At 42.3% G+C, this 72,089-nt stretch overlaps 1 protein-coding gene across 1 annotated transcript; it reads right to left on the reverse strand.

The window, feature by feature from the left end:
* Positions 1–34,119: 34,119 nt before the first annotated feature.
* On the reverse strand, positions 34,120–59,466 carry LOC110520195 (rho-related GTP-binding protein RhoE). The gene is made up of 5 exons (XM_021597344.3): positions 59,127–59,466; positions 58,771–58,858; positions 37,848–37,957; positions 36,891–37,025; positions 34,120–36,724 (listed from the first exon to the last, which is right to left on the reverse strand). The coding sequence occupies exons 1-5, from the start codon at positions 59,274–59,276 to the stop codon at positions 36,476–36,478; spliced, it is 732 nt and encodes a 243-aa protein (XP_021453019.1). The 5' UTR covers positions 59,277–59,466; the 3' UTR covers positions 34,120–36,475.
* Between the last annotated feature and the right edge of the window lie 12,623 nt (positions 59,467–72,089).

The following is a 72,089-nucleotide window of genomic DNA, read 5'->3' on the forward strand; positions in this document are numbered from 1 at the left end:
CTTATTTATGTGTATTTCTTAACATACTGCATACTTCCCGCCCCCGCAGAAATGGAATTACCATAATAAAAAAATGCCCATAAAAATCAGTCAGTTTAAGCTAGAGATCTGTTTTTCTGCATTGGATGCAATATGGGGGAAAATGCATCAAATAATTGTTTTAAAATTCAACATAGAAATGCTACCAAAAATAATTTACTGAAACTTGTTACAAATGACATTCACCCATGATTCACCAAATTACATTTTGAAAGAGGTACCAAAGTACTTTCAGTTTCCTCCATCTCCTATTACCAAAGCTAATTGTATGGATTTTGTTTCTATTAATCATGTCAAATTAACAGCTGTACAGAAAGACTCAAGTGAAGGCGTAATTACAGAGGAGGAACTTATTGATGCAATTAAAGCCTTTAAGTCCAGGAAAATGTCAGGGCTGGATGGCATACCAGTTGAGATACATGTATAGCAAACTTTTTAAGAAATACTCAGAGGACCATTATTAACATGTTTCATCCACTCCTATGTAAATGATAGATTATTGGACACTCAACAACAATGTCTGATTTCATTATTACTGAAACAGGATACAAGTTGGAAATATAAAGATCAAGTTCATTGAAAAAATTGTGATCCAAAATTCTAGCAAAACATATAGCGCATAGAATTGAAAAGGTATTGTCGGATATTATTCATTCTAATCAGACAGGTTTTTTACATAGACGATATATTGGAGATAATATAAGACAAGTACTGGAAATAATAGAACACAATGAAAAATCTGGGAAACCAGGCCTGCCAATTTATAATAAAGTTAGCTGACTTTGAAAAGGCTTTCGATCAAATCAAATCAATTGTTATTTGTCACATGCGCCGAATACAACAGGTGTAGACCTCACAGTGAAATGCTTACTTACAAGCCCAACAATGCCGTTTTAAGAAAATACCTAAAAAAGTAAGAGTTAAGAATACAAAATAATTATAAAGTACAACTGGAGTTTGTATATAAATGCCTGGAACACTACCATTTTGGAGAATATCTTATAAAATGGGTTAAAGTCATGTATAGTAACCCTAGGTGTAAAATAGTAAATAATGGCTACTTCCTAGAAAGTTTTAAACTGTCAAAAGGAGTAAAACAAGGTTGTCCTCTATCGGCATATACATTTATTATGGCCATCGAAATGTTTGCAATTAAAATCAGATCCAACAATAATATCAAGGAGTTAGAAATCTAGGGATTAAAAAAAAAGGTGTCATTGTACGCTGATGATTCATGTTTTCTTTTAAATCCACAATTTGGATCCCTCCACAGCCTCTTAAGTCATATCCCAGTTTATCTATTTGCTTATGGTCTTGCCTACACCTAGTGAACAGTTATTTCAATTATATGAGAAAAAAAATCCACTTTATTTGGGCCAATTTAAATAATGAATATGAATTCGGAGGGGCAGAAATTACTGCAAATTAAAGCATTAGACCTCTCACTGATTCTAGCAAATTAATACGAATGTCTCACCCCATGTTCAAGAATGTGCTTTTTCCCTTTATTCAGATTACAACCCCGCCGGATTCAAAGCTGTCATCACGGCAAAGGGTGGCTACTTTAAAGAATCTCAAATACAAAATATATTTTGATTTGTTTAACACTTTTGTGGGTAATATATGATTCAATACAGTTGAAGGTGGAAGTTTACATACACTTAGGTTGGAGTCATTAAAACTCATTTTTCAATCACTCCCCAAATTTGTTGTTAACAAACTATAGTTTTGGCAAGTCGGTTAGGACATCTACTTTGTGCATGACACAAGACATTCTTCAACAATTGTTTACAGACAGAGTATTTCCTTTAAAACGCTTGGAAAATTCCAGAAAATTATGTTATGGACATAGAAGCTTCTGATAGGCTAATTGACATCATTTGAGTCAATTGGAGGTGTACCTGTGGATGTATTTAAGGCCTACCTTCAAACTCACTGCCTCTTTGCTTGACATCATTGGAAAATCAAAAAAAAAATCAAAATTGTAGACCTCCACAAGTCTGGTTCATCCTTGGGAGAAATTTCCAAACACCTGAAGGTACCACGTTCATCTGTACAAACAATAGCACGCACGTATAAACACCATGGGACCACGCAGCCGTCATACCGCTCAGGAAGGAGACGCGTTCTGTCTCCTAGAGATGAACGTACTTTGGTGCGAAAAGTGCAAATCAATCCCAGAACAACAGCAAAGGACCTTGTGAAGATGCTGGAGGAAACAGGTACAAAAGTACAGTGCCTTGCGAAAGTATTCGGCCCCCTTGAACTTTGCGACCTTTTGCCACATTTCAGGCTTCAAACATAAAGATATAAAACTGTATTTTTTTGTGAAGAATCAACAACAAGTGGGACACAATCATGAAGTGGAACGACAGTTATTGGATATTTCAAACTTTTTTAACAAATCAAAAACTGAAAAATTGGGCGTGCAAAATTATTCAGCCCCCTTAAGTTAATACTTTGTAGCGCCACCTTTTGCTGTGATTACAGCTGTAAGTCGCTTGGGGTATGTCTCTATCAGTTTTGCACATCGAGAGACTGACATTTTTTCCCATTCCTCAGTGAGGTTGGATGGAGAGCATTTGTGAACAGCAGTTTTCAGTTCTTTCCACAGATTCTCGATTGGATTCAGGTCTGGACTTTGACTTGGCCATTCTAACACCTGGATATGTTTAATTTTGAACCATTCCATTGTAGATTTTGCTTTATGTTTTGGATCATTGTCTTGTTGGAAGACAAATCTCCGTCCCAGTCTCAGGTCTTTTGCAGGTCTTTTGCAGACCATTCTTCCAGAATGGTCCTGTATTTGGCTCCATCCATCTTCCCTGTCCCTGCTGAAGAAAAGCAGGCCCAAACCATGATGATGCCACCACCATGTTTGACAGTGGGGATGGTGTGTTCAGGGTGATGAGCTGTGTTGCTTTTACGCCAAACATAACGTTTTGCATTGTTGCCAAAAAGTTCAATTTTGGTTTCATCTGACCAGAGCACCTTCTTCCACATGTTTGGTGTGTCTCCCAGGTGGCTTGAGGCAAACTTTAAACAACACTTTTTATGGATATCTTTAAGAAATGGCTTTCTTCTTGCCACTCTTCCATAAAGGCCAGATTTGTGCAATATACGTCTGATTGTTGTCCTATGGACAGTCTCCCACCTCAGCTGTAGATCTCTGCAGTTCATCCAGAGTGATCATGGGCCTCTTGGCTGCATCTCTGATCAGTCTTCTCCTTGTATGAGCTGAAAGTTTAGAGGGACGGCCAGGTCTTGGTAGATTTGCAGTGGTCTGATACTCCTTCCATTTCAATATTATCGCTTGCACAGTGCTCCTTGGGATGTTAAAAGCTTGGGAAATATTTTTGTATCCAAATCCGGCTTTAAACTTCTTCACAACAGTATCTCGGACCTGCCTGGTGTGTTCCTTGTTCTTCATGATGCTCTCTGCGCTTTTGACGGACCTCTGAGACTATCACAGTGCAGGTGCATTTATACGGAGACTTGATTACACACAGGTGGATTGTATTTATCATCATTAGTCATTTAGGTCATTATTGGATCATTCAGAGATCCTCACTGAACTTCTGGAGAGAGTTTGCTGCACTGAAAGTAAAGGGGCTGAATAATTTTGCACGCCCAATTTTTCAGTTTTTAAATTTGTTAAAAAAGTTTGAAATATCCAATAAATGTCGTTCCACTTCATGATTGTGTCTCACTTGTTGTTGATTCTTTACACAAAAATACAGTATTATATCTTTATGTTTGAAGCCTGAAATGTGGCAAAAGGTCGCAAAGTTCAAGGGGGCCGAATACTTTCGCAAGGCACTGTATCTATATCCAAAGTAAGACGAGCCCTATATCGACATTATCTGAAAGGCCACTCAGCAAGGAAGAAGCTACTGCTCCAAAACCGCCATAAAAAGCCAGACTACGGTTAGTAACTGCACATGGGGACAAAGATCGTACTTGTTTGAGAAATGTCCTCTGGTCTGATGAAACAAAAATAGAACTGTTTGGTCATAATGACCATTGTTATGTTTGGAGGAAAAATCAAATCAAATCAAATCAAGGGGGATGCTTGCAAGCCGAAGAACACCATCCTAACCACGAAGCACAGGGGTGGCAGCATCATGTTGTGGGGGTGCTTTGCTGCAAGAGGGACTGGTGCACTTCACAAAATACAGTGGGGAGAACAAGTATTTGATACACTGCCGAATATGCAGGTTTTCCTACTTACAAAGCATGTAGAGGTCTGTAATTTTTATCATGGGTACACTTCAACTGTGAGAGACGGAATCCAGAAAATCACATTGTGTGATTTTTAAGTAATTAATTTGCATTTTATTGCATGACATACAGTAAGTATTTGATCACCTACCAACCAGTAAGAATTCCGTCTCTCACAGACTTGTTAGTTTTTCTTTAAGAAGCCCTCCTGTTCTCCACTCATTACCTGTATTAACTGCACCTGTTTGAACTCGTTACCTGTATAAAAGACACCTGTCCACACACTCAATCAAACAGACTCCAACCTCTGCACAATGGCCAAGACCAGAGAGCTGTGTAAGGACATCAGGGATAAAATTGTAGACCTGCACAAGGCTGGGATGGGCTACAGGACAATAAGCAAGCAGCTTGGTGAGATGGCAACAACTGTTGGCGCAATTATTAGAAAATGGAAGAAGTTCAAGATGACGGTCAATCACCCTCGGTCTGGGGCTCCATGCAAGATCTCACCTCGTGGGGCATCAATGATCATGAGGAAGGTGAGAGATCAGCCCAGAACTACACGGCAGGACATGGTCAATGACCTGAAGAGAGCTGGGATCACAGTCTCAAAGAAAACCATTAGTAACACACTACGCCGTCATGGATTAAAATCCTGAAGCGCACGCAAGGTCCCCTGCATGTACATCCCACTGCTCAAGCCAGCGCATGTCCAGGCCCGTCTGAAGTTTGCCAATGACCATCTGGATGATCCAGAGGAGGAATGGGACAAGGTCATGTGGTCTGATGAGACAAAAATAGAGCTTTTTTGGTCTAAACTCCACTCGCCGTGTTTGGAGGAAGAAGAAGGATGAGTACAACCCCAAGAACACCATCCCAACCGTGAAGCATGGAGGTGGAAACATCATTCTTTGGGGATGCTTTTCTGCAACGGGGACAGGACGACTGCACCGTATTGAGGGGAGGATGGATGGGGCCATATATCGCGAGATCTTGGCCAACAACCTCCATCCCTCAGTAAGAGCATTGAAGATGGGTTGTGGCTGGTTCTTCCAGCATGACAACGACCCGAAACACACAGCCAGGGCAACTAAGAAGCATCTCAAGGTCCTGGAGTGGCCTAGCCAGTCTCCAGACCTGAACCCAATAGAAAATCTTTGGAGGGAGCTGAAAGTCCATATTGCCCAGTGACAGCCCTGAATACTGAAGAATCTGGAGAAGGTCTGTATGGAGGAGTGGGCCAAAATCCCTGCTGCAGTTTGTGCAAACCTGGTCAAGAACTACAGGAAACGTATGATCTCTGTAATTGCAAACAAAGGTTTCTGTACCAAATATTAAGTTCAGCTTTTCTGATGTATCAAATGCTTATGTCAGGCAATAAAATGCAAATGAATTACTTAAAAATCATACAATGTGATTTCCTGGATTTTTGTTTTCGATTCCGTCTCTCACAGTTGAAGTGTACCTATGATAAAAATTACAGATTACAAAATCGTCAGTGTGTCAAATACTTCTCCCCACTGTAGAAGGCATCATGAGGATGGAAAATTATGTGGATATTTTGAAGCAACATCTCAAGACATCAGTTAAAGCTTGGTCGCAAACGAGTCTTCCAAATGAACAATGACCCCAAGCATACTTCCAAAGTTGTGGCAAAATGGCTTACGGACAACAAAGTCAAGGTACTGGAGTGGCCATCACAAAGCCCTGACTTCGATCCTATAGAAAATATGTGGGCAGAACTGAAAAAGCGTGTGCGAGCAATGAGGCCTACAATCAGTTACTGCAGCTCTGTCAGGAGGAATGGGCCAAAATTGATTTGTGGAAGGCTACCTGAAACATTTGACCCAAGTTAAACAATGTAATGGCAAAGCTACCAAATACTAATTGTGTGAATGTAAACTTCTGACACACTGGGAATGTGATGAAAGAAATAAAAGTTGAAAGAAATAATTCCCTCCACTATTATTCTGACATTTCACATTCTTAAAATAAAATGGTAATCCTAACTGACCTACGACAGGGAATTTTTACTCAGATTCAATTTCAGGAATTGTGAAAAACTGAGTTTAAATGTATTTGGCTAAGGTGTATGTAAACTTCCGACTTCAACTGTATGTGTTATTTCATAGTTTTGATGTCTTCACTGTTATTCTACAATGTAGAAAATAATCAAAATAAAGAAAAACCCTTGAATGAGTAGGTGTGTCCAAACTTTTGACTGGTACTGTATATATAACAAATGTTTCCTGATCTTTCTTATATCTCTCAGATATAGGACAGACACATCAGAACAAACTTCCTTTAGAGTTTTTGGGGGGCCTATCTGTTGTCCCCCCTAAATCTGTAAGCCACCCTGCACAATCAATGAACCAACAGAATCGCCTAGGCCTATATTTTCTCTCCCAGACTCATGGATAGAAAGTTTGGAATGTAGCATAAGTTAACCAGTCCATCCGGTATGCATAATAATAGTAACACACAATCAAAGAGGATTTTTTTTGTATAGGCCAGACCAATTATGTACCAAAGACATCTTAAATCTATGTAATTTAAAAATATATATTTTTCTGTTGTGCGTAATATGCGGTAGGCTATTAGGCTATGTATTGTATAACGGCACAATCATTATTTTACAATAGAGCACTGATTACCAGGCCATTAGTGACCTGACGGTCTTTAGCAAGTTGGGTGCAGCCAACACGTCCTGAGTGGATAAAAGGAGATTACCATGACTCAACGGTCATGTGGAATTTGACTGTGGTAATGACTGCCGATGTGGTGGTAATATTGTCACCTCAACAGCCCTAGTCCCAGATTTGTTTGTGTTGTCTTGCCAACTCCTACAGACATTGTCATCCCAAACAGTTGGCAAAACAGCATAAACAGATCTGAGTCTAGGCTATGATGGACTGTCTTCTTAGACAATGTAGATTGTATGTGATGGCATCACTGCGGTTGGTCAATGTAGATCTTGGCTAATGCATGACCTTTTCCTGGGTTATGGGATAAAATAGTAAAGGCCTCTCAATAGAGCAGAGTTAATGGTGATTGATTGCTTTGTAAGTTGTCCATATCTCTTTAGGGAAAGTCCCAGTCAAGTCTCAACCGATCTATATGAAGACACTGACCACAACAATCACATGTAATTCCTTCTACCTCAGGATCAATTCAGGTGTATATAGCCAGGGATTGAGCGATGGGGTCAGTCTGTTACATGTTCTAACAGCTAAAACAAGTTCATATTTCAAATCAATAGGCATTCTAAAGATGTAGAAGATCTGATCAGCACTGCATTATTCCAACACAGAAATCACACATTTAGATAAATCTGTTTTATCTCAACATGCCACAAACGATTTCCTCATCTTTTATGTATACTCTTTGCTTAATTGTAATTTAATACCAAACAAAAGGTATCTCCCTCCTGGTCCCTAAATATTAGGGCACATGGATAACCATGGAACCAACCAGTATAGTAGTGTGGTAGGATCCTATACAACTGCAACATAAACAGACTGGCTCTATTAATCACACCAGACAAATTGACAATTTACACGGTACTAGTCCAGCTGTAATTGCTTATTAAAACACAGATACTGCAGCTGGTTGGGAAGTGCAATTATACTTCTGGATGCACGGAGATGCATGGGGATCACCCCTGCAATTCTGCATAATGGGTTTGCCACTGCACCACCGTCACATGCAGCGCTCACACCCCTCCCACACCCCTCCACCCCAGCCGTGCTTCCCTGGGGGCTAATCCTTATAATAGTATCTACTCAACCCCCTCAACACCACACCACTCATCCCAGCTATCTGCCTCTTATTGCTTGTGGGGATCTGGGTGCTGGCTGGCTATTTTTCCTGCAAATACATTTAAATAAATACAGTCTGCGGAGAAAGACTCACAGTAGGGGTGTATTTTTATAGAAACATGTAAAGATGGATGAGAGAGAGATAAAGCTCTGCTAGTGACTGTCATCGGGGCCATTACCGAAAGATGAGAGGCATTTTTCACTCTTACTCCAGCTGGCTGAGAGGGATAGATTTTCCCTGTTACCTTATGGTCTCATGATAAGACTTTGCCTGGTGGATAAGGGTGGGTGGGAGTCTGTAGAATGAGCACAGTGCCCACATACACAGTAATGTCTTTGTGGTGTGGTTTATAGGGAGGATTGGATACAGACACATTAACAGACACAGTGTGACGTGTCGAAGCCTGTGGGTTTCCCATGGTTTTGACTTTCCTGGATTCATTTCCATTTCTTTGGAGGACCGCAAGGAACCGGACCTCCTCCTAGAAGGAGAAGAAAAACATTATCCTCTGAGCAGGAAGTATTAGGGCTCAGAGATGCTCTTTTTGCGGGCTGCTGGTTTGTGGCTAGTGTGAGTACCACACATTCCCCTAAACTTAGGATGCAATTCAGCTGACCATATTTAATACTAAGGCACATGACAAAAACACATAAGATGATCATCACTGTTAGGGGCTAGTCTGCACAGTACCTAAGGCTAAGTGCCAGGGGGCTAGCTAGGGTGCCAGAGGTATTGGTGCTGCCCCCAAGGGGAGAGCCACCAGAGAGAGAGAGGGGTAAGCAGTGGACCAGGTGAGTCTAGAGATAGACAGAGCCTTTAGGTATGAGCACAGTGCAGCCTGAGGACCCAACATATGGAGAGAGGAGATGAGAGAGGAGAGCTGAGGGACAGAGCCAAGCTGCACACATAGAGCCTGGGTGAAATGTGGACACTGGAGAGAGGTGGAGACTGAGACAACAGTAAGACTGGACTTCCCTAGTGCATACTTAGAGGCCTGATGAAGGCCTTTGGGTTGAAACGTTGCACTCAATAAAACTGTGGGAGCATTCAACAGTATGCTGGTGTCCATATTTCATTCATCCTTAGAGACATATTATACTTCTCTGGTTTATATCTCAATCTTTATTTACCACCAGAGTATCCTAGTGAGAGAGACAAACTACATACATAAAGGACACACGCCCAGGGCTGTGGAATAGGACTCAGAGCCAAGGGAGATGATCTCACACAGTTACACCATAGACTATGAGACCACTGAGGGGAACAGAGGAGAGGGGTAGAAGTGGTCAAATGGCGAGGCGGTGATACAATCCAACAGGAAGTGATCTTTGGCTCGGGTGACAAGGGACGGCACACCCCTCAAGACCTCCAGAGATGTGACCTTTAACCCCAGTGGGCCAGGACAGGAAGTATAGGTTGGCACAGGAAGTAGGAAGTAAAGACCAGTGAGCAGCCATTGGTCACTGGTACAATGGAGGTCAGCTTGGGGTGGCTGGGCGGCTGGCTGGTCCAGGAGCCAAATGTCATTCATTGTCATGGTTCAACAGCAAAGAGGAGGATGTGGGTTTGGCCCCTGTCTGTGTGTGGATGTCCAAGGGAGGGGACTGTGAGTGCTTTACTGATCCCAAAACATTTAGGCAAGTCAGACAAAACAGGTCTGTTCAACATTACCTCAGCTGAGATACAAGGGGAGGACTGGGACAAGAATTTAGCCCTGGCATTTTATCTACACCAGCCCACATCAATGCACGCACCACCAAGATGAATTACATACATCTTTATGTTCACTAACTAATATCATAGGCTAATTGATTTGGGGTTAAACACCTGAGGAAATGGAAACTCAAAATACATGAACTAGATCACTAACTCTAAAGATAATACCCACTGCTAGTAGCCATGTATTCATCCAACAGTGAATTGAATGTCCTAAAAAAAACTTTTCAGTTGTAGGCTACTACCCATGAGACCTTTAGGCTTATGTCCTTGTGCGCCCGCCCGCCGCTCCATATCTCAAAGCCATATCAAATATATTGGTTCTAAAATAGTTGCTATCAAGCAAGAAGGACAAGGGGGCGAAGCTTCCAAAGCTAAGTTTTACACGCAATTGCATTTTGAAATGTTATACGATCAGAACGCATTCTTCTCTCGAGCGCATGGGGGGAGAGGAGAGTGGCTCACTCATCAAAGCAGCAGGTCCCAGCGATGGCACAGGGGCAGGGCTAGCTGGGTTTCTCAACTCCCTTTCAGTTTTTTTAAGATCCATGATCTTGACTGTCTAACTGATGACAGAGTCAGAGCAGGTCTCCTTGCTGATGCAGCATCTGACTTTGAATGTGAGTTTGTGTGACCTCAGCCTATCAGAAAACCAGGGTCGCCCACCTTGATAGGGGGGTCGGCCATTGCCCATTGATCTGCCAAAGGCTCATTATAGATTAGTATAACTATATAACAAAAAAACAATGCTTAACATGCCCAAGGGCCGCCCGCCATATCACCTTTTTCATATATTTTATTTTTTATATAAAAACATATTTTTGTCGGTGTCAATTTCTACCAGCTTACCCAACAAAAACATTGTTCAGCCCATCTGGAATTTGCCAGAATTGCCAGATGGCCAATCAGCCCCTGTGAGATACTGTACCCACTCTCAGAAGTTAATTTCTTTATTATAAATGTAAGACGTTGACTTTTAAGATGTAATCATGGTTAATGATGTTAAATTCTTTGTGTCGTCTTTAGATGTAAATAAGACCCTTATTTTCAGAGGCAAATTCCACTATACTTCAGGGTTATTTATTGTCAAATAACTGTCAGAGTAATTATGTTAAAATATGACAAAAGGCATATCCATAAACTGAACATCCCTGTGCACAATGACATTCCTAAAGGAAATGTGGCAACCAATTAGGTGTCGATTCACCATCCAGTCCCATTAATTTCTCACACATCCATCACACATAGTGTAATTACTGAGCAAAACACACACTGCCCCTGTGTCTCAAGGTGAAAACCGACTACGTCAGACACTATGAATGAGCAATGAGACAGATAAAGAAGTGAACATTCCACATCATTAAGAATGTAAGGTCCTATTAGACAATGTATGGGAAATCTCTCTCTCTCTCTCTCTTTTTAATTACTTTCAGTATCGTTCTGAAGGTCAACAACTAAATCTGATTCTGGCACCCTTTTGATAATGGGTTCATCAGGCCAGGAATTAAACCCTGAACAAGACTATTGATTCAGTAATCCCAGAGAATCCCTGTAGCAGCAGAGACAATAGTGGTCAATATTAGACTGGGACTATGGTCTTAACTGATGCATGATAATGTGACGATACTATCGCAGTTATATTATATTCAGTGCCTTCAGAAAGTATTCATACACCTTGACATATTCCAAATGGTGTTGTGTTACAGACTGAATTCCAAATTGATCAAATAAAATAAAATCTGACTGTCAACACACAATAACACATAATGACAAATTGAAAACATGTTTTTATAAATGTTTGCACAAGTATTCACACCCCTGAGTTAATACATGTTAGAATGAATCACCTTTGGCAGAGATGACAGCTGTGAGTCTTTCTGGATAAGTCTCTAAGAGCTGTGTACACCTGGAATGTACGATATTTGCAAATTATTCAATGTTGTATTGGTTAGAAACTCCAGTGTATATTTGACTTTGTGTTCTAGGTTGTTGTCCTGCTGAAAGGTGGATTTGTCTCTTTTTGTTATTATACAAAATTAATAACACAAGGAATAAATAGAAAAATAATAACACAGGGATTAAATACACAATGAGTAATGAAATCCCTGTTCGGTTTCCTTCCTCTCCGGGAACTGAGTTAGAATGGACGCCTGTATCTCTGTAGTGACTGGGTGTGTTGATACACCATCCAAAGTGTAATTAATAACTTCACCATGCTCAAAGGGTGTTTCAATGTCTGCTTTTTTACTTTTATTTTTACCCATCTACCAAAACCTCCCGGGTCTTTGTGGATGAATCTGTGTTTGAAATTCACTGCTCGACTGAGGGACCTTACAAATAATTGTGGGGGGTACAGAGATGAGGTAATCATTCAAAAATCATGTTAAACACAATTATTCCAAACAGAGTGAGTCCGTGCAACTTATTACGTGACTTCTTAAGCACATTTTTACTCCTGAACTAATTTAGGTTCACCATAGCAAAGTTGTTGAATACTTATTGACTCAATACATTTCAGCTTTTCATTTGTAATTCATTTGTAAAAATTAAAAAATAAAAAAACAAAAAAACATACTTTCACTTTGACAGGGGGTATGGTGTGTAGGCCAGTGACACAAAATCTCAATTGAATACATTTTTGAAACCAGGCTATAACAGAACAAAATGCAGAAAAAGTAAAGGGATGTGAATACTTTATGAAGGAACTGAATCTAGGAGATATGTTATCATGTCCAGAGTCGTTCTTATCTGTTTGCACAGCCCTCATTCACATACAGTTGAAGTCGGAAGTTTACATACACCTCAGACAAATACATTTAAACTCAGTTTTTCACAATTCCTGACATTTAATCCTAGTAAAAATTCCCTGCCTTGGGTCAGGTAGGATCATCACTTATTTAAAGAATGGGAAATGTCAGAATGATAGTAGAGAATGAATGATTTCAGCTTTTATTTCTTTCATCACATTCCCAGTGGGTCAGAAGTTTACATACACTCAATTAGTATTTGGTAGCATTGCCATTGAAATTGTTTAACTTGGGTCAAACGTTTCAGGTAGCCTTCCACAAGCTTCCCACAATAAGTTGGGTGATTTTTGGCCCGTTCCTCCTGACAGAGCTGGTGTAACTGAGTCATGTTTGTAGGCCTCCTTGCTCGCACACGCTTTTTCAGTTCTGCCCACACATTTTCTATAGGATTGAGGTCGGGACTTCGTGATGGCATCTCCAATACCATGACTTTGCTGTTCTTAAGCAATTTTTCCACAATTTTGGAAGTATGCTTGGGGTCATTGTCCACTTGGAAGACCCATTTGTGACCAAGCTGTAACTTCCTGATTGATGTCTTGAGATGTTGCTTCAATATATCCACATAATTTTCCTACCTCATGATGCCATCTATTTTGTGAAGTGCACCAGTCCCTCCTGCAGCAAAGCTCCCCCACAACATGATGCTGCCACCTCCGTACTTCACGGTTGGGAGGGTGTTCTTCGGCTTGCAAGCCTCCCCCTTTTTCTCCAAACATAACGATGGTCATTATGGCCAAACAGTTCTATTTTTGTTTCATCAGATCAGAGGAGATTTCTCCAAAAAGTACGATCTTTGTCCTCATCTGCAGAACGTGTCTCCTTCCTGAGCGGTATGACAGCTGCGTGGTCAATTAATTAATACTTGTGCACTATTGTTTGTATAGATGAACGTGGTACCTTCAGGCGTTTGGAAAAAAATAAATTCTGAGGTCTTGGCTGATTTCTTTTGATTTTCCCATGATATCAAGCAAAGAGGCAGTGAGTTTGAAGGTAGGCCTTGAAATACATCCACAGGTACACCTCCAATTGACTCAAATTATGTCAGTTAGCCTATCAGAAGCTTCTAAAGCCATGACATCATTTTCTGGAATTTTCCAAGCTGTTTAAAGGCACAGTCAATTTAGTGTATGTAAACTTCTGACCGACTGGAATTGTGACACAGTGAGTTAAAAGTGAAATAATCTGTCTGTAAACAATTTTTGGAAAAATTACTTGTGTCATGCATAAAGTAGATGTCCTAACCGACTTGCCAAAACTATAGTTTGATAACAAGAAGTTTGTGGAGTGGTTGAAAAATTAGTTTTAATGACTCCAACCTAAGTGTATGTAAACTTCCAACTGTAATTGTATTTCATCACATGTAATATATTAACATGAGGTGGGATTTAATTACACATGTTGATTTCTGCCACATGTTAAGGCTAACATGATCTAATTATCTTATGTGTCCTAAATTACGTTTACATACATTTCTTATAAGACATCATGTACTGTACTCAGACTTAATTTAAACACCGCTGATGGGCTAAATCTGCCCCTTGGGTAAAACCGTATCTTCAATTACATTTTTTAATCTTTCACATGTTAATTCTATTCCCCTGGTAACACCAAACATATTGATGTACTGTATCAAGTGTGTTTTGCTATGCATATCAAATCTATCAAAAAAATCATCCAGAGTTTTGGTAATGTGATATTGCCTAATGTCTCATACAGTATGAAATGTGTTCCCATAAGGAGTGATGGGAGGGTTGCTCCTCTTCACGCAGTAGCCATAGGCTATAGTTAGCATAGAAGGGGGACTCTCAATGGCAGAGACATACAAAAGAGCATCTCCTCTTTGTTCCCAGTCACAATTATGTACAATTATGAGAGTAGAGCATGGAGAGAACCCTCCCAGGCACTCAGTAGGCCTACAGTAGTTTGGGTGCTCACACAGTAACTGTAGCTCCACACCCTGACATATATTCTACAGTACAGCTCTTCTCTAAAATACACACTGGGGCCACAACAATGATGAGGGGCAATTTGGAGTCCTTGATGAGGTATACTGTAAATATTGTTGGTAAAAGCACAGAAAACAGGGAGCCAAAACAGGACAACAAGACCAAAGAGCTTTTCTTCCTAAATGAGTCATTCATTCATTTACTATCCTTCAACCAACAAATCCATTCGATCTGAGGTAAAAAGGGGGACGCACTCACAATTCACATTCATGCTCTTGCAAATGTAAAGAGCGCCTGTTGTACCTGTTGTCATGGCAACGATATCCATATGTGTGGTGTATGTGTGAGTGTGTGTTAGAGCGGGCACCAGGAACCACCAATACCCTCCCGCTCTCCTGGGGCCCCCCTAGCTATGTCGAGGAGATGAATAATGGACGTGTACATGCCAGAGACAAGGCTCAGTGACAAATGAGAGAAGAACACCAGGGAAGAAATGAAGGATCTGACTCCCTCTAGATGGCCATACTGGGAGATCCAACGCATTGATAATAATCCAGACTTCCCTTTCCCTTCTCTCTCCATTCTAGACTACCCATTATAGAGTCTGTTAGAGGAGGTTAAAAGGTGGATGGGAGGGCCACAAGACAGTGTTTTATTATTCAAGATGACCTGACCTTTGTATCCCCATTAATACAAACCAAGGACATCCTTCCCTTCATTCGTTAGAGTTGGATGAACTCCTATAAGGACCTACGGACAGCTGGTCACAAGTGGACATGCTATCTCTCACAGAGAAGCTGATCGGTCCACAGTAAGGACTGATACTCCTCAGTGACACCCTGTCAGGTTAATTGTCCGTGGGGACGCTCTGAGATGGGAGAGAGCACTGACCCCCAGCGTGATGTCTGGCTTTAATGACAACACCCCCTGCTGTGAGGGAGGGCCAGCATCAAGGTCAGGGGGTTAATCTGGACAAGTCAGTCACAGGTTGGATACCCCTCACTCTCTCCATCTGACTCACTCTATACCCCCCACCCCCTCCCTGTATGTCCTCAGTGGAACCTCTCTCCCCTGATAATGACCATTACTCTAAAACACTGTGACCCCTCTGACCAGCCTTTCAATTAACTCCCCACTCCCAGATTACAAACAGTCTGGTGGTTCATCATTGCAAATGACATGGGTCAAATGTGATGCTAATTCAAGTGGAAGGAGGTGGGGAGGTCAGGGAGGATAGTCAATGAATGGTTGGGTGGGGTGAATCCAAGAAACAAGGATGAACCTGTGGGGGCTTCTTTGTGATAACAATGAAGAGTACACTGGAGGGTTGTACTGTAGGTCTGATGCCGACATGAAATAGTGCACAGACCCAGTCTAAATTAACAGTAGGCTATGTACATTTTTACATTTACATTTTAGTCATTTAGCAGACAATCTTATCCAGAGTGACTTATAGTGAGTGCATTCATCTTAAGATAACTAGGTGTGTGTAACGATTGTCGTCGGGAGCAGGAGAAGAGGACCAAAGTGCAGTGTGGTACGTGTCCATGTTAATATGTATTTAAACTGAACACAAAACAATATAACAAGAGAAAACGAAACAAACCGTTCTGTCTGGTGCAGACACAGAGAAAGAAAACAACTACCCACAAATCATAGTGGGAAAACAGGCTGCCTAAGTATGGTTCTCAATCGGAGACAACGATAAACAGCTGCCTCTGATTGAGAACCATACCAGGCCAAACACAGAAATACAAAAACATAGAACAACACATAGAATGCCCACCCCAACTCACGCCCTGACGAACTAAAATAGAGACAAAAAAAGGAACTAAGGTCAGGACGTGACAGTGTGACAAGCACATATCACAGGCATAGAAAGTACAATCTTCCTCAATAACCTAGCTGTCAGTAGAGTCAGATCTTTTTTTGGGGGGGGGGGGGGGGGGGGGGGTCAAGGTTAGGAGGATTGGGGTGAGGACGAGGAGGATTATTTAAGATACTGTTTGAAGGTAGGGTTTCAGATATTTTCAGAAGATGGGCAGGGACTCTCCTGTCCTAGTTTCAGGGGGAAGCTGGTTTCACTATTGGGGTGCCAGGACAGATGAGAGCTTGGACTGGGCTGAGTGGGAGCTGCCCACCCATAGGGGTGGGAGAGCCAAGAGACCTGAGGTGGCAGAACAGAGTGCTCGGGTAGGGGTGTAGAGTTTGAGCATAGCCTGAAGGTAAAGAAGTGCAGTTCCTCTTGCTGTTCTATAGGTAAGTACCATGGTCTTGTAGTGGATGTGAGCTTCAACTGGAAGCCAGTGGAGTTTACGGAGGAGCGGGGTGACATGAGAGAACTTGGGAAGGTTAAAAACCATGTGGGCTGCTGCATTCTGGATAAGTTGCAGGAGTTTGAAGGCACAAGCAGGGAGCCCAGCCAACAGCAAGTTGCAGTAGTCCAGACAGGAGAGAACAAGTGCCTGGATTAGGTCCTGCGCCGCTTCCTGTGTGAGGTAGGGTCGAACTCTACCGATGTTGTAGAGCATGAACCTACAGGAGCAGGTCACTGCTTTGATGTTTGCAGAGGACAACAGGGTGTTGTCCAGGGTCACACCAAGATTCTTTGCACTCTGGGAGTGCGACACTGTGGAGTTGTCAACCGTGATGGAGAGGTCTTTGAGCGGGCAGGCCTCCCCCGGGAGAAAGAGCAGTTCCGTCTTGTCGAGCTTGAGCTTGAGGTGGTGGGCCGACATCCACGTTGAGAGGATATGACGAGGCCAAGTGACTTGGTGTATAGAGAGAAGAGGGCCTAGGGACACCAGTAGTGAGAGTACGTGGTTCAGACATAGATCCTCTCCACATCACCTGGTCGTAGATCCTCTCCACATCACATCGCCTGAAACGCCCAGCCCTGAGAGGGTGGAGAGGAGGATCTGATGGTTCATGGTGTCAAAGACAGCGGATAGATCTAGGAGGATGAGAACAGAGGAGAGAGAGTCAACTTTGGCAGTGCGGAGAGCCTCTGTGACACAGAAGAGCAGTCTCGGTTGAGTGACCCGTCCTGGCTGGTTAGGGTCAAGAAGATAATTCTGAGAGAGATAACAAAAAAGTTCATCAGAAACGGCACGCTCAAGTGTTTCGGAAAAAAAAGAAAGAAGTGATATAGGTCTATAGTTTTTGACATCAGATGAATCGAGTGTTGGTTTCTTGAGAGGGGAGCAACTTGAGCCATTTGAAAGCCACGGCCAGTGGTCCTGGAAGAGAGGAATGGGAGAAGGCCTCCAGAGGTGGTCTGGAGAAGGGAGGAGAGGATGGGGTCGAGCAGGCAGGTTCCCGGGTGGCCAGACCTCACTAGTCGCAGGATGTCATCTGGAGAGAGAGGGGAGAAAGAGGTCAAGGCATAGGGTAGTTCTGTGTGAGTGGGACCAGTGAACTCAATAGGCTAAGTGAATGATTAGCGGATGTTTGCCAACCTTTTTTTCAAAGTGGTTGACAAAGTCGTCCACAGAGAGGGAGGAGGGAGGGGGAGGTGGAAAAGAGTTTCCTAGGGTTTCCTAGGCAGGAGCTTGAAATTTAAAGAGGTAGAAAATGGCTTTAGCAGCAGATACAGAGGAATAGGAGGTAGAGAGGAGGGAGTGAAAGGATGATAGGTCCTCCAGAAATGTAGTTTTCCTCCATTTTTACTCAGCTGCCCACAGCCCTGTTCTGTAAACTCGCAATGAGTCACTCAGTCATGGATCTGGAGGTGGAGCCGGGCCGGCCTGGAGGAAAGGGGATAGTGCGCGTCATCGAGAAAGGGAGGAGAAAATGAGATAGGAGGGAGAAGGATTTAGCAGAAGGGAGAGATGATAGGATCGAAGAGGAGAGAGTAGTGGGAGGGAGAGAGAAAAGATTGCGACGGCGCATCACCATCTGGGTAGGGGCTGAGTGGTTAGGGTTGGAGGAAAGGGAGACAGAAAAGGAAACAAAGTAGTGATCAGAGCCCTGGAGGGGGATTGCAGTGAGATTAGTAGGCGAGCAGCCTCTAGTAAAGATGAGGTCAAGCATGTTGCCTGCCATGTGATTTGGAGGGGATTGGGAAAGGGTGAGGTCAAAGAGGCAAGGAGGGGAAAGAGAGAGTTGGAAATAAATTAATCTAAGGCAGGGATTGAGAGGTTGAAGTCGCCAAGTATGAAGAGCGGTGAGCCATCGTCAGGAAATGAGCTTATCAAGGTGTCAAGCTCATTGAAGAATTCTCCAAGGACACCTGGTGGGCGATAGATGGCAATAATGTTAAGCTTGAGTGGACAAGTGACAGTGGCAGCATGGAATTGAAATGAGTAGATGGACAGAGGGAGAAAAGAGAAAATCTCCACTTAGGAAAAATGAGCAGACCTGTGCCACCACGCGACGACCAGATGCTCTCGGACTATGAGAGAAAATATAGTCAGATGAAGAAAGAGCAGCTGGAGTAGCAGTGTTCTCTGGGGTGAGCCATGTCTCCGTCAGGGCCAAAAAGTAAAGGGACTGAAGGGTAGCATAGGCGGAGATGAACTCAGCTTTCTTGACCGCAGATTGGCTATTTCAAATGCTGCCAGAGACTCGGAATTCGACATGGGTTGTGCGCACAGGGCACACTAAATTAGAAGGGTTGCAGCCAAGGGGTGGGGAGAGTCTGTAAAGCCTACAGGGAGAAGTGAAAACAGGTATAGAAAACACACACATAGTTGACAAAAAAAGAGAAAATGAGTTCATCTGTAAATAACTAGGTAAAAAACTCAAGTGAGAGAGTGGTGTGAAGCCCCATGTCTAAACAAGACAGTCAAGACTAGAGTGAGGGTGTGTAAGAAGTGATTCATGTTGCTCTCACACTCTCATCCACAGCTGATGTCACCACCACTGAGTCAGTCACCCCCAGCAGGGCTCATCAGCCTTGTGAAACAACACTGACACACAGGACAGAAGGAAACAACTACATGGATCTGTTTGACATGAACTACTTACCACAGCCTTGTAGCTGTCCGTTATCTTCCTGATACTTTGGAGTTTAATAACCCTGCCCTCTGGGCCCAGGCTGGATAGATAATGTTTACTTAGTAAATCTCTAATATACACTGAGCATACAAAACATTCGGAACACCTGCTCTTTCCATGACATAGACCGACCAGGTGAATCCAGGTGAAAGCTATGATCCATTATTGATGTCACTTGTTAAATCCACCTCAAATCCGTGTAGATGAAGGGGAGCATTTTTAGGCCTTGAGACAATTGAGACATGCAACAATTTCACATATTTCATTGAGCTGCAGCTCATTTAAGGAAATCAGTCAATTGAAATAAACACATTAAGCCCTAACCTGTGGATTTCACATGACTGGGAAGACGTGTATCTATTGGTCAAAAAATTAGGGGTGTGGATCAGAAAACCATACAGAATCTGGTGTGACCCCTATTTGCCTGATACCGCTCGACACATTTCCTTCGCATAGAGTTGACTAGGCTTTTGACTGTGGCCTGTGGAATGTTGGCCCACTCCTCTTCAATGGCTGTGCGAAGTTGCAGGATATTGGTGGGAACTGGAACACGCTGTTGTACACGTCAAATCAAAACATCCCAAACATGCTCAATGGGTGACATTTCAGGTGAGTAAACAGGCCATGGAAGAACTGGAACGTTTTCAGCTTCTAAGAATTGTGTACAGATCCCTGCGACATGAGGCTGTGCATTATCATGCTGAAACATGAGGTGATGGCGGCGGATGAATGGCACAACAATGGGCCTCAGGTTCTCGTCACGGTATCACTGTGCATTCAAATTGCCATAGATAAAATGCAATTGTGTTTATTGTCCATAGTTTGTGCCAGCCCATACCATATCCCCACCGCCACCATGGGCCACTCTGTTCACACCGTTGACATCAGCAAACCGATCACCTACATGCCGCCATACACGTGGTCTGCGATTGTGAGGCTGGTTGGCTGTACTACCAAATTCTCTAAATGACGTTGGAGGCGGTAGAGAAATTAACATTAAATTAACTGGAAACAGCTCTGGTTGACATTCCTGCAGTCAGCATGCAAATTGCACTCTCCCTCAAAACTTGAGACATCTGTGGCATTGTGTTGTGTGACAAACCCTCACATTTTAGATTGGCCTTTTATTGTCCCCAGCACAAGGTGCACCTGTTTAATGATCATGCTGTTTAATCAGCTTCATTATATGCTACAGCTGTCAGGTGGATGGATTATCTTGGCAAAGGAGAAATGTTTACTAACAGAGAGCACAACATTTAGCCACCGGACTATTACATTGAGCCCCGCCCTATTTGTTTTGCACACTGCTGCTACTCGCTGTTTATTATCTATGCATAGTCACTTCACCCCTACCTACATGTAGAAATGACCTCTAACCTGTACCCCCAAACACTGACTTGGTACCACTCCGTATATAGCTTCTTTATTGTTATATTATTGTTACTTTTTATAATTTTTTACTTTAGTTTATTTGGTAAATATTTTCTTAACTCTTCTTGAATTGCACTGTTGGTTAAGAGCTTGTAAGTAAGCATTTCACGGTAAGGTCTAAACTTCGGTGCATGTGACAAATAAAGTTTGATTTGATCTGATTTCAGAGAAATAAGCATTTTGTTCGTATGGAAAATTTCAGGGATCTTGTATTTCAGCTCATGAAACACGGGACCAATAGTTTACAAGTTGCGTTTATATATTTGTTCAGTGTAGCTCTCTCTGTCCTTTACTTTAACCCTACCCCGTTAGGCCCTGGGGTGATATCGATACTGGCTGATGCACAGCTGCACTGTCCATGTTGATAATATCTCACTTCCAGGCCTGGTGAGACTCTTTGAATTTGTCCCAAATGGCACCCTATTCCCTTCATTGTGCACTACTTTTGACCAGGGCCCATGGTACTCTGGTCAAAAGTAGTGCCCTATATATTGAATATGGTGCCATTTGGGACATAGCTTCTCTGTCTGCCCAATGCAGGGCATTAGAGGAAATTATTTGAATGAGCTCCAGATCCAGAGATCTTCATTCAAACTAAATAGGTAATAGGGTGCCATTTGGAACGTAGTCATGATTTGGGATGGGCATTCCTCGAGTGCTCATTCTGCTTGCAACATTAATAAAAGGCAGATTCTCCTTCAAAACGGGTTTGATCTCCTAGCTCATTTCCTGTATGGGAGAGGGTTAGCTCTAGAATAAGGGTATGTAAATGACTATATTTGCTCCAGGGTTTGGCTGCTACGTTTCTCTAGCTTCTATATCGGTTCGGGAGCTTCTGTTAGCTTTTAGTGTTGCAGTTCATTTCCACAGAGTAAACGAGGAGGATTATCTCCCTACAGAGAGATAATTAAGAAATAAATATACCACGGCTAAGGACTATTCTTGGGAAACGCAGAGTGCCTGGATACAGACCTGAGCTATGGTATATTGGCCATATACCACAAACCCCTGAGGTGTTATTACAAAATGGTTACCAATGTAATTAGAACAGTAAACAAGTAATTTTCCATAATACTTGTGGTATATTGTCTGATATACCACAGCTTTCAGCCAATCAGCATCCAGGAACCAAATGACTCGATATTATAATGGAATATAAACACTAACAGCCCCTTTGGTTAATGACATCAGGGAAATATTAGAGAAAAAGGGGATATCTAGTTAGTTGTACAACTGAATGCATCTTCCACATTTAACACAACCCCTCTGAATCAGAGAGGTGCAGGGGGGCTGCCTTAAATCAACATCCACGGCACCCGGGGAACAGCGGGTTAACTGTCTTCCTCAGGGCCAGTCTTCTGGACCAACACTCTAACCAGTAGGCTACCTGCCTCCCCTGCTTACATGAAACAGGCTGGCAAACAGGATGGAGGCAACTTCAGTCAGGAATTTGCTTCAAAGTTCTTGCTTACTTTGTATGTATGTATGCATAAGTATGTGTGTGTGCGTGGCATGCGTGCCAACGTGCATGTGTGTGTAAGTGGGCACATTTGAAGTAAATTGTCATCTACCCAGAAATTCACTCACTTTCTATTTCTATTTGTGTATTTTCCAACTCTATGACTCTCCTTCCTGCAGCTGCATCCAGAAGACATCATCAGTTCCTCTGTACTGATCTCCCTCTGTATTTTAACTGTGGCAAACTGCCCCTCCTTGGTGGCTTATGGTCTTCCTTAAAGAGTGTGTCGTGTATATATGTTCCCCCCTCTCTCTCTCTCTCTCTCTCTCTGTGTGTGTGTGTGTAATTATCCAATTATTTTGCCACTAAACTATCTACATATACTGTATACTTCAATTTTTTTTTACTGGTCCCAGGGATATTCAGACGAGTCTTGTGAGGTTTCTGGGCATCCTAGGACAAACCGTTCGGATTCTACATCAGATTTTGTGAGAAGACCGATTTTTGGGATGTCACATGGTCTGACAAACACCGCTCGACATCGGCGGTTGTGGTGGATTGAGATGCAAAATAACAGATAACTAGTTTATACTGACAGATTTTGATGGGAATTTTTTTGACAATTCGACTTCCGCGGGGGAACGACCATTGTAGGCTTAGGGTTATGTTAAAGGAATTTCATTCCTATATGTTCATCAACCAATTCAATTAAAACACTCTGCCCATTTCTAAGAATTTGTAAGATAGTTATTTGCATAAAATGGACAGAGACCAGTCTCAAAATCAATCAATAGCGTTTATTCTCGAGAGTACTAATCATAATACAATGTACATCGGTTTATATACATCACATTTCGTCATAGTGTTTTGAATGCTGCTCCTCCTTCTCTCCGATACAATGGCAATATAGTTCACAAGCCTTCCCACATTGTCTGCCACCTGTTAAACAATATACTACAAGCCCAAGGTCTCTCCCCTCCCTGGGTAGAGACAGAATGTCCTGTAAGGAACACAGCTTCCAGCTAGTCTGACGATAGCTCCATTAGTTTCTAACAAGGAACAGACAGTCCTTGTTCTAATTCTTGACTAAAATTACACACATTATATTCAGTATTAGGATTCTAATAAGATTCATACATCCATACAGTAACCTAGTAGTATTCTGTTTAGTTATAGTTTTAAGTTAAATGTATACATCATTTAGTAGTCATTATTCATCAAAATCCCATAACAGGTTAATAACAGAAAGTACAGTTATTTTAACAGTAATGTTCCGTCTTAGCGCATAACATTGAAGAAGAGTTGTCTGACGTTGAAAGGTACACTATACAGTATATACACAACATTTGTGGATTTGACTATTTCAGCCACACCCATTGCAGACAAGTGTAAAAAATAAAGCACACAGCCATGCAATCTCCATTGACAAACATTGGCAGTAAAATGGCCTTACTGAAGAGCTCAGTGACTTTCAACGTGGCACGAGCAAAGGATGCCACCTTTCCACAACTCAGTCCTTAACATTTTTGCCCTGCTCGTCGAACATCCCATTACAAAATCAGTGGCATTAATATGGAGTTGGTTCCCCTTTGCTGCTATAACAGCCACCACTCTTCTGGGAAGGCTTTCCACTAACAGTAGATGTTGGAACATTACTGCGGGGACTTGCTTCGATTCAGCCACAAGATCATTAATGAGATCGGGAACTGATGTTTGGACAATTAGGCCTGGCTCACAGTCGGGCTTCCAATTCATCCCAAAGGTGTTTGATGGAGTTGAGGTCAGGGCTCTGTGCAGGCCAGTCAAGTTCTTCCACACCGATCTCAACAAACCATTTCTAGCATTATATTTTGGAGACTGCTCGGCGATGCTAACAGGTTCTTCCTAATAAGAACCATCTACCAAATACCGATATCGGCTCGGACGTGGGAAAACTGTCGCCAAGCAGCCACAGGCAAATAACTTGCAAGGTAAGTATATTACACAAGACTAGACTTGAGGTCTAGAAAACTGAGCTAGGAAGCGAAGAGGTCCGGAAGGGTACAGTGAAGTGGAAATGTGTGGAATATTGCTGCATCCATGCCAAATACCTCTCAGATGAGATTAGCTCTCTGCTCTTTAGTGCTTTAATCATACAAGATATAATGGATGTTGTTATATATGTCTCACTGCTGTTGTTGCTAGGAAAAACGACTTACAGTATGGAGGAGTTGCTGTGAAATGATGTACCTTAGTGTTGATTGACAGATGTATAAGTGTTATGGAAGCCTTTCTTATGTAGCCTGCCCATGAGTTTTATGATTTAATGTCCTAAATCACTGGACAGCTACTGAACCAGCATAATTAACATGCTAGTAGTATTGGGGGAAAACACATTGGTTTCACACAACAGATAAAGGAGGGATATTGTGAAGACATGTTTCTTTCCCCATAGTGTTTATCTTGCACTGTCCCATGTAATTAAATGAGCATATTTATTCATGTTCAGAATCAGAGCTTGTGTTTGTAGGCCTACTGTATGTGTGAGCAATAGCACTTCTTTACATGAATCCTTAGAAGTCATTACGTTGCTTACTTTGCCTAAAAAACACTGTTTAGTTTGTAGCATTTCTAACGTAACTCACCACAGCTTAAAGAGTCTCACATTGGGCATTATTTACCAGTGTAGTGCGCACATTGAGCATAGTGCGCACGCAAAGTCCGTTACTCTTAAAATAAATATATCCTTTCTTATATTCACGCTAGCATACACGTTTAATAACTTTGTGAAGTGAACTAAACGATCAAAGCTGATATACAGACACATTGAAAAGGCACATTGAATAGGCTCTCTGAATCCTGAAAGAAAAAAATGCATGAAATTACATCATCCCATCAAGTAGAATCTAGAACAAGGGAAGAATATACTTTTGAATTCACTGTCTCTTTATAAAATAAGCACTTTCGATGGGTGTTAATATTCTTTACTTGAGCTGATGTGTAGCTGTCTTCACAATCTGGACAATTGTTTCTGGGGATTAGAATGTTCACTAAAGCCTATTCTTCTATTCCCCTCCTCCACTCCTCTCTCTATAGTCAAAAGGGGGCCGCTTAAATGTCTCAAGCTATTCACAGGCACACACATCCACACCAAAATAAAATGGAAATACATTTTCTCTAAAGGATTCCTGGGACATAGTTACTGTAGTGGCTGTGATCGTTTATTAAGTAGTTGGAGGGAAAGCCGGGCGTACACTACACCTACTCATTCAAGGGTTTTTCTTTATTTGTACTATTGTCTACTTTGTAGAATAATAGTGAAGACATCAACACTATGAAATAACACATATAGAATCATGTAAGGATCCACCCCTTTTTTTTTTCTTCAATTTTCGCCTTAAATTAAATCTAACTGCCTGTAGCTCAGGACCTGAAGCAAGGATATGCATATTCTTGGTAGCATTTGAAAGGAAACACTGACGTTTGTGGAAATGTTAAAGGAATGTAGGAGAATATAACACAATAGATCTGGTAAAAGACTATACAAAGACCAAACCTACCGTTCTTTTGCATTTTTGAAATGCAAGAGAAAGGCCATAATGTATTATTCCAGCCCAGGTGCCATATACAGTGCCTTGCGAAAGTATTCGGCCCCCTTGAACTTTGCAACCTTTTGCCACATTTCAGGCTTCAAACATAAAGATATAAAAATTTTTTGTGAAGAATCAACAACAAGTGGGACACAATCATGAAGTGGAATGACATTTATTGGATATTTCAAACTTTTTTAACAAATCAAAAACTGAAAAATTGGGCGTGCAAAATTATTCAGCCCCCTTAAGTTAATACTTTGTAGCGCCACCTTTTGCTGCGATTACAGCTGTAAGTCGCTTGGGGTATGTCTCTATCAGTTTTGCACATCGAGAGACTGACATTTTTTCCCATTCCTCCTTGCAAAACAGCTCGAGCTCAGTGAGGTTGGATGGAGAGCATTTGTGAACAGCAGTTTTCAGTTCTTTCCACAGATTCTCGATTGGATTCAGGTCTGGACTTTGACTTGGCCATTCTAACACCTGGATATGTTTATTTTTGAACCATTCCATTGTAGATTTTGCTTTATGTTTTCGATCATTGTCTTGTTGGAAGACAAATCTCCGTCCCAGTCTCAGGTCTTTTGCAGACTCCATCAGGTTTTCTTCCAGAATGGTCCTGTATTTGGCTCCATCCATCTTCCCATCAATTTTAACCATCTTCCCTGTCCCTGCTGAAGAAAAGCAGGCCCAAACCATGATGCTGCCACCACCATGTTTGACAGTGGGGATGGTGTGTTCAGCTGTGTTGCTTTTACGCCAAACATAACGTTTTGCATTGTTGCCAAAAAGTTCAATTTAGGTTTCATCTGACCAGAGCACCTTCTTCCACATGTTTGGTGTGTCTCCCAGGTGGCTTGTGGCAAACTTTAAATGACACTTTTTATGGATATCTTTAAGAAATGGCTTTCTTCTTGCCACTCTTCCATAAAGGCCAGATTTGTGCAATATACGACTGATTGTTGTCCTATGGACAGAGTCTCCCACCTCAGCTGTAGATCTCTGCAGTTCATCCAGAGTGATCATGGGCCTCTTGGCTGCATCTCTGATCAGTCTTCTCCTTGTATGAGCTGAAAGTTTAGAGGGACGGCCAGGTCTTGGTAGATTTGCAGTGGTCTGATACTCCTTCCATTTCAATATTATCGCTTGCACAGTGCTCCTTGGGATGTTTAAAGCTTGGGAAATATTTTTGTATCCAAATCCGGCTTTAAACTTCTTCACAACAGTATCTCGGACCTGCCTGGTGTGTTCCTTGTTCTTCATGATGCTCTCTGCGCTTTTAACGGACCTCTGAGACTATCACAGTGCAGGTGCATTTATACAGAGACTTGATTACACACAGGTGGATTGTATTTATCATCATTAGTCATTTAGGTCAACATTGGATCATTCAGAGATCCTCACTGAACTTCTGGAGAGAGTTTGCTGCACTGAAAGTAAAGGGGCTGAATAATTTTGCACGCCCAATTTTTCAGTTTTTGATTTGTTAAAAAAGTTTGAAATATCCAATAAATGTCGTTCCACTTCATGATTGTGTCCCACTTGTTGTTGATTCTTCACAAAAAAATCCAGTTTTACATCTTTATGTTTGAAGCCTGAAATGTGGCAAAAGGTCGCAAAGTTCAAGGGGGCCGAATACTTTCGCAAGGCACTGTACATTTTGGCGACTAGACGGCAGCAGTGTGTGCTCAACTTTTTTTAGACTGATCAAATGAACCATTGCATTTCTGTTCAAAATGCATCAAGACTGCAAAAATATGCCTAATTTGTTTATGAATAACTTTGTTAAAAATGGTGTACTCTCCTCAAACAATAGCATGGTATTCTTTCACTGTAATAGCTACTGTAAATTGGACAGGGCAGATAGCTTAAATTCTTGTTAATCTTTCTGCCAATATCAGATATGTCTATGTCCTGGGAAATTCTCTTGTTACTTACAAGCTCATGCTAATCGCATTAGCCTACGTTAGCTCAACAGTCCCCTGGTAGGGACACCGATCCCAAAGAAGTTTAAACAATCAAAATATATTTTACATTTGAGATTCTTCAAATAGCCACGCTTTGCCTTGATGACAGCTTTGCACACTCTTGACATTCTCCCAACCAGCTTCATGAGGTAGTCACCTGGAACGCATTGTTAATTAACAGGTATACCTTCTTAGAAGTTAACTTGAGGAATTTCTTTCCTTCTTAATGCGTTTGAGCCAATCAGTTGTGTTGTGACAAGGTAGGAGCAGTATACAGAAGATAGCCCTATTTGGTAAAAGAACAAGTCCATATTAATGCAAGAACAGCTCAAATAAGCAAAGAGAAACTACAGTCCATCATGACTTTAAGACATGAAGGTCAGTCAAAACTGAACATTTCAAGAACTTTGAAAGTTTCTTCAAGTGCAGTCGCATAAACCATCAAGCGCTATGATGAAACTGGCTCTCATGAGGACCGCCACAGGAAATGAAGACCCAGAGTTACCTCTGCTGCAGAGGATAAGTTTATTACCAGCCACAGAAATTGCAGCCCAAATAAATGCTTCACAGAGTTCAAGTAACAGACACATCTGTTCAGAGGAGACTGTGTGAATCAGGCCTTCATGGTTGAATTTCTGCAAAGAAACCACTACAAAAGGACACTATTAAGAATAAGAGACTTGCTTGGGCCAAGAAACACGAGCAATGGACATTAGACCAGTGGAAGTTTGTCCAAATTTGCCATTTTTGGTTCCAAATGCCTCGTCTTTGTGAGACGCGGTGTAGGTGAACGGATGATCTCCGCATATGAATTTCCCACTGTGAAGCATGGAGGAGGTCTGATAGTGTAGGGGTGCTTTAATGGTGACACAGTCTGTGAATTACCGCAGCATTCTGCAGCGATACGCCATCCCATCTGGTTTGTGCTGAGACACATTTGTTTTTCAACATGACAATGACCCACCACACCTCCAGGCTGTGTAAGGGCTATTTTACCAAGAAGGAGAGTGATGGAGTGCTACATCAGATGACCTGGCGTCCACAATCCCCCAACCTCAACCATATTGCGCTGGTTTGGGATGAGTCAGATCCCAGAGTGAAGGAAAAGCAGCAAACAAGTGCTCAGCATATGTGGGAACTCCTTCAAGACTGTTGGAAAAGCATTCCCGGTGAATCTGGTTGAGAGAATGCCATGAGTGTGCAAAGCTGTCATCAAGGCAAAGGGTGGCTACCTTGAAGAATCTCAAATATAAATATATTTGGATTTGTTTAACACTTTTTTTGTTACTACATTATTCCATATGGGTTATTTTATTTTATTTACCTTGAAGAATCTCAAATATAAATATATTTGGATTTGTTTAACACTTTTTTTGTTACTACATTATTCCATATGGGTTATTTTATTGTTTTGATGTCTTCACTATTATTCTACAATGTAGAAAATAGTACAAATAAAGATAAACCCTTGAATGAGTAGGTGTTCCAATACTTTTGACCGGTAGTGTAAATATTTGCTATTTTTTATTACTACACCAATTTCCCTGAATGGCCAGACCAAGACATTGTTCATCCCCAAACAGTTTTCACACAACCTGAAAAAGCGTATTGGGTTGAATTGACAAAAGATCATCAGGTGCAGAAGGTAATGTAGAAGGGGGATTGCTGTAGTGTAGCTCATACTACTTGAGAAACTGTAATGCACCAGCTAACAGATCTAAGGAGAGTGAATGTTTTGGTAATGTTACAGGTAATGTTACCCTAATGTTTGAATGTCCAGTTTTCTGTTAGTTAAGAGAACATTCTTTGTTAGCAAAAACCTTCTGAGAACCTTTTTAGATTTTTATTGTGTTTTTTTTGTGTTAAAGTTAGAACATTCCCTTAATGTCAAGCAGAAACAAGAACATTATTGTATCCAGTTTTCTGAAGGTAAGGATAATTTTCCATCAACCTTCCACCAAATATGTACAGAACATGGTTGCCATGTTCTCAGAGCAGGAAGCACCAGTGACTAGATCAATAAAAAGTGGTCAGATGAAGCAGATGCTAAGCTACAGGACTGTTTTGCTAGCACAGACTGGAATATGTTCCGGGATTCCTCCGATGGCATTGAAGAGTACACCATATCAGTCATTAGCTTTATCAATAAGTGCATCGATGACCTCATCCCCATAGTGACCGTGCGTGCATATCCCAACCAGAAGCCATGGATTACAGACAACATCCGCACTGAGCTAAAGGCTATAGCTGCCACTTACAAGGAGAGGGACTCTAACCCGGAAGCTTATACGAAATCCCCCTATGTCCTCCAACGAACCATCAAACAGGCAAAGAGTCAACACAAGACTAAGATTGAATCGTACTACACCGGCTCTGACACTCATCGGACGTGGCAATGATTGCAAACCATTACAGACGACAAAGGGAAGCACAGCCGAGAGCAGCCCAGTGACACGAGCCAACCAGACTACTACTATGCTCGCTTCGAGGCAAATAACACTGAAACATGCATGAGAGCATCAGCTGTTCCAGAAGACTTTCTGATCATGTCTCCGCAGCCGATGTAAGACCTTTAGACAGGTCAACATTCACAAGGCCGCAGGACCAGATGAATTACCAGGACGCGTACTGCAAGCATGCACTGACCAACTGGCAACTGTCTTCACTGACATTTTCAACCTCTCCCTGTCCAAGTCTGTAAAGCCTAAATGACTACAGACCCGTAGCACTCACGTCTGTAGCCATGGAGTGCTTTGAAAGGCTGGTAATGGCTCACATCATCCCAGAAACCCTACACCCACTCCAATTTGCATACCGCCCCAACAGATTCAATCTCTATTGCACTCCACACTGCCCTTTTCCACGTGGACAAAAGGAACACCTATGTGAGAATGCTATTCATTGAATACAGCTCATCGTTCAACACCATAGTGCCCACTAAGCTCATCAATAAGCTATGGACCCTGGACTAAACACCTCCCTCTGCAAGTGGATCCTGGAATTCCTGACGGGCAGCCACCAGGTGGTAAGGGTAGATGACAACACATCCGCCAACAGTGGTGGGCCTGATCACCGACAACGATGAGACCGCCTATAGGGAGGAAGTCAGAGACCTGGCCGTGGGGTGCCAGGACAACAACCTCTCCCTCAACATGATCAATACAAAAGGAGATGATTGTGGTCTACAGGAAAAAGAGGACCGAGCATGCTCCCATTCTCATCGACGGGGCTGCAGTGGAGCAGGTTGAGAGCATCAAGTTCCTTGGTGTTCACATTAACAAACTAACATGGTCCAAGCACATCAAGATAGTCGTGACAAGGGCACAACAAAACCTATTCCCCCTCAGAAGACTGAAAAGATTTGGCATGGGTCCTCAGATCCTCAAAAAGTTTCTACATCTGCACCACCGAGAGTATCCTGACTGGTTGCATCACTGCCTGGTATGGCAACTGCTCTGCCTCTGACCACAAGGTACTACAGAGGGTAGTGTGAATGGCCCAGCCCATCACTGGGGCCAAGCTTCCTGCCATCCAGGACGTCTATACCAGGCTGTGTCAGGAAGGCCCTAAAAATTGTCAAAGTCTCCAGCCACCCTAGTCATAGACTGTTCTCTCTGCTACCGCATGGCAAGTGGTACCGGAGCACCAAGTCTAGGTCCAAGAGGCTTCCTAAGACTCCTGAACACCTAATGAAATGGCTACCCAGACTATTGGCATTGCACCCTTCTCTCTTTTGCACCGCTGCTACTCCATTGTTATCATCTATGCACAGTCACTTTAATAACTCTACCTACATGTACATATTACCTCAACTAACCGATGCCCCCGGCACATTGACTGTACCGGTACCCCCCTTGTATATAATCTCACTATTGTTATTTTACTGCTGATCTTTAAATACGTGTTACTTTTATTTCTTATTCAACTGCACTGTTGTATTCGGCACATGTGACTAATACAATTTGATCTCACAACATCTTGGCTTAATGATACTCCTGAAATCACAAAAATGTTCTTGTGCATTTGTACAGAGAAGATTTACTACAAAGTGCATTCACCCTATTTCTTACACCTATCAAGTTGTTTCATATCTACAGAAGTGCCTAGGGAAGAGGTCTAAGGGTTTCACTTGTGTAGATCAGAAACAACTTGATAGATGTAAAGCAATAAAGTGAATGCACTGGAGTAAATTTCAGCTCTGTTAAAAGTGGCCTGTGTTGCAGACCTGCTTGGGGATGTGAGATCAGGGTGACTCCCCTAGCAGTTTTCAAACACAGGTCACCAGCACCAATGGCAAACGCCCTAACCACTGTCCCAATTAAGGCTATCTAGTACTAGTAATAATAAATGATTGTATAAATGAACATGCATAACGTAATAATGTATGCAAAGTGTATCAAATACGTAAGTTGAAAACACTATGTTAAAATGAGTGAGCATCCCTGACCTTGCGAACATACAAAGAGCCATCAATGGATCAGTGGTTCGCCAATTAGGGCCTTGATTGGCTTGGCAACAGTAATTGGGCGTGATGTGTAATGAATTTCTTTTTACACTAATGTTCTTTAAACAATCCCATGAAGTGTCTAGAACAATATCTTAACTTTTGAAAACTTGGCAACCACGTTGTGTATGTTTGGTGGGACGTTGGTGGAATATTCTCCTAACCCACAGAACATTTGACACCGTTTTTGCCACGTTCCCATGAAATCTGTCAAGAACATTAATAATATGTTGTATTCTGATAACGTAGTAACCACATTCTGGGTAAGTTATTTAACATTAAGGGAATGGCTTCTCTTGAAACATTCCTTGCATGTCACGGGATCATTCCTATGAAAAAGTTAGTTAATGACCTAACTAGACTTAAGGGCACGTTTTCTAAAGTTGTGGAAATGTTTGTTAGCTGGGTGCTTCCCTATACCTTGTGGAATGCTAAGGGATAGGCCAATGACTGTAGAGCGCATGTTCTAGGGTTCAAGGACAGTGGTCCTTTAGTAGTTTTGGAAATCCCAGACCTAAGACACATCATTTACATTGTGGGAGGTAACCTGTTTGCCTAGGTAGACTAGTCCTTTAGGGACTACTGGAGCTGTCGGTAGAGAGGGCCAGTTTAGCTGTAACCTTAACTTGTAATTGAAAGCATATCATGGTTAGGGTGAAATTTAAGGAACTAGTGGATGTGACAATACCCCTAGATATAATTACTATACATGCACTCTGCACGTGGCAAATTGTCTGCAGTTAATTCCCGACTGCTGATTAAAAAAAAAAGTTTGTTATACTTGTCCCAGATTTACCTGGAGTTCTGCCTGACAAACTGCTCACTGGGGAGGAAAGGAAGGAAAGGGGGGGGGGGGGACAAAAAACAACTGCAATATCAGCATGTAATCCATCATGAAGAGTTGGATGATGCTATGCATTGCTCAGAGACACGCACAAACGATCAGCGGGGCATAAATGTTTCCATCTCTGAGCAGCCAGCCAGCCACTGTTGTCTCCTATACGGTTCTGTAGAACGTCTAAATCACATTCACAATGCATTTCAGGCATTCTCGTCTCAGTCCACTTGCAGCGAAAGTTGTCAGATATTAACCATAAATTACATTTAGAAGATGATAATGGTCACAGTAAAATATCATATTCTGAGAACCTGGCAACCATGTTCTGTGTATGTTTGCTGGGACATTGATTGAATAGTCTCCTAACCTACAAGATTATACACAATCTAGAAGCAGATTGATACAGCATAGTGGAATGCCTGACCAATCGAACCGGAACAGTCTTTCCTCCATGTTGTTCATGGTGAGTGAAAGCAATCCTACTGTATTGAATAAAGATTTAAGCACGGTGAGAAAATGCAAGCTGGCCATGTAGATGAGAAAACACTAATTTAATCAAGCAGCCCTCTAGTCAGGAATAGAAATGTGGTTACCATGTCATGATGTTCACAGATTAATGTGCCAGAGGGATAAGACATTTAATTGAATATTATTCATCCCAAGCGATTATTTTACTGCAAGGAGTCTGAGTAGGTTGTAGCAAAACAAAAAATGGTTCATAATGTGTTCTGCTACGATTTCCAGACAGTGGTATTCCAAACAGTTTGACAAAATACCCATGTCAAGATTAAGTCTCAAGACGTTGTACTGTACATTGAACTTTATTTTCAAAAAGGTAAAATATATAACTTCAATAAATACTGTCGAAACATCATACATACAAATGGACTAAACATAAAAAAAGGGTTGATATTCTACAGCTAACACATTCTGAACTTTAATTTACAATTTTTTCATACTGTGAACTAAGACTACACCCGCTAGCTGATATACTGCCTTTTGGGGCTGTTCTGAAATCAGCTCAACAGACTTCAACACCAACAACACCCAAGTACTTACTATGCTGCGGAGACAACTGAAGACTGAAATTGTAACTGTTAGATATGAAATGTAAATCTAGTTTAACAGCAACTGCTTGTTGTGCAACTGAGAGGTATCTCTCCACCAATGCATTCAACAATCATGTGTCTTCTGCATTTAACCAAACCCCTCAGAGGAGGTATGGGGGAGCGGCTGCCTTAAATCGACATCCACATCCCCAACTGTTCCCCAGGCGCAGATGGTTAACCGTCTTGCTCAAGGGCAGAAGGCCAGATTTTTCCCCACCTTGGGGAGTCGAACCAACGACCTTTCGGTTACTGGCCCAACGCTCTTAACCGCAAGGTTACCTGCCGCCATGAGCTATAGCTACGGGCTAGTTCTACTTAGCTATTGGACTTAGCCTACTGCCCCAGTGTGCTGGTCACATTCATTATCAAATAACAGTTGTATTTGAATCAAGAGTAGGCTACGAATGTGGTGCCTCTGTACCAGAGATGAACAGTGTGAGTAATATGTAGTCTGCCCTAGCGCTCCACACACACATTTATTTATTTTTTATTTTACCTTTATTTAACTAGGCAAGTCAGTTAAGAACAAATTCTTATTTTCAATGATGGCCTAGGAACAGTGGGTTAACTGCCTGTTCAGAGGCAGAACGACAGATTTGTACCTTTTCAAATCCCCGAGCTGACCTTGCAACCTTTCGGTTACTAGTCCAATGCTCTAACCACTAGGCTAACCACTGCCGCGCCAAAACAATAACAGCACTGTACAGGTCATGAACCAGCAAACATTGATAACTAGACTTGTCTTCACAGACCATTGTCCTTCTTGGAGTTCGATAAGAATCCTCACATTGCATAGCCGAGGACATCCTTGAAAAGATCTGTGCAATGGTCTTCTGGGCCGATAACCGAAGCTCAGTGGTTTGATCAGCACTGGCCATGTTTAAGCCCTTAATTAAACTTGGCATGGGTGTGCACTGTGCACCACATGTACTGGGCAGCTGTGCTGCTCGTAACTCTTGCGATGCCAGGGAGAGAAGAGCAGGGAGAGCAGTCATCCCAGTGACAGAAGTGTGACAGAAGAGAAGGGGTGTAGGATATGTCCTCAGAGATACTGTAGCACATCCTTCAAAATCATTGGTCATGGTCGTTACACAGCTTATCACATTAGTCGTTGCCAGAGAGCTACTTTGTGAGCGATTTCAACGCTGTCAAGCTTTTTTGGTTGTAAATGATAAAAACAGCAAAACAAAGGGTTCAGACTATGCTGAGGTTTAAAAACAGCACTAGAACGATATGCAAAGGAGCAAAACATAGTAAAAAGGCTTTCAGATCTTTCGTAACAGTGTGCAACAGCTTATAACAAACATCCCATTTGGCAAACTCATAAAGGCAGTAACAAAAGAGAAAGGGGGAGAAGATGGGCAATGTGAACGAACCAGTGTTTCTGTCCTTTAGTAACTTCTTTGTCTGTAAGTGCCAGAACCAGGGGCCAGTGCAAGAGATCCATTTGTCTTCTTGATCCATTTTACTGTAGCAGAACACAGCAGCAGTCTCTTGCTTCCAAACAACAATCTTGTCACTCAGTGGTGAATCCACCACCATACCACTTCTCATATCTTTCTGAAGATAAAATTAAAACCTGATACCACTTTAGCTCTTTTCCTGTCCAGATCCCAGACCAAAAGGTTATGATGTAATTGCTGGACCAAAAACATTATTTCCTGGGGTAAAGAAAGCTTGAGAGGACCGACAGAAGTCAGCATGTCTTCCATCTCTTTCTTGTAGTTTATGTCAAAGGGTTGTTGACCATCTTGGCCTTAAAAATAAACCAAAACCCAATTCTGAAGCCTCAGATGGGCTCCAGTGTCCGGTTTCCTTCAGGTCTCCTTGGTGAACTTCTCCTATGGCACAGAATAAGGGCAGCTTGATGTAAGTTTGTACATTTTGCGTCAATACAAACCAGTGGAGAAGCTGATTTAAAGTGCAGCGCTAACTCGCCTTCTCACTCCTTTGCGTGTGAGTCGAGTGGGAGGGGCTCTATGCAAAGTGTCCAGTCCCCATCACCTGCCTGCTCCTCCCACAGTCCACAGTCAGTCTCCCTACCCCAACCAATCACATTATTGTACAGCTCTTGGCCTTGTCTTTACGCAGGTCTGCTGTGACAGCGGTGAGTTCGGGCCTACTGGGCATGTGCGAGATCCTCTTGGTGCCCCTGGAGGATTTGTTGCGTTTGACGTTCTTGTTGCTCTTGTTGACGCACGCAAGCGTGGCCACGTGGAAGATGTCTCTGACGCTGTTCTCAGACTGCAGGGATGAACACTCGATGTAGGGAGCACTGATCTGCTTGGCCATGTTGGAGCCCTGAGAGAGAATAACACCAGTAGATCAGTCTTATTGGTATTCATAGCTGTTGAGGTTTACAGGTACCACATTAAGGCATATAGTACTAGACCAATAATTCAAATAACTTATGTCCACATCATCATAGTGAGTGTTAAAGTACGAGCAAAATGCATGTACCACCTACCTGATCATATGACACGGGTGTCTGTCTGTGATTGGACAGTTCCACCAGTGTGGTGAGGTCTGTGCGGAGGTCTGACTTGCATCCCACCAGCAGAATCTTGGTGTTGGGACAAAACTCCTGGATCTCTACTCGCCACTATAGAGAAAACAATTCAGAAAATAGAAAATCATTAACACTTCTAGTACACATGTGCTTTTACGGGTTTGGCTAATATTCAGTGTCAGGCATCCAAACATAAGAGCTATGCATGCAAATCTAGACTTCCGCAAGGTCTATAAAATAAAATAAAGTTATGCACCAAGACCTCAGATTAAGATTTGGGGCCAAAATAGTTAGACAAGTGCCAAAAGGGCCGCATTAATGGGCACTGGAGTTTTTCCAGAGAGTCAACCACCCACACATTCTCTTCATATCATGCTGTCATCTTTGAAAACAGTCACTGACAGCGCCAGCTCTGTATCGCACAATTTAAGTAATGGAAAACATCCTCTTCCACATTCCCAGGCTTATTCTGTGCCTTGAACAACTGTCCTCCAACTCTCTCATTTCCCCCCACAACAATGCCCAGTTTGATCAGTGTGTGGTCCAGATATTGGGGCCCAGCCTGGTGATTATGTTCTCTCCAAAGGAGGGATCACTCCCACTCACTGGACCAAACTCCTCTCAGCTGGCACAATACCCGAGCCCTGTGTCATCACAGGTCAAAGGGCACCGAGACACAGAGTAGCCATCCCTGGGATACCACACGTGAACAAGGCCTGTTGGACTACTTCTCAGACTCATGTGCCCAGCGCAGTAATTTTCATCCATGAGGTTTTTCACAAGCCACTTCACCCAGCAACACAAACAAGCCTTTTCCAAGAGAGTCCAAGGGGACAGAGTGAAAATGCCTGTGGGACAGGTCACTTAATTCAGGGGCAAATCAGAAGAAACTTACAGGACATATGAAATGCTCACCTTCTTCAGTACACTGTCCAGGGTGTCTGGTCTGCTGATATCAAAGCAGATGAGGACTGCATCAGAGTCTGGGTAGGAGAGCGGTCGCACATTGTCATAGTACGGAGATCCTGCAAAAACACAATAGTAAAAACCTGGTCAAAAATATGCAAATTAGGCCAAATAAAGAACTAAGAAATCACATCCCAGCTCTGCACTATTCCTTACATCAACTAACATTAGTTTAGCTCAGATAACTCAAATGTATTTAGTACCCAACAGATTTTACTGTAAATGTTAGAACGACCCAGGGAAGCAAAATTCCTCCCTAACACCATTTCACTGTGAGCCAGCACATCCATAAATTATTCCGCTTGTGTCATCATTTCAGCTGCACTGCTCACTCCCTGCCCTCCATTTATACCCAGCCCAGAACCCACAGTCAGAACTAGGACCGGAGACATCTGTAATATGGAGCAGATAAGGGGGGGGGGGGGGGGGTTCTCCGATTACTCTAATAAACTAATTAGTCACTCCAGTCCCAGGTCACTGCTGTACATCACATATCCAACACAGTGTCAATCCCTTGACTGTCTTGCTACATAGTATGCGGCTGGGCAACTGTGATTAGGAGCAGCTTGGATTCAATCTAATTTGAGTTCTAATTTTGGAATGATATATTTTTAGCAAGTCTTTGAAGCATCTTTCCACATGCATTTTAATTTCCTAAATTCTATTGCACAGCGCATGCTAATATAATTGTCCGGATTAGTCGCCAAAGTCAAGAAAGGAGGTGGTATGCTAATCTCGTAAACTATGCATCTGATTAACGACATGTAAAAAGCAAGATGCATGAGATTTCGCAAACTGAATTTGGAAAAGCACACAGCACACAGAGCATGTACTGACTAACTATCACATTGAAACCCAACACATTTGCAGACTGATGACTGGCAGCGGAACATCTGCGCTTCCACCTTCGGAATGCTATGCCAGGAATTGTTTTTTTTCTTCTCCAGATTATGTCTGGGAGATTCTTTCAGCTACACTGACATTTCGGTATTCAACGAGGACAGCTCAAGGAATGGTTCCCAGTGATGGGGAGGGGGGGCGGGGGGGGGGGGGTAGGAGTGAAGCCTTATTCTGAAAAAGGAATGTAGATTAAATCATTTCATGCATTGACAGCTTTTCTCCCCCTCAAACATGAATTCTAAACTTGATACCAAAAAAATAAAATAAAAACTTTGTACACTAATGACATCCTCATGTTCCATGGAAAACACATGGCCGGAATGTTACATCCAATTTAAACTTACATTTCCCTGAACAGCAAGCAATGCCAAAATCTTATTTTGGAGACGGAGGGAAGAGCTTGTTTGTACTGAGTAGGCCTAAGAACTATGCCAGCATATGGTGGTGTTTTACCAATCTCCCATTGCTTTCAAGTTTCCATGACCAAATCTGCACTGACAAGACAAATGTAATTTCTCATGTCTGGTGGGCAAGGTTCATAATCTTCTTGTTATGCGTTTGATCTATGCATGGTGGGCCGCTCTAGTCCAGTGATTAAGGTTTGCTTTTGTAAAACTTTAAAATGGTCTGTGTGGATCGGTCTGACCAAGCTGACAAACTGAGCGACGACTGGAGGCCCTTCTCTGGCTTTAAACATTCTGACCTACTGAACGATGGGACCGGGACCAAGTAAAGAATGAAGACAAATATTTAACAGTAAATAGTCGCCCAAAAGAGTATACATTGCCTCCTGGAGACTTTCCTCAGTCAATTGAACACAGACAACCAGCGTAGTGATAACACCGGGAAAGGGGAGGAGCCCAAAGAAGGTACTGCTTTTTTACGATTCTGCTACGGAATCAACTAGCACTCACTTTGGGGATCCAGACCGTTATACAAGAGCCCAGGAAAAGGAAAGCCATGCCGATGGACTGACAGCTCATTTGCCCCATTTCACTGCAGCCCTAAGGCCTTGTTCAGTCCCCAGAGCCAGCCAGACACCCACACTCATCCCTCTACCCCCTACTGTGAGTAAACACCCCCGCTATCAGACTGAAGGAGTCATTCTGATGGAACCATTCTGAGGGCTTAAAAGGAGATCCCAGGTGGAGTCCATAAAAGACAGGCTACCACAATGCATCTGACAAGCAGAGAGACAAGGGGATATTTTTATTCTACCCATTCCTGATGACAGAGCAGGGACCAGCTCAAAACAGAACCACTACTGCTGCTGCCCCCCCCCCCCCCACACACACACAAAGGACAGCGTCACCATCATTTGTTTCATATCCCATGTACTTGAGGAAATAAGATAAAGGGCTACAGCGCAGTCTGTGTGTAACTTGATATAGAATAGAGAGCATAATAGAGAGCATGGAATAGAGAGCACCTTTCCCCCCCTCAGACCACTAGAATGAAACTGTACATGAATCTACAGACAGAGGACTTGTTTTCAAACGGTGAGAGGAGGGGTCTCCAGGGAACTCTAAAACACTAAAAAGGTAACTTTGTCCTTGACCGGTGATATGGAGACACCTTTCACTGTGGGAATACCTCTAAAAGAACCCCACCATACTCTTGGCTTCTGCGTGGAACTGCCTTGTTTAACATATTCAAAACAAATCAGAGAGAATGGAAACATAACTAAATCATTGATGAAAAACTGTTGGTGCATTGAATCAACTTCAGTCTGGTTTCAAACTCAAAATGTGAGAATGTTTTGCTCAAAATGCAGTTTTCAAAACAAGCTTAACTTTTTTTTTTATAACTCTGCATTGTGAACAATGGGGTCTTTGTGAGGATTAAAATGGAGTCTTGTGAATGGCATGCAGCTCAAATTCTCTCAACCTAGATGCATGAGCTCTGCCAGTGCCACTATAGCAGAGGGCAGTCCAGTCACATCAGTCAAGGGCTTAACTACCAAAACAATGAAGTCACAATAAAAAAAAAAGTAGTCACTTAAGACAGGAAGACCGACAGGCCTAAAAAGTGGTACATTTCTTCAGAGACCTCAAGAAGCTGCAAGCAAGTGGGAGCATTGACAGACACTATCTGCTATACCTTACCTGAACAAAGAGCAACAGCTCTCTCCTTGCCTACCCCTCAGGCACTGTCTCGGACCTCATCCACCAATAAGTAAATGACCAGCCTGAGGGGCATCTACATGAAAAAATGTGGTGGATGTCTGTGGGGGGCTAAGGAGACACCTTAAAAAATTACCGTTTGTAATGAGCACCTAAACAAAACCCATAGCACTAAAGAAGTGTTCCCCCTGTACTCATGGAAAAACTTTCAGTGTAAACTTAAACCAAATCCTAAATTTGTAGAAAATACCTATATATTTTTTATGATACAATTTGAGAACTAGAAATGTCCAAAATAAAAGCTAAAAAGGATTAAACCAATAAATAAAACAAAATTAATTTACAAGTACTTTTGGCATGGCTGAATTATTGACCGGGCACATGCCCAGGGGCCCCCATTGATTGTTATGTTTGAGCAAAACACAGAATTAGCCATGATAACATTCTTCAAATTGCAGGAAATTTTTACACTGCAACATTGTCAACTCCATCACCAAGATTTGCAGAATTAAGTACATTAAAATTGCTAAATTCCCTCGGCTCCTTGTAAGAATTTACAGAATTGAAGGAAAGAACCCTAAGTTAAATTGAAAATGCTTGTTATCTAGCTATTGAGCTCATGTTCGCAACATTAGCCTGGTTAGATGACTCGCCATTTAAACACGAGAAATTCTTAAAAATGGGTTTAGTTCTCTTTTTCTTTTATAAACCAACAGTCTACAGTGGTTCCTCCTTTAAAAGTTGTCATACAGCGGCACACCTTGCATTCTGCCACAGCATTTTTATTTTACATTTATTTAACTAGGCAAGTCAGTTAAGAACAAATTCTTATTTTAAATGACGGCCTGGGAACAGTGGGTTAACTGCCCTGTTCAGAGGCAGAACGACATTTTTACCTTGTCAGCTTGGGGATTCGATCTTGCAACCTTTCGGTTACTAGTCCAACGCTCTAACCACTAGGCTACTTGCCGCCCCGTGGCAGTGGCACGATCTTGCCACCCCCCGCCACGTAGTTTAATTATCAGCCATTTTATCTATTACTACAAGTTAATGCTAGTTTGACCACCAGATGGTATCTAAGAGAAGCATTTGAAAGTATTCCGTATTGGCAATACCAGAGAAATTAAAACCTTTGTAATAAGTGTATGGGATTGATTAAGAAATTTGGCTTAATTAATATGGTGTTTCTATTCAGAGAAAAAGGAAACCCTCTGGTTTTCTTTGGCGCTGTACAACGTGACGTCAGGAGTAGGCTACAGGATTGGAGGATTCTAAATTTGCCTTCATTATACAACTTTGTTCCAATATTTCTGTAAATCAGTGCCATTTATTCCCATGGTAATTTATGAATCCATAACTAAATCAACATCTGCATTTTGAAAGAGTATCACGTTATTAGCAAAATGTGTTTAAAAGGCTACTTTGCAGTTTACAATAAATATTGTAGTAAACATGGGATGGTGCTTAATTCCTTACATAAGGGCGAGCAGGCCATGTCTGTACTACAGAATGCAGGGCATGTGTTATTTCATAGTTGTGATGTCTTCACTATATTCAACAATGTAGAAAATAAATCAATCCTGGAATGAGTAGGAGTCCAATCTTTTGGCTGATACTTGCTTAATTAGAATAATATTACGTTTCTATTCCATGAAAACCAAATGGAAAATATGGGCTTTGTTCCAATATCTGTAAATCAGTGATATTTATTCCCATAGTAATTAGTTATGGATCCATAACTAACACATCTGCATTTTGAAAGTGTATTTTATATAATTATTTTATTAACTAAATGTGTTTATTAGGCTACTGTTCAGTTTACAATACATACTGTAGTAAGCATGGGGAAAGTGCCTAATTCCTTACATAAAGGAGAGCAGGCCATGTCGGTACTACAGAATGCAGGGCAAGTGGGAGACCAGGGTTCAAATCCCAGTTGGGGAGGAAGGAGAAGGCTGTCCTTGTAAATAAGAATTTGTTCTTCACCGATTCCATGTGTTATTTCATAGTTGTGATGTATTCACTATTAACCTAGAAAAATAATGTATAAAATAGTAAAAGAAATCCTGGAATGAGCAGGTGTCCAAACTTGGTACTTGCTTAATTAATATTATGGTGTTTCTATTCCATGAAAAACCCTCTGTGTTTGTTAGACTGGAACAGAAAATATGGTGCTGTAGAATGTGATTCCATGTGCGTTATTTCATAGTTGTGATGTCGACTATAGAATAAGACATTACTCAACACTAGTGAGACTCATTTTGCCTATAGTAGGCCTACAGTATATTGAAAAATATTTCTCAATGGTGTGACTCTCCGCCAACAATTACAGATATTAGAGTCCTCCAATCCTCTAAGGGGCATTTCCCGTTAGATATTCTTAGATCATAAATGGCTTTGATATAATCCTAAATTAATAATTGGTGTTTATATTTAACCTAGAGTGAGCATGAAAAAGGCAAAAAAAAAAAAGCAGGCATCACTTGCTTATATTCAGTCAACACATTAAGAACATCATAGCGTACAAGTAATTCGTTATGGACATTTTGAAAGTGTATTTATCATTATTTTATTAACGAAAGCATAAAGATGCGGATGAAGAAATGCAGTACAGTATATGCTTTTACATATGAATAATAAAGCATTTAGAAGATAAGCCACCTGCATTTGTTTTTAGGCTACTGTGCAGTGACAAGTAAACATGGCATATAGTACATACTGCATGGGAAAGTGCCTAATCCCTTACATAAGGGAGAGCAGGCCACGTCCAGACTTTCTCGGTGACCTCAAGTACTCCTTAACGCGGTCTTTAATGCTTTTTCAGGTTGCATGGACGGAAACGTCTGAGACACAGTATTAATGATGAACACCCGGAGGGTCACTGGTAAGCCACATTTGCCTCGGGATCCATCCCAGTTTGTATTCCGAGCCCACTCGTGGTACCTCTTCGGTTACACATCCTTGGAATAGCAGAACAGGATAACGGTCCGGGCGGCCCTTGCTGTGCAGTTGGTCAAGTTCTGTTGTCAGAAGAGGAATGGAAATGTCAGGGTGAACCAACGACCTGACAAACCCACCACGCAGGTTGACTGCCTGTCAGAGGTGGAGTTCCAGAGCTCACAGGTGTGCCTGGCATGGATTATGACGCCATCTCCTTCCTCACCCTTTTCAACACTTCCATCACCTGACTCTCAGCTAATGAGGAGTGACTCTCCGCCAATACCGCCTGGATCTGGACCAATGCATCAGCTGTCGCCCGTATCTCTGCCCTCAGAGAATGTTTCTCTTTCAGCTTTCAATGACACAATCTTCAAAGTTTGAATCTCACCCATGAGCGCCTTCTTCAGATGAGCAGAATGGTACCGCCCTGAGCCCCCATCCATTACAGTGGCCTATGATAGAAACGGTAGATCAATTAAGAATTAAAAGTGACTCCAACACGCATGTTAAGAATCTAGCTTAACTAATAGCCTTCTTGGCAACCATGCGTTTTTTCGTTGTCCAGCGCTTTGTCCACGGATCTCCACATGTTGTAAGCGCTGCAAAAACACATTCATGTTTTTAGTACACAATTATAGAGTTTAATACAGTATGCTTACACTGATAAGGCATATTGACTCTTAATAAAAAAATGCTCTGAAACCAAAATACCTTTCGGTGATCCTCTCAGCTCCGGCTCATTTAAGTCCTCTGGTGGTTACAGTCCTTACCCTGGAACGGGTAGCACCATAGAAAGAAGCTGGTTTGATGAAAACATCCATTTTGTCTGTTCTCTTTGGTCGCAATGTGATTTTTTTAAATTAAGAGCTCGTTTTTGAAATGGTAACTGTTAAGGGTGGAGTGAGGAAAGGCGTGACTTTCAGGTTACAATAGGCTATAAGTACACAGCAGATTGCCCTCACTTGGATTATATTGTAGCACCATGATTTTTATTCATTCAAGTGAGCAGATTAGGGCATTCAGGAGGAACGGAAAAATCTACTGGAGACATTTCAAAAATACTGGTAGACTTGGGGATTTTGGTCACGGACAGTGCTACTCGGAAAAACACTACAAGACGCCTGTTTTACACCGAACTCGAAAGGCCAGGAAAATGAACAGGTACAGTAGGCTACCATACCAGTATTTAAACATCATTAGGCATAGATTAATCAACCGCTGGTTAAAACCTGATCCCTGCTTGTTTCATTACATTATTATGCAGTTCTCAGAGCAAATAGCCTGGATTGTTACACCCATCTCATTGCTCACGTCATTCAGGACACTTGTGGGCGTGCTGGCAGGATGTACTGTTGATACACATACATATATGAATTACAAATCATGTTTCTAGTCTATTGCATAGTTACAATGCGTAATCATTGATGTCCCAGGAGCAGTACACTGTTGAGGTGTACCTGAATACATACATTCAGACACAGGACACCAGTCACAGAATGGAGTTTGATACACATGGTACACACAGATTATTTCTTTTCCCCCGTAAATTAACTGACAATATGCACAATCGCTTGCCTCCACATTAACACATTTTTTGCTTGACTCGATATAACTTACATTTGCCTCCCCGTAATATTTTGTCAGCCATCTTTGCTGAAGAAAGCCACAAGGGAGAGGTGGCTCCGCGTCAAAGTCATCATTGGAACAACTCAATATGATTGTCAAAAAAACCTTGGGACCCAAATGCATGAGAGCTCTAACCTCCCCTTGTGGTGCTCTGAAGCAATGAAGCCGTGACACTGGGTACCGCTAAGTCCCGGTGTAAGCTCTCAACTTTTAAAGGGGTAACCATTGTAGCTTGCTCGTTAACTAGCTAGCTAACAGATGGTGAAGCTAGGGCTTGGCATTCTTGATAATGTGTCTGTTGGTGAGGGGTAGGTAGCCTACTTCAAGTATTACTTGACTTGTAGCTACCCTAGCTGTATTATTTTAGTCTGGCTTTGAGAGGTTTCAGAGATGGACTGATTAGCATCCTCTTGAGTCAAGTGTGCTTGCATTACTGCGGGAGAACATTGATAGGTTTGCTGTCACCCTCTGTACAAGCAAATTATTATAGCTAATAGGCACTAATTACACTCCACGAGGAGCCTACCTGTTACGCGAATGCAGTAAGAAGCAAAGGTAAGTTGCTAGCTAGCATTAAACTAGTAATATCAACAACCATGTGTAGTTATCTAGAGTGTCCTGCATTGCATATAATCGATGCGGTGTGCATTCGTGGAAAAAGGACGGTCGTTGCTCCAACGTGTACCTACCCATACCTACCCACATGCCTTTCTTAAAATCAATACACCAAAGTATATTTAAACCTGCATATTTAGCTAAGAAATCTAGGTTAGCAGGCGATATTAACCAGGTGAAATTGTGTCACTTCTCTTGCTTTCATTGCACGCAAAGTCAGGGTATATACGAAAATTGTTTTCGATATGATAGTTTCCGGATTCGACCATATTAATGACTTTGTTTGCCAGCAGCTCTTCACTGTGCTTCAAGCATTGCGCTGTTTATGACTTCAAGCCTATCAACTCCCGAGATTAGGCTGGTGTTAGTCCGATTAAAATCGGTATCGGCTTTTTTTGGTCCTCCAATAAACCGGTATCTAAAAATCATAAAATCGGTCGACCTCTAGTATGCACACATGAAAGAATTGAGGGGGTATTGATAACACATGCTACTCTCAATTTGAAGTTGAACTTAACTGATGCTATGACGGCAGCTGCTAAGCAGGGAGCAGCTGCGAACCAGAAGACTGCAGCCAAGGCAGCGCTGGTCCACACCTGCCCTGTGCATGGCCGGCATACTCATTAGGCAGCTGCCTATGGTGGCAGACTGACAAAGGGGCAGCATTTTCTGAGCTAAACAGACCAACGCACCTCCAACATATAAAACATCACAATTCTGCTCAAAACAATGACTCAACCAACCAGTGGCTGTAAGGGCTTTTTATGAGAGCGTTGATGCCAACCTGTGATAAGCAATGACCACTGGCAAAGGCAGGGGCGCAACATATTTTGCATCGCTGCATCTCTCCAACAGCAGTAAATTGTCTAGAAAATATAGGATGTGGTAGAAAGAGTATGTAGCCTACAGGCTGGAGATAAATGACAATGTAATGAGACTGACACTTTACATTGAGCAGTAAACTAGACTAACCTAAAAAGGTGCCCAATAAATAAAATGCTCTCATGTTAACCTAAAAACAGGACAGGTCAAAGTAAAATGGATAATCATGAGTGTTGTCCAGGAGTTGCACCTCATGTTAAGTGGTTTCAATCTTTTTGGTCCTGTCCAGATGTTTGTTGAGTGTTTTATAAAACTGCAGGCTGACCACAGATGGGCATTCATAAAATTAAACTTCAGGCAACACCTCAGTAAGCCCGGAACGACAGATGCCTTTTTGGTGCAGTTCGGACCACCCCTGATTTCCACATCAACGGACATTGGTTTTTGGTCCGGACCAGACCAAATCATAGTCTACGTACGGTTCAGATTTTGTCCAGTCCAGCCTTGACCCAAACAGAAGTATTTTCACATTCAGAACCCGATTTCAATGTTGGGAAAATATGGTATTTCAGTGTCCTGGAAAATATAAATTTTAAAAACATATTTTTACCCTTCAGAATGTCTGGAAAAGACAAACAGTGCATTCGGAAAGTATTCAGACCCCTTGACTCATTTTGTTACAGCCTTATTCCCCCCCGGTTTAGACATTTTTGGAAATTAAAACGGAAAAAATCTTATGTAAAGAAGTATCCAAACCCTTTGCTATGAGACTCGAAATTGAAATAAAATTCAATTGATTGGACATGATTTGGAAAGGCACACGTCAAATAAGGCCCCGCATTTGACGGTGCATGTCAGATAAAAACCAGAGACAGGATTGTGGCAAGGCACAAAAAACATTTCTGCAGCATTGAAGGTCCCCAAGAACACAGTGGCCTCCATAAGAAGCTTGGAACCACCATTAATCTTCCTAGAGCTGGCCGCCCAGCCAAACTGAGAAATCAGGGAAGAAGGGCCTTGGTCAGAGAGGTGACCAAGAACCCAGTGGTCACTGACAGAGCTCCTCTGTGGAGATGGAGAACCTTCCAGAAGGACAACATCTCTGCAGCACGCCACCAATCAGGCCTTTATGGAAGAGTAACCAGACAGAAGCCACATGGCAAACTCAAAGGCTGTCAAGAGAGCTCTCTGACCATGAGAAAAAAATAGATTCTGGTCTGATGTTACCAAGATTGAACTCTTTGGCCTGAATACCAAGCGTCACATCTTGAGGAAACCTGCACTATCCCTTCGGTGAAGCATGGTGGTGGCAGCATCATGCTGTGGGGATGTTTTTCAGGAATGAGGGAAAAATGAACAAAGCAAAGTATAGAGAGATCCTTGATGAGTCCGGAGTCCTCTGGAGCAGGTTACTCCAACAGGGGCGAAGGTTCAACTTCAACAGGATAACAACCCTAAGCACACAGCCATGCAGTCTCCATAGACAAACATTGGTAGTAGAATGGCCTTATTGAAGAGCTCAGTGACTTTCAATGTGGCGCCGTCATAGGATGTTAGCTTTCCAACAAGTCAGCGCATCAAATTTCTGCCCTGCTAGAGCTGCATGATCAACTAAGTGCTGTCATTGTGAAGTGGAAATGTCTAGGAGCAACAACGGCTCAGCCTCAAAGTGGTAGGCCACAAGCTCACAGAACGAGACCAGAGTTCTGAAGCGTATAAAAATCTGTCCTCGAAGCCAAACTGCCTCGAAGCCACGTCAGCACAAGAATTGTTCGTCGGGAGTTTCATGAAATGGAACTGGAATTCCATGACCGAGCAGCCGCAATAGCCTAACGCCACCATGCGCAATGCCAAGCGTCAGCTGGAGTGGTGTAAAGCACACCACTATTGGAGCAGTGGAAATCATGATGACTCACGCTTCATCATCTGGCAGTCTGAACAAATCTGGGTTTGATGGATGCCAGGAGAACGCTACCTACCCCAATGCATCGTGCCAACTGTAAAGGTTGATGGAAGATAGGTGGAATAATGGGGGCTGTTTCATGGTTTGGGCTTGGCCCCTTAGTTCAAGTGAAGGGAAATCTTAATGATACAGCATACATTCTAGACAATTCTGTGGTTCCATCTTTGTGGCAACCGTTTAGCAAAGGCCCTTTCCTGTTTCAGCATGACAATGCCCCTGTGCACAAAGCAAGGTCCATACAGAACGAACTTGACTGGCCTGCACAGAGCCCGGACTTCAACCCCATCGAACACCTCTGGGATGAATTGGAACGCCGACTGCGAGCCATGCCTAATCGCCCAGCATCAGTGCTTGACCTCACTAATGCTTGTGGCTGAATGGAGGCAATTCCCTGCAGCAATGTCCCAATATTTAGTGGAAAGCTTTCTCAGAAAAGTAGAGGCGGTTACAGCGAAGGGAGGAGACCAACTTAATAAAACGCCCACGACTTTGGATTGAGATGTTCGACGAGCAGGTGTCCACATACCTTTGGTTGTGTGTGTGTGTAGTAGTTTGTGGCATTGCATTGCTTAGTTTATAATATGTAAACTTATGTCAAATATGTATATCTAAGCCACAGATCATCTTCCGCCATTAGGTACTTAACCGCTATAGATGCAGACCCGAAGACATTCAAGCAGCACTTTGAGAAAAAGCACCCCAAGTCTCTACTGGTCCCACCCAGTACTGGTTGATGTGCAGGCCTAAGTGACCACACACACACAAATGGACCTACAGCTGGGGTAGGATACTTCCATCATTCACAGTAGACGGTGTAAACCACCACGTTATCCAAAAATATGAATAAAAGCTGTCCTCAATGCTTAAGTTTTGTTTATGGCTCAGAATTGTGGAAATACTGTGATTGCCCAGTCTTAAAATGTTGTGATTCAGACAGGATGAGCACAATTTGAATGCTGTAACTGAGATGGAATGATGTCAAGGGACACACGCCGAGAATGACTGGACATGGGCTGGATATTTGTAACATCCTAAAGTAGGTGCAGAAGCACACTAGCATCCAATTTTATGTTTATTCCATGGACAACCAGCTCTAGCTTACCACTTATTCCACACTAATTTCAGACACTTTGGAACTCACCATCTTCTCTATAAAACCTACCTTCACCCATTTTCCCTATGCTGCTATGTTGAGCTTCCTCCCCCATTGTAATGCTGTCCCTATTCGGGTTCAGACTGAATGCAGCAGCAACATGGACCTGTTACATTGAAAAGGGTGCTGATATAGCTGCTTTTAGGCATGGCTTCCTTGATTTGAGTCTCATTCTGCTGGAGTTTACCTAGTATTTTATATAAAAACCTACCTTACGCATCCTGTTGCCATTTAACTCACCCACCCAAAATCACAATATGCTGTTCTACATTGTGTTATTGCTGGTCTAATTCCTAAATTGGAATTCTGCACTCAGAGAAATAATGGTTCATATGGTGCTCTGCGATGTCCCAGGTTAATGGCATTGATAAAATAATGTTTACTTGAAATGCAGATGTTTATGTTGTGTATGCATCGTTTTAAAGACGTCAAACTAGCAAACAATGTAAATGTTGGAGTTCAGGTGTTTGACGTGATTGATGGATGACCATGTGTATTTGTCAAATAAATATGCATGTTCATGATTATGGATACATTCTGCAATGAGTTAATCTGGCTTTGAACATGTCAAAGTGAGTTCTGAATTGCTTGAATAAAGTACTGCATTCTGATTAATTGAAATAGACTTCCTTGTTCATATAGTTGGCAGAAATAAGGGATTAAATAGACCTCCACTGGCTGAAACAGAAGAGGATCTGGTAAAAAATAAGGGTAGGTTTCTAATATCTACGTAGGTAGCTAGCTTCCTTGCAAGAACTAGCCTCATATTCATGGCACATTCTAAATATCTGACAGATACTAGGATAGTACTCTGTAGAAGACCAAATGCATAAAAACAAGCGTTAAATAAAAATACGGAACAGTTACATTTTTTCAATACATATTTCGTTTTGGATCAAGGTAGCGAGCTAGTTGACAGCAAAGCTAGAGAAGCCGTGCAGGAGCTTGCAGGGATTTGTAGTCATGCTGGCATGACCTGTACTTTGATGCTAATTAGCATTTCTGAATCTGAGATTAAACAGAGCCAAATATATTCATAAAAAGTCAAAACGTCTCACTAGGGTAAACACACAACACAGCCCTTATTTGATAAACTGATAAAATGGTGGAAAAACAATTGGAACAATTTCCGTGTTTGACCGCTAGGTCTTATGGACACGTCCACTGTAGGGCTCTAGTCACATTCATAGCACAGGGTGAGAAGATGGGTTCATATCAAACATGACCCAATTCAATATGTACAGGTTGGAACAGTGTAGGGGTGAGCCGGAGGCTGCTAGACAACCCAGACAGTGGGGAGAAACCTGCACAACCATCTGCGCTACATACTAATAGCGAGGCCCAGAGCCATTGATATACAGTATAGTGATGACCCAGGTGATGCAGAGCTGCCAACACACGCATTGGCTGTGAGACTCGCATTTGACCCCCCTCCACAATGAAAAATACTGTTTAATTAGTCCATTATAATGCCAGCATGTTAACTTTCACTGTGCTCCAAATTGATTTGAAATGCGTATCCGTAATTTAATCTCCCAGTTGAAACCACTATCATTGTCCCGTCTTGCCACAGCACTGAATCATGACACATTGAAGCATAATTGGTTTAGTTATGTAAGGAATCAAGGGGATTGGAAGCATGTTTTAAAGAAACGTCTCTTGAGAGTTTATGAAACTAAAGAGCAGCATGGTTAGAGCAGTTTAATGTACAATGTTGTCAACAAAATTAGGTTGCTATTACTCTTCCCATTGCAGAATGCAGCCTTTTGTCAGCATTGCACTAAAGTACATTTAATCCACACTTGCATTAGTCCCCTCTATAGGGGATTGGCATTTAGGCTGTGACAATGAAGGCAGCAGAAAAACCTACTAGTTCCAAGCAGGGAAGCTTGGTAGGGTCACCTGATTTGTAACTACGAAAATAAAATTGTCAAAACAGATTGCGAACGCAAATAAATAAAATAATTATAGTGGGGACAAATAGAAAAATGATTTGGTTAGGGTGTAGGGGCAGATAGACCTGACCTATTTACTTTTAGTCTGATCAGTGGAACAATTCTAATTATTAATGGGCTAAAAATAGGGTAATGAGTGTGCTTGTTCGCAAGAACTGTTATTCCCCACGTATTTTATTATTACACTTCTTCCAAGTACAAATCACATATTTGAAATCTGGTGTCTTAAAATTATTATTTATAAGAGGCTATGTATTTTGCAGCCATTCATGGACAGTTTTAAATAAGTGATACAAATAAAGCATTGGATATTAAAATTTGTCAGTTTAATTTTGACATTTTAGTATTATGCACAGTCTAGGCAGAACTGTGGGGGGGGGGGGGGGGGGGGGGGGGGGGGGAATCACAACTCAAACATCACATTATCCATGTTGGGTAAGATGACGGCAAGGATCGTCCCCACTGTCAACTGCATTTATTTTTAACCTGTGTAAATAATTATGTTCATACAAGATTCAACTGAGACAAACTGAACAAGTTCCACAGGCATTATTCCATTTCTGTTGGTCACGTGTCCCTGAACAAAGGAGGGGGATCAAAATGAAGTCCGTATCTGGTGTGGCCACCAGCTGCATTAAGTACTGCAGTGCATCGCCTCAGACTGCACCAGATTTGCCAGTTCTTGCTGTGAGATGTTACCCCAGTCCTCCACCAAGGCACCTGCAAGTTCCCAGACATTTCTGGGGGGGGGGGGGGGGGGGGAAACAGGTCCCAGACGAACTCAAAGGGACTGAGACCCGGGCTCGTCACTGGCCATGGCAGAACACTGACATTCTGGTCATGCAGAAAATCACGCACAGAACGAGCAGTATGGCTGGTGGCATTGTCATGCTGGAGGGTCATGTCAGGATGAGACTGCAGGAAGGGAACCACATGAGGGAAGAGGATGTCTACTCTAACGCATATCATTGAGATTGCCTGCAATGCCAACAAGCGCAGTCCGATGCTGCGACACACTGCCCCTGACTAATGACAGACCCTCCAGCCCCAAATCAATCCCGTTCCAGAGTACAGGCCTCAGTGTAACGCGTATTCCTTCGACGATAAACACATATCCGACCATCACCCCTGGTGAGACAAACCGCAACTTGTCAGTGGAGAGCACTTTTTGCCAGTCCTGTCTGGTCTAGAGACAGTGGGTTTGTTCCCATAGGAGACGCTGTTGCCGGTGATGTAAGGCAGGTCCTCACCAGACAAGAGACCTACAAACACTCAGTCCAGCCTCGCTCAGCCTATTGCAGACAGTCTGTGCGTTCCTGGTGTAACTTGGCCAGTTGTTGCCATCCTGTACCGGTCCCGCAGGTGTGATGTTCGGATGTGCCGATCCTGTGCAGGTGTTGTTATACATGGTCTGCCACTGCGAGGATGATCAGCTGTCTGTCCTGTTACCACATTTTTTTTTTAAGTAACATTTTCCTGGAGGAGGACCCCAAATTCCCCTTCTAGGGGTTGTGCCAGAAGGCAATGAAATTCACATAGCAAATCTCACGCCAAGCTTTCTTCAAAAGGTCTGCAGCCCTGTGATATGTCCCAACAATAAAAACTACTGGGGCACTAATGCAACACCAACGACAGAATAAATATCAGGCCACCTGTAATGCTGGACAGAAACATTCCTCATTGTGGTTTCTGCTAAAAATAAACATTTTCTATAATTTTGTAAAACAAACATTCCCTGGTGTATCAAAGGCCACATTGATGTGATCGATAAATAGTAGAAGCAGCACGTGAGGATTTTAAAAAAGTTTGTGCAAATAGTCCAGGTAGCTATTTGGTGAACTACTCAGCAGTCTCATGGCTTGGGTGTTGAAGCTGTTCAGGGTCCTTTTGGTTCCTGACTTGCATGGTACCGCTTGCTGTGCAGTATTTGAGAACAGTCTGACTTGGGAAGCTGGAATATTTGACCATTTCTAAGGCCTCCCTCTAACATCTGATAGAGGTCCTGATGGCAAGCTTGGCACCAGTGATATACTGGGCTGTACATAGTGCTTCGCAGTCAGATGTCAAGCAGTTGTCATACCAAGCAGTGATGCAGCCAGTCAAAATGCTCTCAATGGTGCAGCTGTAGTACCCCTCCATCTACAACAGCCCAATCATCCAGCCAGGCTGGAAGACTGCGAGGCTGTTGTATAGGAGGTAATTACCTTCTGATCTGCGGCTGGGTTAGATACCCCAGGGACCACTAGATTTTGTACCAAGAAATGTAACGTAAGCAATGTGTCAGCATTTATATACTCAGGAAAAACAGTATTTGAACTGGGGAAGGTGTGTTTAATTTGGAGTGTTGCTGACAGTCCAGCAGTGGCATGTATTCATGGAAGCCAGGCTGAATGCATGTCACCGGAGAAAGCGTCAGAGCAAGCGAAACAGCTCCCCTCTGTACGTGTCGGCCATCTGATGCGGTCTGGTCCAAAAGAGTATGGCATTGTTGACGCCTGTAGCATTGGACACAAGGGAAGCCAATGAGCATTTGGCCTCCCTTGATAAAATAAAAATAAAAAAGTATAAAAACAGAAAAATAAAAAAACAAAGGGACTAAAGGGAAGCCAGTTTGGATTTGGCGTCACTGCGACAGACACTTGAAATGTTGCATCTGGCTGTGTTGTCCTCCGGTGGCTAGCTAGATAAAATTCACCCTTTCCTAAATTAGCTATGGATGGAGATAGAGATTTAATTCTCTGTACTGGCCAATGATTATAAAATGGTGATTCTGAGCCAACCATTAATTCATACATTATGCCCCTGGCCTGAGAGGATGGAAGTTTAACATGTACAGTCCATTCAGAGTGTATTCAGACCTTGACGGCAACATTGTTACATTACAGACTTATTCTAAAATTGATTAAGTAGCCCCCCCCCCCCAATCTACACACAATACCCCCATAATTACAAAGCAAACTGGCGTTTGTATTTTTTTTTTTATACACTTGCAAAAATGTATAAGCTACATAAGTATTCAGACCCTTTACTCAGTTGAAACACCTTTGGCAGCAGTTACAGCCTTGAATGTTCTTGGGCATGTCACAACAAGCTTGGTATATGGGTATTTGGGGGGTTTCTCCCTTTCTTTGCAGATCCTCTCAAGCTGTCAGGTTGGATGGGGAGTGTAGCGACACAGCCATTTTAAGGTTTCTCCAGAGATGTTCGATCGAGTTCGGGCTCTGGCTGGGCCACTCAAGGACATTCAGACTTGTCCCGAAGCCAATCCTGCCTTGTTTGTGTGCTTAGGATCATTGTCCTGTTGGAAGGTGAACCGTCACCCCAGTGAGGTCCTGAACACTCTGGAGCAGGTTTTCATCAAGGATCCCTCTGTACTTTGCGCCGTTCATCTTTCCTTCAATCCGGACTAGTCTCCCAGTCCCGGCCACTAAAAAAAAAAAAAATATCCCTACAGCATGCTGCCACCACGCTTAACCGTAGGGATGATGCCAGGCTTCCTCCAGATGTGACACTTGGCATTCATGCCAAAGAGTTCAATCTTGTTTCATGGTCAGAATCCTTTAAGTCCCTTCTCCAGATCTATGCCTCAACACAATCTTGTCTCGGAGCTCTACAGACAATTCCTTAGACCTTATGGCTTTTTTTTTTGCTCTGACCTGCACTGTCAACTGAGACCTTATATAGACATGTGCGCCTTTCCAACTCATGTCCAATCAATTGAATTTAGCAAAGGTGGACTTCATTCAAGTTGAAGAAACATCAAGGATGATCAATAGAAACAGGATGCACCACATCTCAATTTGAAGTAGCAAAGGGTCTGATCACTTATGTAAATGAGGAATGAGCTCCACACAAATACCGGTTTTCGCTTTGTCATTATGGGGTATTGTGTGTAGATGGCTGAGAAAAAAAAGAAAATTAAAATAAGGCTGTAATGTAACCAAATGTGGAAAAAGTCAAAGGGGACTGAATACTTTGAAGGCACTGTACCTAGATGTAGAAGGCTAATGTTATCCAGGTAACGTTGCCCATTAAATGGAAATTAGGCTAGCGAGCAAGCATTTTAGCCAGGTAGCCTAGGACAACAAAAATGAAAGCGTGTACTGTGTGACAGACCGTTTCCTCAACATTAAAGAGGATGGCATTGGCGTTTCTCTACAAGTAGGGTGAGGCTGCATGTTTTTTCTACTTGCAGGAACACATGCACACAGAGAAATCAAAACCATGGAAAGCCACATTTAGCTTACGTTGATTGGACAATTATTTTGGCATCTTTTAGTTGTCACTGTATTAGACTAAACATGAGTGATGATGTTGAAGTTGAAAGGGTGCTGGAATAGTGGAGGCAGCTCATATTTTCTTTGCAACTGTGGTTCTAAATCAATAATTGTTTAGTGGTCCGCAAATGTCCGAAACAATAACTGACTTCACCATGCTGTAGGTCATGGAACTGGTTGTTACATGCAATATTTTTTGTGGACGTCAGACAGTCGCTCTCCAGTCGTGATAAAGCAAACGTTTGAATTTATTCTGCCACTGTCTTATGGTCTCGGCCTATAGTCACATGGCATATGAACTAACAGGTCATGGAGCAAGCAATGCAATTATCACAAAACAGATTGTAATATGGCTTTTTTGGCTTCCCCAGTTAATTTACCCATGCACCGCTACTGCAGTCAAGTCTCTAAATTATGATTTTATAAAAGAAAAAAGATGTTACATATACATTTTGAAAGTGTTTATTTAATAACCATTTCTTCATCTTTTCTTAGCTGGTGCCTCCACTGAGTGCACCAAATGCCTTCATCTGTTACGCATCTCTGAGTGGAGAGAGAGGATGTGGACACGGCACACTGAATCAGTGGTTGCCATGGCACCACAAGGTCACCAAGAGAGCTCTGTAAATATTGCAGACTGTTATTTTGAAGTGTTAAGCATTGTTTTTTACCTTTTTGGCATTTTATTGCTCTGGGGTTTGATCACTCAGTGGTCTTGACGCTCAGATTTCGAGAATTGTGATGGAAAGTCTATTTTTGGCTTACACATTATAGCTAGCTAGACGACTGTTTGGATTTAAATAACGCAGCCCATGCTTTTTCAGTTTAAGCTGTTCGGAATAAATACAACAAGGACTGCATGCAGTGTCCAGAGACGGCTGTTGAGGCTCAGGGACTGTTCTTAACTGCCAATTTGTGCGCTTTCACTAGCATCACCCAGGTGGGTGCTACATGGTCGGCAATGGAAGACCAGTACCCTACCTACGGAGGAGCGACGTTTGGAGGAACTGACAGTCAAAAACAGGTGTGAGGCACTGATGAAGAGCTCCAGGCCTGTTCGTCTTGGTTTCTTATTGGCTGTAACAATGCCCCCTCCACTGCATTCCCAAGCCAAACTACCTCAACTCCTGGCCTTTCCGTCATTCAAAGCCAACTAGAGAAATTCAATCTCTGTCATTTCAATTTAAATGTGTTCAATACAGCCTCACGCTAGAGTGGTCCGTAACATTCCAAGGATGCAGTGTCAGTTTAAACTCTGGATATTCCTTGCCATCTACTGGGCTAGTTTAATGTATTGACGACCAGTCAAGTTTAAGATTAAGTTAGGCACAGTCTGATTTTTCACAAGCTTTTAAATGTGGTGAAAAAATGTTTACTCTAATTCATGGCAACGCTCACATTCCACCGTGCCAGTCCATATTCGGGCTCGTGCCCTGTAGTGCAGTATTAGTAGGCTCTTATGTCTATGTACACCAAACAAAAGTATAAAATGCAACATGCAAAGTGTTGGTCTCATGTTTCATGAGCTGAAATAAAAGATCCAAGAAGTTCTCCATATGTACAAAATGCTTTTCCAACAAATTATACATTTGTTTACATCCCTGTTAGTAAGCATTTCTCCTTTGCCAAGATAATCCAGCCACCTTACAGGTGGCATATCAAGAAGCTGACGAAAGAGTTTGATCTTATACAGGTGCACCTTGTGCTTAGGACAATAAAAGGCCACTAAAATGTCAACGCTTCAGATCTCAAGTTGAGGGAGTGTGCAATTGCTGACTGCAGGCATGTTGACTGCAGGAATGTCCACCTGAGATGTTGCCAGATAATTCCATTTGTATTCCTCTACCATAAGCCGCTTCCAATGTCATTTTAGAGAATTTGTCAGTACAGCCAACTGCCCTCACAACCGCAGACCATTTGGGCTCCCAAGTGGTGCAGCAGTCTAAGGCACTGCATCTCAGTGCAAGGGGTGTCACTACAGTCCCTGGTTTGAATCCAAGCTGTATCACATCCAGACGTGATTGGGAATCCCAACGGGTGGTGCACAATTGGCCCAGCATCGTCCAGGTTAGACATTCATTCTAAACAAGAACTTGTTCTTAACTGACTTGCCTAGTTAAATGTGAATGGCTTGTTGATGTCAACATTGTGAACAGAGTGCCCCATGGTGGCTGTGGGTTTATGGTATGGGCAGGCATAAGTTAAACATAATTGCATTTGATCTATTGGCAATATGAATTCACAAAAAATCCACGAAGAAATCCTGAGGCCCATTGTGAAGACACATTTTTTTGTAGACATTTAACCAACAAATGCATCTATTCCCAGTCATGTGAAATCCATAGATTAGGGCCAAATGAATTTATTTTATTTGACTGATTTCCTCATATGAACTGTGAGTATAATCGTTGAAGTGGTTGCCTTTATATTTTTGTTCAGGATAGAATGCTGTAGAGATTAAATAGACATTAAAATAGTATAATTCAAAAAGTTCTCACCTGAAGTGTCCCAGAGACTGAGTTCTATTCTTTGCGTGTCGATTTCAAAACTGGCTGTGTAGTTCTCAAACACTGTTGGGACATAGTTCTATAAAATAAAGAATTTGCAATACATCATTACGTTGATCATACACGTTATCCAGTATACCAAGATGAGCTGTACTCAAAAACACATTATCCATTGTAATTTAATCTGTAACTCTGCAAGCAGTCAATTTGAATCACTTGGTATGTGTGTAAAAGTGCACAAAAGTTCAGAAGATATCATTTTCCAACACTACCCCTCGGGTAACGACTCGTAAATGGCACAAAACACGCAAGAGTTAACTCATCCAAACGACATACAACAGTCCTACCTCTGGAAAGCAATCTTTTGCAAAGACGTGAAGTAGAGCAGTTTTTCCACACTGGCTGTCCCCAACGACAACGATTTTACACTTCACGCTCTGGTTAGGATCCATCTCAGATTTCGGTGAAAGCTTTTGAACAGATCCTGTATCCTTCATTTATTTTTCTAAATGTCTATAGATAAGCTCCGCACCAAAATCAGATCCCCATAACAATCACTACTGTCCTGTGATATTGTTAGCTGCGTCCCCCATTCACCAGTAAACTACTGTTGATATTGTCAGCAACGTCCTATACACACCGGTAAACTACTCTGTAAACTACTGTTGATCGTGCAAAGCGTCGAACACAGGGGGTTTATATACGAGGCGCTAAACCAATCCGCTGCCTCTGTCATTTGATGAAGTAGTGGTCCGCCCCTTTCTCCCTCGTGGAGACGTCAACATTACCACGTGAACAGCGCCCTCTATTTGTCGGTATTACCTACCACGCTCTCAGAGGAGAGGACAAGCAAGATGTGTTCAGAGGTGTAAAGAAGCTAGCAAATGACCATAGTAAAAAACTAACAAAAGAGTCATTATCATTGTGGCTGATTAAGTGGGATACCTCAAGATAAGGTAATAATACAGTTACTTAATGGTCCATTATGTAATTCAGAAATACCTAGAAGGCTGGCACAACATGTGCTGAACATCTGGTGAACTAAAAAGCACATAACTCATGTTCAGAAACTTGTGGCTGATGCAACAACTACGTGATGTTCCCTCTGGGCGAAACACATCCCTGGCAGCACATGGATTGTCATCACTAGTTACCACAGCCACAAAGTCATAAACCCAGTCTATTTCTACAACCTTATGCCTTATGCCTAACCCCAACTTTAAATTAAGACCAAAAAGCACATTTTTGTTTTCATAATTTCTGAGTTTGTGGCTGTGGTAACTGGAAACCCCACATGAATGGAGAGTGGTGATTAAATTATTATTATTTATTTTTTTTTACTTCTGGTAGGTCTGCTTCTACATCTGGTAACAGAGAGGAGGGCCAAACCCCTCTGTTGTGTCTTAGTCAAATGTCAAGGGAGGGAGGACAAAGAGATTAATTTAATTAACTTTGGAATTAACGGATGAAGGACACTGGAATGGTTCAAGATTAAGAGGGATGGAAATTACATTTGATTTGGATTATTAAGTAGGGCTATTCATCAGTGTTGTGATGGGGGATCACTGCCATCCAGGCCCTCTACATCAGGCGGTGTGTCAGAGGAAGGCCCCAAAAAATGGTCGAAGACTCCAGCCACCCAAGCCATAGACTGTTCTCTTCGCTACCGCACGGCAAGCGGTACTAGTGCACCAAGTCTGTAACCAACAGGACCCTGAACAGCTTCTACTCCAAGCCATAAGATTACTAAATAGCAAACCAATTGGCTACTCAGACTACCTGCATTGACCCTTGTTTTGCACTAACTCTCTTGCACTGACTCTACCCACACACTCACTCTGACACCTCAACAAATACATACACACAGCACGCTCACACATGCATCCTGACGGGACACACACTCACACATGCATCCTGACGCGACACACACACACACACACCACGTTTGCTGCTGCTACTGTCTTATCTATCCGGTTGCCTAGTCACCCTTACCTATATGTACATAGCTACCTCAATTACCTCATACCCCTGTACAACAACTCAGCACTGGTACTCCCTTGCATATAGCCATGTTACTTTTACTCGTTATTGTTATTCAATGTGTATTTATTCTTCATGTCACTATTTCTATTTTTTATTACATTTTTTAAGGACCCTTAAAGTAAGTATTTCACTGTTTACACCTTCTATCTCAAGGCCATCAGACTGTTAAACAGCCATCACTAGCGCATTAGAGGCGGCTGTCTATAGGCATAGACTAGGAATCACTGGCCACTTTAAGGAATGGAACACTAGTCACTTAAATAATGTTTACATATCTGGCATTACTCACTACACTACCGTTCAAAAGTTTGGGGTCAGAAATGTCCTTGTTTTTGAAAGAAAAGCAACAATTTTGTCCATTAAAATAACATCAAATTGATCCGAAATACAGTGTTGTTAATGTTGTAAATGACTATTGTAGCTGGGAAACAGCTGATTTTTAATGGAATATCTAAACTGCAAAAAAATAAATGTCCTCTCACTGTCAACTGCGATTATTTTCAGCAAACTTAACATGTGTAAATATTTGTATGAACATAACAAGATTCCACAACTGAGACATAAACTGAACAAGTTCCACAGACATGTGACTAACAGAAATGGAATGATGTGTCCCTGAACAAAGGGGGGGGGGGGGGGGGGTCAAAATCAAAAGTAACAGTCAGTATCTGGTGTGGCCACCAGCTGCATTAAGTACTGCAACGCATCTCCTCCTCGTGGACTGCACCAGATTTGCCAGTTCTTGCTGTGAGATGTTACCCCACTCTTCCACCAAGGCACCTGCAAGTTCCCGGACATTTCTGGGGGGAATGGCCCTAGCCCTCACCCTCCGATCCAACAGGTCCCAGATGTGCTCAATGGGATTGAGATCCGGGCTCTTCGCTGGCCATGGCAGAATACTGACATTCCTGTCTTGCAGGAAATCACACACAGAACAAGCAGTATGGCTGGTGGCATTGTCATGCTGGAGGGTCATGTCAGGATGAGCCTGCAGGAAGAGTACCACACGAGGGAGGAGGAGGTCTTCCCTGTAACGCACAGCGTGGAGATTGCCTGCAATCACAACAAGCTCAGTCTGATGATGCTGCGATACACCACCCAAGACCATGACGGAGCCTCCACCTCCAAATCGATCCCGCTCCAGAGTACAGGCCTCGGTGTAACACTCATTCCTTCAACGATAAACGTGAATCCGACCATCACCCCTGGTGAGACAAAACCGCGACTCGTCAGCGACGAGAACTTTTTGCCAGTCCTGTCTGGTCCAGCGACGCTGGGTTTGTGTCCATAGGCGACACTGTTGCCGGTGATGTCTGGTGAGGACCTGCCTTACAAGAGGCCTACAAGCCCTCAGTCCAGCCTCTCTCAAGCCTATTGTGGACAGTCTGAGCACTGATGGAGGAATTGTGCGTTCCTGGTGTAACTCGGGCAGTTGTTGTTGCCATCCTGTACCTGTCTCGCAGGTGTGGTGTTCGGATGTACCGATCCTGTGCAGGTGTTGTTACACGTGGTCTGCCACTGCGAGGACGATCGGCTCTCTGTCCTGTCTCCCTGTAGCACTGTCTTAGGCGTCTCACAGTAAGGACATTGCAATTTATTGCCCTGGCCACATCTGCAGTCCTCATGCCTCCTTGCAGCATGCCTAAGGCACATTCACGCAGATGAGCTGGGACCCTGGGCATATTTCTTTGGGTGTTTTTCAGAGTCAGTAGAAAGGCCTCTTTAGTGTCCTAAGTTTTCATAACTGAGACCTTAATTGCCTGTTGCAAAGAAAAAGCCATATCTCAGACAGGCCAATAAAAATAAAAGATTAAGATGGGCAAAATAACACAAACACCGGACAGAGGAACTCTGCCTAGAAGGCCAGCATCCCGGAGTCGCCTCTTCACTATTGACGTTGAGACTGGTGTTTTGCAGGTAATGTTTAATGAAGCTGCCTGTTGAGGACTTGTGAGGCATCTGTTTCTCAAACTAGACATTCTAATGTGCTTGTCCTCTTGCTCAGTTGTGCACCGGGGCCTCCCACTCCTCTTTATATTCTGGTTAGAGCCAGTTTGCTCTGTTCTATGAAGGGAGTAGTACACAGAGTTGCATGAGATCTAGTTTCTTGGCAATTTCTCACATGGAATTGCCTTCATTTCTCAGAACAAGAGTAGACTGACAAGTTTCAGAAGAAAGTTATTTGTTTCTGGCCCTTTTGAGCCTGTAATCAAACCCACAAATGCTGACGCTCCAGATACTCAACCAGTTTAAAGAAGGCCAGTTTTATTGCTTCTTTAATTAGTACAACAGTTTTCAGCTGTGCTAATATAATTGCAAAAGGGTGTTCTAATGATCAATTAGCCTTTTAAAATTATAAACTTGGATTATGTTATACAACGTGCCATTGGAACACAGGAGTGATGAATGCTGATAATGGGCCTCTGTACGCCTATGTAGATATTACATAAAACATCTGCCGTTTGCAGCTGCAATAGTCATTTACAACATTAACAATGTCTACACAATATTTCTGATCAATTTTAATGGATAATTTTTTTGCTTTTCTTTCAAAAACAAGGACATTTCTAAGTGACCCCAATCTTTTGAACTGGGGTGTATGTATATACTGTATTCTACACTATTCTACGATATCTTAGTCACTTAATGTTTACGTATCTGACATTACTCATCTCATGTGCATATACTGTTTTTCTATTCTATATCGTAGTCCGTTCCGCTCTGACATTGCTTGTCCGTATGTATATTGTCTTAATCCATTCCTTTACTTATATTTGTGTGTATTGGGTATATGTTGTGTAATTTGTTAGTTATTACTTGTTAGATATTGCTGCACTGTCAGAGCTTGAAGCACAAGCATTTCGCTACACCCGCAATATCATCTGTTAATCACCTGTATGTGACCAATAATTTGCTTTGATTTGTTTACGAAGCACGTGGCAAATAAAATTTGATTTGATGAATATGATTTAAGAATGGGGAAAAACACTTCTATGAAAAGACACAACATTCAAATAACATGCGGAAGATTGCTATATTGTGCTATGTTTTCCTCCTGGAAGACCAGCCAAAAAGGCACCATTACAACAGAGAATGAATATTTCTCTGTCACTCAAAACCTCTATCTTGCCAAAAATATATCACTGATTGTGTGAAACCCCCAATTTCCTACAGTTTGATTAATATGAATGATGACAGAGCCCATAGGCAACATCTGCCGTCTCTCACCTAACCTAGGAGAATCAGGACCAGGTCGGTCTGTGTGTCCTATAGTGGAGGAAACCCATTCACACACACACACACACACACACACACACACACACACACACACACACACACACTCTCTCTCTCTCTCAGCAGCACTTACAGACACACACACACACACTCTCTCTCTCTCAGCAGCACTTACAGTGAGACATCTTGATGAGTTCCCGGACTTTGCCCTGCAGCTGTTCGTCATAGTAAACGCATAATGAGGCCCTCTTGAGAGAGAGGATCCCTGCTTCGCGTGAAGGGAAGCACTTCATTCTGCAGCCTTGCTCCAGGGCCCGGGGCCCCGAAATGTTGCCCCTCCCTCCCCTCATTCACCCAAATGAGCCACTAATGTTGTCGATTGCTGCTAATGATGTTCGCCATGTGGTGTCACATACTGTAATTTCCGAATATGCTAATCATTATAAACATTATATAAATATGAAGAAATATTATCTGTGAGTGATTAGATGCTGAAAGCTGGGAACATCCACCACCACCACCACCACCACCAAATAACTGATGAACATGAACTGAACATACTGAACATACTGCACAAAAAAAAACAGTGAGAAAAATGTATGATCCATTGCACTGCATTGTGTGATGCTATTGATTTTCATTTGAGAAAAGCAGTGCAAGTACATTTGAATTGGTGTGGCAGAGAGGGAAAGAGCAAAGAAACAAAAGCAGTATATTGTGAGCCCATCCCCCTTGTCAGACAGCTCCACAACAGTTCAAAGTGATGTAATAAGTCCTGACATTGAGCAGTGGCATGCCCCGGCTGAATACAGGCATCACATGGACAAGATATGACAGACAGATGCTGTCATCATCGGCTCCCCCTTTGTCTTAGATGTAGAAGAGTAGGATATTTGCATTTTGGCAAATTCAAGATTCTTGAGAATGCATCTATTTTAAAGATGTTTATAGATTTATAGACTTGCTTTTTCTTTTTTCACAACAATAATCCACCTTAAACTTCTGTGTTTTTGTTCCAATCTGTATATAGACTGAGCAAGCACTCTTTAAGCCACTGTCCAATGTTAAATGAACCACTTCAAGGAAAACTAACCCAACTTCCCTGCCTACTCCTGCCATATCATTACCGTAACCCAAATCTACGTTCTGTGGTTGTGTCGTTAAACCACATTAACTTGGTAGCCTGTTATTTTCACACCTAATATACTTTCTCTTTTACACTTGATGTGTTGGTGGAACACGCTTAAAGGCTGCAGCCGCAGGGACCAGCTAGTCCTGTCAGCCACTAGTCAGCCTCCAATGAGAGACCCCCTGCGGGGTCCTGGTTGAGCCATCACTGCCTTTTAGCAAGTGACCACAGATTAGAATATGGATGTCTGCAGGCACTTTGCGAGAATGCAAGCAAACACATACAGTGCCTTGCGAAAGTATTCGGCCCCCTTGAACTTTGCGACCTTTTGCCACATTTCAGGCTTCAAACATAAAGATATAAAACTGTATTTTTTTGTGAAGAATCAACAACAAGTGGGACACAATCATGAAGTGGAACGACATTTATTGGATATTTCAAACTTCTTTAACAAATCAAAAACTGAAAAATTGGGCGTGCAAAATTATTCAGCCCCTTTACTTTCAGTGCAGCAAACTCTCTCCAGAAGTTCAGTGAGGATCTCTGAATGATCCAATGTTGACCTAAATGACTAATGATGATAAATACAATCCACCTGTGTGTAATCAAGTCTCCGTATAAATGCACCTGCACTGTAATAGTCTCAGAGGTCAGTTAAAAGCGCAGAGAGCATCAAGGCACTGTACTTGCACACACACGTTTTGTTCTTCTATCTTCGTGGGGACCTAAAATTGATTTCCATTAAAATTCCTATTTTTCCTAACCCTTACCCTAATTCCTAACCTCAACAGCCTTTGTCCTCATGTGAGTAAGCCAGGACAGCTCATAGGGCAAGAGCCTATCTCCTGTTTCTGTAATACGAGGCAGCTTGATGTACAAGCACACCCCCTGGACAAGATGCTAGTCTGACACAGGGCCTTACCCCCAATCTATCTCCTTAATACTGAGTCCCAAGCAAAGATGCATCAGGTCCCAATTTTACAATCTTTGTTATGACTCAGCCAGGGATTGAACTCACAACCTTCCAAACACTCTAACCACAAGGCCATGAGGGAGAATGTTTCTTGTTTTAATATCCTTGTGGGGACTTTAGGGGATTGTAGGTCCTCACAAGGGTAGAAGAACCAACCCCACCAACACCCACACCTAAGAGAGATGGTGTGGGGGAGGGGAGTTAGGAATTGGTAGAGGGCTTGGAAGAAAATGGCGGAAAGAATGGGATAGAAACAAACAAAGCCATGTAAAGGGAAAGAGGGAAAAGATAATGAGAGGAAGAACAAATAAAGAGGAACAGAGGGCAGGAGGGTGGGGTACGGAAAGGTCAGAAGCTAAGAAAATGAGAGGATGGGAGAGGGGAGGAGAGGTGTGAACATCTGTGGCTCAGCTTTCCAGAGGGTTGGTGTGTCTGTGTGTGTGTCATCACATCCCAGCCCTGTGTGTGGCTAATTAAACTCAACCAGCAGGCTTCAATGGTCCCAGAGTTTCCCTCGCCTCAATTCACAGTCTGGTGGTAACCTCCATTAATGGATTGCCAGGGAGCTTCATCCTCAACAAACAACAAATGGATGGTTAAGGACATGGGGGAGAAGGGTGTGGGGATTTGATTTGTCAGGCTATGAAGTCCAGTTGGCAAGTCACTTCAGAAGTATGTAAGAAGAACACACGTAAATACACAAACACCCTTTTTTAACAGCACTCTGTCATCTTGGGCTGGGTTCAGTGTGAGGTAATTCCTATGATTCCTCCTAGTGTGTCAGCTGCTCTGACTCACTCTGCCTGGAATGTGTGGGATGAATGGTTCAGCCATTACGGCTGACAGGTCAGTAGAGTCAACAACTCTTCTATAGCATGGCCCATTCTCAACAATGAACGTGTCATTTTACTTATCAAACAGGGTGTGTTGCTTGAGTTGATTGGATTATTAACAAACGTAATTAAAATTGACTGATGGTCACCGGTGGTAGAAGTAGCCTGGATTTGAACCGAATGGACAGTTCTGTATGGCCTTGTTGAGTTTGGGTTTTTCGAAAGACCAAGTAACATAGGCATGGTGTGCAGACAAAGCATATGGGATTCAAATGTGATCTTAACATGTTTTTATAGGTGACAATGGAACAGTTTGGCAATGCAGCCCAACCTGTCTGTATTGAGGTAGTGGGGAATTTCTTGTGCTCAGTAGTAACCACGTCGACCACATGTCTGTTGCTCTCCTGTTCTAGATGGGGCTCCGATCTGGGAGTGGTGAGCAATGGAAAACTCAACTCTTGTTTCCTTTCCTTCCCATTCAAAAGAAGCAATCTATAAGCTTCTCTTCCTTCCTCTCTCTACTCTAACCCACCTCACTTTAAAGCTTAGGTGCTAAATTAGAGCAGAATCAGAGCTCAAATTTTCCCAGTGCTCTGGTGAAGATAGCTCAAAAAAGGGAAGAACACACTAGACTGTTGTGCAGTCCAACATCTGGGCCGCATGTGGTCATATCAGCCTTTCCTTGTTTGGTAACACTTAACTTGAACCCTTGATCATCAGAGCTACGTAACACTGTCATGATAATGGCATAGCAGATGTCATAAACAGTCATGACAGTGTTATGTAGCCCTAATGACGGAGGGTTCAAGTAGAGTGTAAGTTATTATCAAGGTCATTGGTTATTATGATGTTTTCCTGCAATATATAATCAAAATGGTGATCACTGGTATAGGTTTGAATATCAATGGCATAGTTTGGTTCTGTATTTAAAGAGGAACTGACCGCGTTTGAACTACTTTGAAACAAACAGACAATCATAATATCAGTCAAAAATATCAAATTCACAGTTTATGCTACAAAACCAACTTTGTAAGAGGTTTTAAAAATAGGTTCTACTTGACAAAAAAATTATATGACAAACTGTTTTTGGCAGAATAGATGAATACAGTTCAGTGCATGATTAATATCATCCACCAATACATTTCTTGGTAGTCCAAAGAATATTTCTATCTGTCACGCCCTGGTCGAAGTATTTTGTGTTTATCTTCATTTATTTGGTCAGGCCAGGGTGTGGCATGTTTTTTTTTTATGTGGGGTGTTTTGTCTTGGGATTTTCGTACGTATTGGGATTGTGGCTTAGTGGGGTTTTCTAGGTAAGTCTATGGCTGTCTGAATTGGTTCTCAATTAGAGGCAGGTGCTTATCGTTGTCTCTGATTGGGAACCATATTTAGGCAGCCATATTCTTTGAGTGTTTTGTGGGTGATTGTTCCTGTTTCTGTGTTTGTGGTCACCAGATAGGCTGTATAGGTTTTCATGGTGTGTTTGTTGTTTTTGTATTGTTCGTTTCGTCTTCATTAAACATGTATGAAGTATACCACGCTGCATTGTGGTCCGACTCTACTTCACCCAAAGAACCGTATCACTATCAGGTTGTAAATCACAGCTGGCTTGGTACATTGTTTGCAGACTCCACCTATTCGGGATGCACTGTTTCAGTTTTAATGGCTCAATATTTTTGGACAAAAACAGACTAATGTAACTAAGGCTGGGAATGTCAAAACAATCAAGCTAGTAAGGGTAATGACCACAAGTCAGTCATAGGCTAGCTTATATGTTTACTTATTTATTTAGCAAGCTAAAAACATGCAGCCTAATGTTGGCTAGCTAGCTGCTGGGAGGATGACAGGTCATTTGAGTGAGTCTTTTCCCCCTCATATTGTTTTTTGGTGTCTACAACTAGAGATGCATGTGTCATTTGGTTAGCTAGCAAGAAATATGTTAGCATATCATAAATTCACTCTAGCTATCTACTCTGATTGCATAATAGAAGATCGTGCAACACCTGCCGAATATGACCGGTTTCAGTAAATGTCTGAAAAAGTAATACAATTGTTGCCAGCAGCACATTTAGTCCCTAATGCTTTATATAACATGCCTAACCAGCTCTGATAGGGTGAGTAAAATGTTCAGAGTGAGGTGTGTGTGAGGTGTTCTCTCATTTGTCTCTTGAAGTATCTAGCAAGCCTGCTTGGGTGCTTGACTGCCATTATGAGGAACGCTAGGATTAACCCTACTCCTCGGCCAGAGCATCCAGTGTCAGTAGTGCAGTGTGTGCACTCAACACTCAGAGAGCGACAATCTGAGAACGCTCTGACTTTACGAACGACCCAGAGCACACTCTGACACACTGGAGGCAATTTACGAGCGCACCCTTAGTTGTCAGTCAAATGTATTTGGCATTGATCAAATGGGTGAGCAGGCAGGCAATTCCTGTTCAGTTGTCAAAACGTGAGTTGGGACAAGCATGAATGGTCAGGCAAGCTGCTATTCCCCATTGTTTATCAGTGCAATTTTGACGGCCAACAAGCTGGAAACGCTTTAGAGGGTTTATCTAATGTTCCCTTGTTAGATTTTAGCTCAACTCACTCTGGCTAGCATTACTTGTTGATTTTGTTGTAGTTGATGTGCATAACTGAGGGAGAGAGCCTACCCTTTCATGGTTGTTATGTAAATAGGACTGTAAACTTCCCGTTGTATGTACACTACCATTCAAGTGTTTGGGGTCACTTAAAAATGTCCTTGTTTTTAAAGCAAAAAAAAACTGGCCTTCTTTAGACTAGTTGAGTATCTGGAGCATCAGCATTTGTGGGTTTGATGACAGGCTCAATGGCCAGAAACAAATAACTTTCTTTTGAAACTTGTCAGTCTATTCTTGTTCTGAGAAAGGAAGGCTATCCCATGCGAGAAATTGCCAAGAAACTGAAGATCTCGTACAACACTGTGTGCTACTGCCTTCACAGAACAGCGCAAACTGGCTCTAACCAGAATAGAAAGAGTGGGAGGCCCCTGTGCACAACTGAACAAGAGGATAAGTGTCTAGTTTTAGAAACAGCTGTCTCACATGTCCTCAACAGGTAGCTTCATTAAATAGTACACTCAAAACACCAGTCATAACGTCAACAGTGAAGAGGCTGCTCCGGGATGCTGGCTCTCCTCGGCTATGTGTGCAAGGCATATTGGTGTAGCTAACGTTCAGTCTAGACTCTAGTTAGTGTGTCAGGAGAGGAACAAGGATTTATTCAGTTATAAGCCCAATAACTATTATAATAACACTTGTGACACAGATGCATATACATTAACCAGATTAAACTGGACGAGAACATTTGTGATAATTTTCCCTTTGTGTGGCTTTTAACGTTAAAATAAATCCCATCTGTATTCGGACTTCTTCAGAGACTAGGGTAAAGGTAAACATGAAAACCCTACAGTGAATAACGTAACCCACAGGTTAATGCCTATTGTGCTTTGAGGACTTGACCTCATGGCCTTTTGTAAGGGATTTCCTCCTCTTCATCTGAAGAGGAGAGGCGAGAAGGATCGGAGGACCAATATGCGGCGTGGTAAGAGTCCATGGTTCTTTTTAATAAGAAATACTTAACATGAACACAACTGAATACAAAAACAAGAAACGTGGAACGAACAAAAACCGAAAACAGTACCGTGTGGTGAAAAGCACAGACACGGAAACAAACAGTGAAACCCAGGCTACCTAAGTATGATTCTCAATCAGAGACAACTAATGACACCTGCCTCTGATTGAGAACCATACTAGGCCGAAACATAGAAATCCCAAAATCATAGAAAAACAAACATAGACCGCCCACCCCAACCATACTAAATAATGACAAAAGAAAGGTCAGAACGTGACACCTGGCAGTTGCCTCACCCGCCAGGTTTTAAAAAATTGTTTTATTTACCAGGCAAGTCAGTTAAGAACAAAATTGTATTTTCAATGACAGCCCAGGAACAGTGGGTTCCACTGCCTGTTCAGGGGCAGAACGACAGATTTGTACTTTGTCAGCTCGGGGGTTTGAACTTGCAACCTTGCGGTTACTAGTCCAACGCTCTAACCACTAGGCTACCCTGCCACCCCAGTCTTCCCGCACATTATTCCTAGGTCACCCCACCCCTTCCACCATAATAACTATGTTTAGTCTATCTTAAAGTGTGATAATACTACATAGAGAATTTAAGAAAATTGAGAAAATGGCTAGATTTCATAATACTGTATTAATACATGGATTTTATATAGAGCTTTTCATTGTTCACAGACGCGTAAAACGTCTCTCTTTTAGCTGATTTCAGGAAGATACTGCTAATGACCACTGGCACTGACATAGTTACATAGATAAAAACATTGAAGCCAGATGAATAAGGGTGGCCAAAAAGGGGAGCACATTCCCCCACTTCACAAAATGTTCACCCGCGGTATTGAAAATGTATCAATTCACCGTGAGATCTCTCTCACAGTGAAGGAGGGGTGAGTGGGACAGCCAAGTGCACAGAATTATCAGTAGTTAACTTTCTGGACAGCAGAGCAGTTTTCATGGCTAAGGTTGAACATGATGCAGATTTGCACTCCCATTATTGACTGAAATCTCAATGGGACCTCATATGCCCCTGGAGTGACTTGAATACAGAAAGGAAAGGGAGAATGTGATGATATGGGAGAATAGATGGGGGGAAGAGAAGACACATATTCAAACATAATACCGTCATAGGTCTGATTTCTTTTACACTAGACTTTTGCTTCCAAAAAAACGTCAAGTTACATTATTTTGATGAAACGGCTCTATCATGAACAGTCATCTCAAGCAAGTGCTATTTCTCTCGAAATCAATCACACCAAATCTTCCACTGTCTGTGAATACCACTTTCTACAGTCTAGGGCCCCGGCACAGTAGATAGATGGATGAGGCTCACTGAGGAGAAGTTTGTGGATAAACTACAGACCCTACCACCCCAGTCTCAGAGTTAAGCTATCCATGACTGCAGGAGTCTCAGGAGCCAACTGGAGGGTAAAATTCAGTAAGTTGGTTGGTTGATCCTCAATACAGTACAGTGCCTTCAGAAAGTATTCAAACCCTTTGACTTTCT

The sequence above is a fragment of the Oncorhynchus mykiss genome, chromosome 3 (assembly GCF_057628025.1).
Source record: "Oncorhynchus mykiss isolate SJ-2025 chromosome 3, ASM5762802v1, whole genome shotgun sequence".
Taxonomy (NCBI): Eukaryota; Metazoa; Chordata; class Actinopteri; order Salmoniformes; family Salmonidae; genus Oncorhynchus; species Oncorhynchus mykiss.

Coding starts and splice junctions, on each gene's coding strand:
- LOC110520195 (XM_021597344.3), bottom strand. CDS start 59,276: ATGAAGGATACAGGATCTGTTCAAAAGCTTTCACCGAAATCTGAGATG. Junction 58,859..59,126: donor CAAAAGATTGCTTTCCAGAG/GTAGGACTGTTG, acceptor TTTATTTTATAG/AACTATGTCCCAACAGTGTT. Junction 37,026..37,847: donor TGGACAGTGTACTGAAGAAG/GTGAGCATTTCA, acceptor TTTTCTCTATAG/TGGCGAGTAGAGATCCAGGA.